The sequence below is a fragment of the Triticum aestivum genome, chromosome 1A (assembly GCF_018294505.1).
Source record: "Triticum aestivum cultivar Chinese Spring chromosome 1A, IWGSC CS RefSeq v2.1, whole genome shotgun sequence".
Taxonomy (NCBI): Eukaryota; Viridiplantae; Streptophyta; class Magnoliopsida; order Poales; family Poaceae; genus Triticum; species Triticum aestivum.
This window is the reverse complement of record NC_057794.1, coordinates 110,848,562-110,920,650: the sequence shown is the minus strand read 5'-3', so window position 1 is coordinate 110,920,650 and position 72,089 is coordinate 110,848,562. Positions and strand designations below refer to the sequence as shown.

The 72,089-nt window shown below is 44.1% G+C and overlaps 2 protein-coding genes and 1 long non-coding RNA gene across 3 annotated transcripts; 1 reads left to right on the top strand and 2 right to left on the bottom strand.

Annotated features, from left to right (window-relative positions):
- Positions 1–23,255: 23,255 nt before the first annotated feature.
- LOC123039467 (pentatricopeptide repeat-containing protein At4g35850, mitochondrial) lies at positions 23,256–28,122 on the top strand. The gene is made up of 13 exons (XM_044462624.1): positions 23,256–23,408; positions 23,491–23,653; positions 23,847–24,009; positions 24,106–24,171; positions 24,269–24,366; positions 25,009–25,126; positions 25,209–25,418; positions 25,600–25,676; positions 26,114–26,204; positions 26,864–26,929; positions 27,006–27,083; positions 27,197–27,298; positions 27,588–28,122. Exons 1-13 carry the CDS (start codon positions 23,375–23,377, stop codon positions 27,684–27,686), a joined length of 1,365 nt encoding a protein of 454 aa, XP_044318559.1. The 5' UTR covers positions 23,256–23,374; the 3' UTR covers positions 27,687–28,122.
- A 1,258-nt stretch (positions 28,123–29,380) lies between these two features.
- On the bottom strand, positions 29,381–33,872 carry LOC123039455 (SUN domain-containing protein 1). Its single transcript, XM_044462619.1, has 3 exons — positions 33,605–33,872; positions 30,468–31,537; positions 29,381–29,947 (listed from the first exon to the last, which is right to left on the bottom strand). The coding sequence occupies exons 2-3, from the start codon at positions 31,521–31,523 to the stop codon at positions 29,579–29,581; spliced, it is 1,425 nt and encodes a 474-aa protein (XP_044318554.1). The 5' UTR covers positions 31,524–31,537; positions 33,605–33,872; the 3' UTR covers positions 29,381–29,578.
- Positions 33,873–51,866: 17,994 nt separating this feature from the next.
- On the bottom strand, positions 51,867–53,678 carry LOC123039447 (uncharacterized). The gene is made up of 2 exons (XR_006417948.1): positions 53,236–53,678; positions 51,867–52,958 (listed from the first exon to the last, which is right to left on the bottom strand). It is a non-coding gene; the product is annotated as an uncharacterized lncRNA (long non-coding RNA).
- Between the last annotated feature and the right edge of the window lie 18,411 nt (positions 53,679–72,089).

Here is a 72,089-nt window from a genome sequence, read left to right as displayed (position 1 = left end):
TTACAATTACTATGATGTTCAACAAATTGAAGAATTTGTTGCTTTTAAGGGTGCTTATGAAATTGCTTCTTTGATTGAAAAGTATGATGCTACTTTTCACAAATCTGAAAATTTTGCTATACTTAAATTTTGCTATGATAATTATGCTTCTAATGCCTATGTTAAACAATATATTGAGGAGTACTCCGCTGCCCAAGAAGAAACTAATATTTTGCAGGAGTTTATGGAAGAAGAAATTGATGAAACTATGAGCTCATTGGATGAAAAAGATGAGGAGGAGAGCGAAGAACAAAAGGAGGAAGAGCGGATTGATCACCTGTGCCCATCTTCTAATGAGAGTAACTCTTCAACTCATACATTGTTTAATTCCCCTTCGTGCTTACCGAAGGATGATTGCTATGATGACTGTTATGATCCCATTGATTCTCTTGAAATATCCCTTTTTGATGATGCTTGCTATGCTTGTGGCCAAGATGCCAATATGAATTATGCTTATGGAGATGAACTTGCTATAGTTCCTTATGTTAAACATGAAATTGTTGCTATTGCACCCACGCATGATAGTCCTATTATCTTTTTGAATTCTCCCGAATACACTATATTGAAGAAGTTTGCTCTATTAAGGAATATATTGATGGGTTGCCTTTTACTATTGCACATGATGATTTTGATGAATATATTGCTGCTCCTACTTGCAATTATTATGAGAGAGGAACTATATCTCCACCTCTCTATGTTTCCAATATGATAAAATTGCAAGAAACTGTTTATACTATGCATTGGCCTTTACTAGGTGTGCATGAATTGTTCTTTTATGACATTACATAGAAAGAGAGTTAGACTTCGCCATTGCTTGAATCATTGCTAATTAAAATTGGCTTTGATATACCTTGGGATCCGGGTGAATTCACTACTTGAGCACTATATGCCTAGCTTAATTGCTTTAAAGAAAGCGCTGCCAGGGAGACAACCCGGAAGTTTTAGAGAGTCATTTATTTATGTTGTGTGCTTTTATAAAGTTTAGAAATAAAAATAATGTGCCAAGGTTTGCCTTTAGGATGTTTACATTTCCTTGATGGTTTGTACGGTGCAGGACAGAAACTTTGGCTGTAGTGCGGGATTTTACATTTTTAGCTGGAACATCAAATGGTTCTGATTCTTTTTGCACTGTCTTGATTTACAAATTGTTTATGTTTCCTAATTTTGGCAGAATTTTTCAAGTATCATAATTATGGTGAATGTTCAGATTGCTACAGACTGTTCTGTTTTAGACAGATTCTGTTTTTGATGCATAGTTTGCTTGTTTTGATAAAACTATCAATTTATATCAATGGATTAAGCCATGGAAAAGCTATATTACAGTAGACACAATGCAAAACAAAATATTAATTGGTTTGCAACAGTACTTAGAGTAGTGATTTGCTTTATTATACTAACGGATCTTATCGAGTTTTCTGTTGAAGTTTTGTGTGGATGAAGTGTTCAATGATCGAGAAGGTTTCAATGTGAGAAGAAGGAAGAGAGGCAAGAGCTCAAGCTTGGGGATGCCCGAGGCACCCCAAGTAAATATTCAAGGAGACTCAAGCGTCTAAGCTTGGGGATGCTAGGGAGGCATCCCCTCTTTCTTCAACAAATATCGATAAGTTTTCGGATTCGTTTCGTTCATGCGATATGTGCAAGTCTTGGAGCGTCTTTTGCATTTAGGTTTTTATTTTTATTTTTATGCACCATGCTGGTATGAGATAGTCCTTGGTTGATTTATAGAATGCTCTTTGCACTTCACTTATATTTTTTGAGTATGGCTTTATAGAATGCTTCATGTGCTTCACTTATATCATTTGAAGTTTGGATTGCCTGTTTCTCTTTACTTAGACAACCGCCATTTGCAGAATGCTCTTTTGCTTCACTTATATTTGTTAGACAGGGGCATATCTTTTGTAGAAAGAATTAAACTCTCTTGCTTCACTTATATCTATTTAGAGAGATGACAGGAACTGGTTATTCACATGGTTAGTCATAAAATCCTACATAAACTTGTAGATCACTAAATATGATATGTTTGATTCCTTGCAATAGTTTTGCGATATAAAAATGGTGATGCTAGAGTCGTGCGAGTCGAGTAATTGTGAAATTGAGAAATACTTGTGTTGAGGTTTGCAAGTCCCGTAGCATGCACATATGGTGAACCGTTATGTAACGAAGTCGGAGCATGAGGTGTTTATTGATTGTCTTCCTTATGAGTGGCGGTCGGGGACGAGCGATGGTCTTTTCCTACCAATCTATCCCCCTAGGAGCATGCGCGTAGTACTTTGTTTCGATGACTAATAGATTTTTGCAATAAGTATGTGAGTTCTTTATGACTAATGTTGAGTCCATGGATTATACGCACTCTCACCCTTCCATCATTGCTAGCCTCTTCGGTACCGTGCATTGCCCTTTCTCACCTCGAGATTTGGTGCAAACTTCGCCGGTGCACCCAAACCCTGTGATACGATACGCTCTATCACACATAAACCTCCTTATATCTTCCTCAAAACAGCCACCATACCTACCTATTATGGCATTTCCATAGCCATTCTGAGATATATTGCCATGCAACTTCCATCATCATCATATACATGACTTGAGAATTTATTGTCATATTTCTTTGCATGATCGTAAGATAGCTAGCATGATGTTTTCATGGCTTGTCCATTTTTTTGATGTCATTGCTATGCTAGATCATTGCACATTCCAGTACACCGTCGGAGGCATTCATATAGAGTCATATCTTTGTTCTAGTATCCAGTTGTAATATTGAGTTGTAAGTAAATAAAAGTGTGATGATCATCATTATTAGAGCATTGCCCAAAAAAAGAGAGGCCAAAGAAGCCTAAATAAAAAAGGGGGGGGGGCCAAAGAAGCCCGCAAAAAAAGAAAAAAAAAGGAAAAAGGGGCAATGTTACTATCGTTTTACCACACTTGTGCTTCAAAGTAGCACCATGTTCTTCATATAGAGAGTCTCTTGAGTTATCACTTTCATATACTAGTGGGAATTTTCATTATAGAACTTGGCTTGTATATTCCAACGATGGGCTTCCTCAAATGCCCTGGGTCTTCATGAGCAAGCAAGTTGGATGCACACCCACTTAGTTTCAGTTTGAGCTTTCATATACTTATAGCTCTAGTGCATCCGTTGCATGGCAATCCCTACTCCTCACATTGACATCAATTGATGGGCATCTCCATAGCCTGTTGATTAGCCGCGTCGATGTGAGACTTTCTCCTTTTTTGTCTTCTCCACATAACCCCCATCATCATATTCTATTCCACCTATAGTGCTATGTCCATGGCTCACGCTCATGTATTGCGTGAAAGTTGAAAAGGTTTGAGAACGTCAAAAGTATGAAACAATTGCTTGGCTTGTCATCGGGGTTGTGCATGATGTGAATGCTTTGTGTGGTGAAGATGGAGCATAGCCAGACTATATGATTTTGTAGGGATGAGCTTTCTTTGGCTATGTTATTTCAATAAGACATAATTGCTTGGTTGGTACGCTTGAAATATTATTGTCTTTATGTCAAAGGATAGATTATTGCCTTGAATCACCCGTGTCTTAATATTCATGCCATGATTAGACATATGATCAAGATTATGCTAGGTAGCATTCCACATCAAAAATTATCTTTTTTATCATTTACCTACTTGAGGACGAGCAGGAATTAAGCTTGGGGATGCTGATACGTCTCCGTCGTATCTATAATTTTTGATTGTTCCATGCCAATATTATTCAACTTTCATATACTTTTTGGCAACTTTTTATATTATTTTTGGGACTAACATATTGATCCAGTGCCCAGTGCCAGTTCCTGTCTGTTACATGTTTTTGGTTTCGCAGAATATCCATATCAAATGGAGTCCAAACGGGATAAAAACGGACGGAGCTTATTTTTGGAAAATATGGAAAATTCGGAAGGAAAATCAACGCGAACCAGTGCCCGAGGTGGTCACGAGGCAGGGGGGCGCCCCCCCTTAGGGCGCGCCCCCCTACCTCGTGAGCCCACCGTAAGGCAGTTGACGCTCTTCTTTTGTCGCAAGAAAGCTAATATTCGGAAAAAATCACGGCGAAGGTTTCAGGCCAATCGGAGTTATGGATCTCCATATATACACGAAACAGTGAAACAGAGGCAGAAGAGAACGCAGAAACAGAGAGAGACAGAGAGATAGATCCAATCTCGGAGGGGCTCTCGCCCCTCCCACGCCATGGGAGCCAACGACCAGAGGGGAAACCCTTCTCCCATCTAGGGAGGATGTCAAGGAAGAATAAGAAGAAGGGGGCCCCTCTCCCCCTTGCTTCCGGTGGCGCCGGAGCGCTGCCGGGGCCATCACCATCACCGCCATCATCACCAACTCTTCCCCCCTCTATGCAGCGGTGTAACCTCTCTCTTACCCGCTGTAATCTCTACTTAAACATGGTGCTCAACGCTATATATTATTTTCCCAATGATGTATGGCTATCCTATGATGTTTGAGTAGATCTGTTTTGTCCTAATGGCTATTTGATGATCGTGATTGGTTTGAGTTGTATGTTTTATTATTGGTGCTGTCCTATGGTGCTCTCCGTGTCGCGCAAGCGTGAGGGATTCCCGTTGTAGGGTTTGCAATATGCTTATGATTTGCTTATGGTGGGTGGCGTGAGTGACAGAAGCACAGACCCGAGTAAGTAGGTTGTTTGCGTATGGGATAAAGGGGACTTGATGCTTTATGGTTGGGTTTTACCTTAATGAATCTTTAGTAGTTGCGGATGCTTGCTAGAGTTCCAATCATAAGTGCATATGATCCAAGTAGATAAAGTATGTTAGCTTATGCCTCTCCCTCAAATAAAATTGCAATAATGATTATGGGTCTACTTATCGATTTCCTAGGGACAAATAACCTTCTTGTTGACAAAAGCTCTTTACTAAAACTAATTTAGTTGTGTCTTTATCTAAACAGCCCCTAGCTTTTATTTACGTGATCTTTACTTTCTTGCAAGCTTACCCAAAAACACCTACAAAGTACTTCTAGTTTCATACTTGTTTCTGGTAAAGCGAACGTCAAGCGTGCGTAGAGTTGTATCGGTGGTCGATAGAACTTGAGGGAATATTTATTCTACCTTTAGCTCCTCGTTGGGTTCGACACTCTTACTTATCGAAAGAGGCTACAATTGATCCCCTATACTTGTGGGTTATCACCTCATTGAAGAATTGCCTACCAAAGATGGCAATACCTAGATCTATTCGTGATTGTTATGCCTAGCTAGGGGCGTTAAACGATAGTGCTTGTTGGGAGGCAACCCAATTTTATTTTTATTCCTTGCTTTTTGCTCCTGTTTAGTAATAAATAATTTATCTAGCCTCTATTTTGGTTGTGTTTTTTTGTGTTTAATTAGTGTCTGTGCCAAGTAGAACCGTTGGGAAGACTTGGGGAAAGTCTTGTTGAACTTGCTGTAAAAAAACAGAAACTTTAGCACTCACGAGAACTTCTGTAATTTTTATTTGGAGAGTGATATTTAGTTAATTCTTTTTGAAGAATGATTAATAGATAAACTCCTCAAGTACATAAATTTATTTTAGAATTTTTGGGGTTCCAGATCTTGCGGTAGCTACAGATTACTACAGACTGTTCTGATTTTGACAGATTCTGTTTTCCGTGTATTGTTTGCTTATTTTGATGAATCTATGGCTAGTAAAATAGTTTATAAACCATAAAGAAGTTGGCATATAGTAGGTATAAAACCAATATAAATAAATAATGAGTTCATTACAGTACCTTGAAGTGATCTTTTATTTTCTTTCGCTAATGGAGCTCATGAGATTTTCTACTTTAAGTTTTGTGTTGTGAAGTTTTCAAGTTTTGGGTAAAGATTTGATGGATTATGGAACAAGGAGTGGCAAGAGCCTAAGCTTGGGGATGCCCATGGAACCCCCAAGATAATCTAAGGACACCTAAAATCCAAAACTTGGGGATGCCCCGGAAGGCATCCCCTCTTTCGTCTACTTCTATCGGTAACTTTACTTGGAGCTATATTTTTATTTACCACATGATATGTGTTTTGCTTGGAGCGTCTTGTATGATTTGAGTCTTTTCTTGTTATTTTACCACAATCATCCTTGATGTACACACCTTTTTAGAGAGCCATACATGATTTGGAATTTGTTAGAATACTCTATGTGCTTCGCTTATATCTTTTGAGTTATATAATTTTGCTCTAGTACTTCACTTATATCTTTTAGAGCACGGTGGTGGATTTGTTTTATAGAAACTATTGATCTATCATGCTTCACTTAGATTATTTTTAGAGTCTTAAATAGCATGGTAATTTGCTTAAAATCCTAATATGCTCGGTATGCAAGATTAATAATAAAACTTTCTTATGAGTCTGTTGAATACTATGATAAGTTTGATACTTGATAATTGTTTTGAGATATAGAGATGGTGATATTAAAGTCATGCTAGTTGAGTAGTTGTGAATTTGAGAAATACTTGTGTTGAAGCTTGTGATTCCCGTAGCATGCATGTATGGTGAACCGTTATGTGATGAAGTCGGAGCATGATTTATTTATTTATTGTCTTCCTTATGAGTGGCGGTCGGGGACGAGCGATGGTCTTTTCCTACCAATCTACCCCCTAGGAGCACGCGCGTAATACTTTGCTTTGATAACTTGTAGATTTTTGCAATAAGTATATGAGTTCTTTATGACTAATGTTGAGTCCATGGATTATACGCACTCTCACCCTTCCACCTTTGCTAGCCTCTCTAATACCACGCACCTTTCGCCGGTATCATACACCCACCATATACCTTCCTCAAAATAGCCATTCCGAGATATATTGCCATGCAACTTTCCACCGTTCCATTCATTATGACGCACTCCATCATTGTCATATTGCTTAGCATGATCATGTAGTTGACATCGTATTTGTGGCAAAGCCACCATTCATAATTCTTTCATACATGTCACTCATGAGTCATTGCATATCCCGGTACACCGCCGGAGGCATTCACATAGAGTCATATTTTGTTCTAAGTATCGAGTTGTAATTGTTGAGTTGTAAGAAAAATAAAAGTGTGATGATCATCATTATTAGAGCATTATCCCACTGAGGAAAGGATGATGGAGACTATGATTCCCCCACAAGTCGGGATGAGACTCTGGGCGAAAAATAAATAAAAGAGGCCAAAGAAGCCCAAATAAAAAAAGGAGAAAGAAAAGAGGCCATAAAAAAGAGAAAAGACCCAAATAAAAAATATGAGAGAAAAAGAGAGAAGGGACAATGTTACTATCCTTTTACCACACTTGTGCTTCAAAGTAGCACCATGATCTTCATAATAGAGAGTCTCTCATGTTATCACTTTCATATACTAGTGGGAATCTTTCTTATAGAACTTGGCTTGTATATTCCAATGATGGGCTTCCTCAAATTGCCCTAGGTCTTCATGAGCAAGCAAGTTGGATGCACACCCACTTAGTTTCTTTTTGAGCTTTCGTATACTTATAGCTCTAGTGCATCCGTTGCATGGCAATCCCTACTCACTCACATTGATATCTATTGATGGGCATCTCCATAGCCCGTTGATACGCCTAGTTGATGTGAGACTATCTTCCCCCTTTTTGTCTTCTCCACAACCACCATTCTATTCCACCTATAGTGCTATATCCATGGCTCACGCTCATGTATTGCATGAAAATTGAAAAGGTTTTGAGAATGTCAAAAGTATGAAACAATTGCTTGGCTTGTCATCGAGGTTGTGCATGATTTAAATATTTTGTGTGGTGAAGATAGAGCATAGCCAGACTATATGATTTTGTAGGGATAACTTTCTTTAGCCATGTTATTTTGAGAAGACATAATTTGCTTTGTTAGTATGCTTGCAGTATTATTATTTTTATGTCAATATGAACTTTTGTCTTGAATCTTTCGGATCTGAATATTCATACCACAATTAATAAGAATTACATTAAAATTATGCCAAGTAGCACTCCGCATCAAAAATTCTGTTTTTATCATTTACCTACTCGAGGACGAGCGGGAATTAAGCTTGGGGATGCTTGATACGTCTCCAACGTATCTATAATTTTTGATTGCTCCATGCTATATTATCTACTGCTTTGGACATTACTGGCCTTTATTATCCACTTTTATAATATTTTTGGGACTAACCTATTAACCGGAGGCCCAGCCCAGAATTGTTGTTTTTTGTCTGTTTTAGGGTTTAGAAGAAAAGGAATATCAAACGGAGTCCAAACGGAATGAAACCTTCGGGAACGTGATTTTTAGGAAGATTATGATCCGGGAGACTTGGACCCTACGTCAAGAAAGAAAACAGGAGGGTACGAGGTAGGGGGGTGCCCACCCCCACCAGGCGCGCCCTCCACCCTCGTGGGCCCCCTGTTGCTCCACCGACGTACTCCTTCCTCCTATATATACCTACGTACCCCCAAACGATCAGATACGGAGCCAAAACCCTAATTCCACCGCCGCAACTTTCTGTATCCACGAGATCCCATCTTGGGGCCTGTTCCGGAGCTCCGCCGGAGGGGGCATTGATCATGGAGGGCTTCTACATCAACACCATAGCCTCTCCGATGAGGTGTGAGTAGTTTGCCTTAGACCTACGGGTCCATAGTTAGTAGCTAGATGGCTTCTTCTCTCTTTTTGGATCTCAATACAATGTTCTCCCCCTCTCTTGTGGAGATCTATTCGATGTAATCTTCTTTTTGCGGTGTGTTTGTTGAGATGAATTGTGGGTTTATGATCAAGTCTATCTATGAATAATATTTGAATCTTCTCTGAATTCTTTTATGTATGATTGGTTATCTTTGCAAGTCTCTTTGAATTATCAGTTTGGTTTGGCCTACTAGATTGATCTTTCTTGCAATGGGAGAAGTGCTTAGCTTTGGGTTCAATCTTGTGGTGTGCTTTCCCGATGACAGTAAGGGCAGCAAGGCACGTATTGTATTGTTGCCATCGAGGATAACAAGATGGGGTTTTCTTCATATTGCATGAGTCTATCCCTCTACATCATGTCATCTTGCTTAAGGCGTTACTTTGTTTTTAACTTAATACTCTTGATGCATGCTGGATAGCGGTCGATGAGTGGAGTAATAGTAGTAGATGCAGGCAGGAGTCGGTCTACTTGTCTTAGACGTGATGCCTGTATACATGATCATACCTAGATATTCTCATAACTATGCTCAATTTTGTCAATTACTCAATAGTAATTTGTTCACCCACCGTAGAATACTTATGCTCTCGAGAGAAGCCACTAGTGAAACCTATGGCCCTCGGGTCTATCTTCATCATATTAATCTACTACTACTTAGTTATTTCCTTTTCTATTTACTTTGCCTTTATTTTACTTTGCATCTTTATCATAAAAATACCAAAAAATCTTATCTTATCATATCTATCAGATCCCACTCTCGTAAGTGGCCCTATAGGGATTGACAACCCCTATTTTGCGTTGGTTGCGAGGATTTATTTGTTTTGTGTAGGTGCGAGGGACTCGCGCGTAGCCTCCTACTGGATTGATACCTTGGTTCTCAAAAACTGAGGGAAATACTTACGCTACTTTGCTGCATCATCCCTTCCTCTTCGGGGAAAACCAACACAGTGCTCAAGAGGTAGCAAGTACTTATTCTGCTGCAAGTAGTTCTTCACTCAGGAATTTCCTCACCCTGAAATTCCTCAGTGAAGAATTCATAAAAATCGCCTATTCACCCCCCTCTAATCGATATAACGCACTTTCAATTGGTATCAGAGCAAGGTACTCCCTTGTTCTGTGTGATTTTGGTTTAACCGCCTGGAGTTTTAGTTATGTTGACCGCATGTATGATCAAGGTTTCTGTTGGGTGTCCTACCTTCGATGGGACAGACTACCCCTACTAGAAGAATAAGATGTGCATGCATCTTGAGGCAATTGATAACGATCTCTGGTACGTTGTGGAGTATGGTGTTCCCTCTGTCACTCCCACCATCAACGCTGCTGATGTGAAGAGATTCAAGCAACTCGACTCTCAAGCGAAGAATATCATATGTGGCCATCTGAGCAAAGGGCAGTATGGCAGAGTGAGTGCTTTGGAGACAGCTAAGCTTATCTGGGACAGGCTGTCCAAGGTCAATGAGGGAGTCTCAACACAGCGTGACTCTCGAGTTGACGTTCTTCGAAATCTCTTCAACCGCTTCAAAAGACTCGACAATGAAAATGTTCAGCAAACCTTCGATCGCCTCACTGACATCTCAAATGAGCTTCAAGCACTTGGTGCCACTGATATCACCGACCATGAGGTGGTGAAGAAATTGCTGAGATCGCTTGATTCCTCATTTGATACCTTGGCATTGATGATACAAGAACGTGGAGACTATAAGTCACTTGATCCCGCTGATATCCTCGAGAGACTAAACACTCATGAGTTCCAGCTTGCTGAGAAGAGAGATCTCTATGGACCAAGTTATGGTAGATCACGAGCTTTGAAGGCCAAGGCAATGTCTAAATCTGAAGGTGAAGATTCTGGTAGCAACCTTGGTGACCCTGAAGAATTGATCCAGGAGCAATGCTCGTGAGGAAGTTTCAGAAGTTCTCAAGACGTGGTCGCTTTGGTAAATCCTCAAGAAGTGGTGACTTGAGATCAGATTCCTCATCCCATGATTACAAGAAGAGACTCTGTCACAAATGCAAGAAACCCGAACACTACATTCGAGATTGTCCTTAATGGGAAAAGGAATCAAAGAAGAAGAAGTACAAGGATTACAGTTCTGATGATTCAAATAAGAAGAAGAAATCTTCAAAGACCTCATCATCAAAATCCTCAAGGTCATCTCACAAGAAGAGCAGCTCCAAGAAGGCTCGGGCATTCATTGGCAAGGAAATGGACTCTGAGGCTGAATCTAAGGAAAATGAGGAAGAGGAGGAATCTGAGGATTCAGACTCTGGTGTGGCGAGCCTAGCCCTCGCTACCGCGTTCGTCAACAAGTCCATCTTCAACTCTGAAGAAAAGGACCTCCCCAACACTACTGATGACGGCGATGAGGACTACGCTCCCACCTATTGCTTCATGGCAAAAGGCTCAAAGGTACTCAAATATCCCTCCTCTGAATCTAGTGAGGATGAATCTGATGAAAACCTCAAACCCAGCTATTCTAAACTTGCTAAGATTGCTGTGAAACTACAAAAGGCTCTTGAAAAGGTTCAAAATATGCTAGATAAAAGCGACGATATGTTGGGCGAGGAAATGGATCGCACTAAAATTTTAACTGAAAATCTTCAGAGACTTCGGTCCAAGTTTGACAATCTTCAAGTTCATCATAACACTCTCCTATCTGATCGTGAGAAGCTTTCTTATGAATTTTTTCAAAGAAAGCAAGATCTTGAGCAGTTAAGAGTGAGTTATGGAGATCTTTAGAAGGAGCGTGATTCATTACTTGCTCAACAGATTAGCGCTACTCAGGATGAATTTATTCCTCCATGTTTGAAGTGCATTGAACATGAAACTGCTAATTCTTCACCTGAATGCTCAAATGCTTCCATTGTTGCAAATTCTTCAACTGTCTCTGCTATCACTAATTCCTCATCTGAGGACATTGCTAGTATCAGTGATGATGCAGGGCTGAAGGAATTGTATATGATAGGCATGTACAAAAGCCTCAAAGGGCATCAGGCTCTTTGTGACGTGCTTAAAAAGCAGATCCTCAACAGGAACCCTAGGAAAGAGGGTATTGCCTTTGAGAGGAAACTCAATGCTGATGGGACCTACTGGAAACCTGAGCAGTATCCCAAAACCTCATGGGTTGCTGCAAAGGGACCTTCAGTGGATCCATCTACTTTATCTGGCTTTACATGTGAATCTTCATATTCTTCTGATGAGTCATTTGACTCCAATTATAAACTGTTCAAAAATCAGAATGGTGAAGTATTTGCTAGATATGTTGGCACTAACTGCAGGAATGGTTCTCCTATGAAGAAAATCTGGGTTCCCAAAAGGTGCCTTGAAAATCTTCAGGTGAATGTCATCATGACACTGTAAGTGCATCTAGTGCCACCCCTAGTTGGTTTTGGAGTATTGACGACAAACCTAGTTGAGGGACTAATGTGTTTGTGAGAATTGCAGGATAACATAGGTAGAAGTCCCTCATTGATTCGGTTTTCCTACCAGAGATGACCCCTAAAAATGTATGAAGAAATTGAAGTCAAAGGTGGTATATGAAGATATTCACATTGAAGACTATGACAAGAGAAGACACCACATGAAGCCTATGGAGCTCGAAGACTTAGATCTTTCGTAGTTCTCTTTCTTCTATGTTGAGTCATAGGAACCACCGTACTGTTAAGTGGGGTCCAAGAGAACCAGTCAGAATGACTGAAGTGATGCTTAAACAAAACGTATGTCTTCGAGTGAAGACTTTGAGAGCGAATCTTGTCCAGAGTCGGGCAAGTCAGCTTTGCTTGAAGCCCAAGTAAAGTTGTCGTGTGAGTTTGAAATCTGACCATTGGAACATGTGTCAGTTCCTTAGTGACCCAGGGTCATTTCGGAAAAATCAGGTCGGGTTGCCAAGTGGCTATAAATAGCCCACCCCCTACAACCATAAACGGTTGGCTGCTCAGATTCAGAGTACGGCTTTTGTCGTTTGAGAGCAACCCACCTCGAAGCCTTTGAGAGAGAATTCCTTGCGAGGATAAAGCCCTAACCACCCAGAGCCAAAGAGAATTAAGCATCACTTAAGTCTTCTTGTCTGTGTGTCCGGGACTGTGTGTCCTAAGGTTTAAATACCTAGCCGCCCTAACCAGATGTACAGTTGTCACAGCAACTGGAACTGGTCCAACAAATCATTTTCTTCAGCGAGTCACTGGTTTCATCTTCCCTTTCCTTTACTTATTGTTACTCCTTGTGAAGTCATTGTATGTTCGCACTATCTTTTGTCTTCACTGAGTGACTGCGTGTTCTGTGTGGCTTCACAATATCTTCCTACCTGATCCTTACTACATTGCTGCTATTAGTCATTGTGCTTTCGCTCTATTGAATACTTGACTATGGCTTGCCTAGTGTAGTCTACCTTCTGCTACAGGGTAATAGGTTTATTTCTATCGTTTGTCTTCATAACTTCCAGGTTTTGAAGACTTTCATAAAAATCGCCTATTCACCCCCCCTCTAGTCGATATAACGTACTTTCAATTGGCATCTTGAAGCCATTGACGTCGACCTATGGTATGTCGTCAAGAACGGCGTTCCCAAGGCTGGAGAAGGTGTCACTGTTGCTGATGTCAAGAAGTTCGTTCAACTGGACTCTACTGCTAAGAATATCATCTGTGGTCATCTGACCAAAGGACAGTATGGCTGTGTGAGTGCTTTGGAAACATCTAAGCTGGTCTGGGACTGGCTCTCCAAGGTCAATGAAGGCGTCTCAACCCAGAGAGATCAGAGAATCAGTGTCCTTCGCAACCTATTCAACCACTTCAAGCGAAATGACAATGAGAATGTCCAGCTCACATTTGACCGACTCACTGACATCACAAATGAGCTTCAAGCCCTCGGCGCTACTGAGATCACCAAACATGAAGTCGTCAAGACACTACTGAGATCACTTGATAGTTCGTTTGACACCCTAGCCCTGATGATTCAAGAACGTCCTGATTTCAAGACACTCGATCCGTCTTACATACTTGAGAGGCTCAACACACATGAGAGGCTCAACACACTTGTTGTTGTTGTTGTTGTTGTTGTTGTTGTTGTTGTTGTTGTTGTTGTTGTTGTTGTTGTTGTTGTTGTTGTTGTTGTTGTTGTTGTTGTTGTTGTTGTTGTTGTTGTTGTTGTTGTTGTTGTTGTTGTTGTTGTTGTTGTTGTTGTTGTTGTTGTTGTTGTTGTTGTTGTTGTTGTTGTTGTTGTTGTTGTTGTTGTTGTTGTTGTTGTTGTTGTTGTTGTTGTTGTTGTTGTTGTTGTTGTTGTTGTTGTTGTTGTTGTTGTTGTTGTTGTTGTTGTTGTTGTTGTTGTTGTTGTTGTTGTTGTTGTTGTTGTTGTTGTTGTTGTTGTTGTTGTTGTTGTTGTTGTTGTTGTTGTTGTTGTTGTTGTTGTTGTTGTTGTTGTTGTTGTTGTTGTTGTTGTTGTTGTTGTTGTTGTTGTTGTTGTTGTTGTTGTTGTTGTTGTTGTTGTTGTTGTTGTTGTTGTTGTTGTTGTTGTTGTTGTTGTTGTTGTTGTTGTTGTTTGTTGTTGTTGTTGTTGTTGTTGTTGTTGTTGTTGTTGTTGTTGTTGTTGTTGTTGTTGTTGTTGTTGTTGTTGTTGTTGTTGTTGTTGTTGTTGTTGTTGTTGTTGTTGTTGTTGTTGTTGTTGTTGTTGTTGTTGTTGTTGTTGTTGTTGTTGTTGTTGTTGTTGTTGTTGTTGTTGTTGTTGTTGTTGTTGTTGTTGTTGTTGTTGTTGTTGTTGTTTGTTGTTGTTGTTGTTGTTGTTGTTGTTGTTGTTGTTGTTGTTGTTGTTGTTGTTGTTGTTGTTGTTGTTGTTGTTGTTGTTGTTGTTGTTGTTGTTGTTGTTGTTGTTGTTGTTGTTGTTGTTGTTGTTGTTGTTGTTGTTGTTGTTGTTGTTGTTGTTGTTGTTGTTGTTGTTGTTGTTGTTGTTGTTGCTGTTGTTGTTGTTGCTGTTGTTGCTGCGGTGAATATGTGGTATATGGCAGCGGCGATGACGATGGTGGTATATGGCAGCGGTGATGACGAAGGTGGTATATGACAGCGGTGATGACGATGGTGGTATATGGCAGCGATGATGATGATGATGCGGCAGCGGCGTGACTACTTGTGAATAGAACTCGAAACTCTAAAGGACTAGACACTAAGACTAGCAACTAGACACGACGATGCAACTGCAAACTCAACAATGCAAAACCCTAAAAAGATTATGCAAAGGCTCAAATTGGTTCGAATATGATGAACTAACCCTAATTTTTTTGGCTTTTTCGTAGACTGTAGGTATGAAGAATAGACTCGATCTAAACTACGAAAAACTGTAAAATCTCATCGAGCAACCTGGAAATCTGATACCACTTGATAGAGCCGAAGATGTCCCGATGTTTCGATGAGATAGATATCGTTTTCTGTGGGAGTCGACTTTGACGATCCGACTACGAACGTGCGAAGACGTCGCGCCTTAGCAATCGCTAAACCAACTTCCAAGGGTTATTGACCACGCCGGAGCATGATCAACCTGACCACGAGGGTCTATTTCCTGCGAGCAAACGAAGAACAAGCAAGAAACTGAGATTGCAATCTGGATATTGCGAATAAAAGAGGAAAGCTTTATTAATGAAGGTGGGGTTCTGTGACATCTTGGTCTGGTCGTTGGACACAAACAAAGTACGCGAAGTTGCGGCTATGGCAAACTTTTATTCTAAAAAAAACCCAAAGTCTAAACGACGCCCTAAGGGATGTATATATGGAGGGAGAGGGGGGAATTTCGTGGCCCTTGGAGGAGGGGTCCGAAACCAATCCTAACTCTTGTTTCCCCACACATACGGACTCTAAAAACAACCTATACTTAAGTATTTCAAAAATACATGGGTCTGGCCCAATAATAAGGTGACGCAACACCTAGAATAGCCTCTGGACGAAATTTATGAAGTGGCATCTTGTATATTTTGTCCAAGGCTTCATGCACTTCTTATGGTGGCTTCAAAGTCCTGAAATCATCACTTGTAACTTTGTTCTTAATCCCCTTGCGCATGCCATCATCTCCATGCTTGAAGTTGCTCCAAGGTTCATCTTTCTTGTCCAAGCTAGGCCCTTCATTTGTAAGCAAAACAAATGTATCCAATTTAGGCATCATCATATTCTCATAAACATTAGAATCGTTACCAAGAAATGAAAGTACCTGATAATTCAATTGGCGTGTGCGAGCTCTAGTAATTGGTCCAATATGTATAGCAGCAGGGGATGTGGGTGTAACAATGGTATCGATGTCCTCATCAGCACTCGAAGACATAGCACATTCAAATTCGTCATCATTTTCTTCGTGATCATGTGTTGAAGGGCGACATCTCTATTGAGCATGTGAAGACTGAAGAATAACTAGCCGATATCTTCACTAAGCCCTTGGATGAGAAGATATTTAGCAAGTTGTAGTGTGAGCTAAATATCCTAGAATCTTCGAATGTTCTTTGAAAAGGACACTCATCCTAACACTTATGCAAAATTGATGACTTAGATGTGTAACACATGAAGAAACGTTTTTCTTCAATCAATGAAGAATAACACTCTAAGTGTGAAGAAATTAACGAAGAATTTGATTATCAGAACCCTATGACAATTGTACGCGGTGTCTGAAATCATCATTCTTATATGGTGGGTCACGTCATCACCAAAAGTTGAAAATCTTCAATTTGAGTTCTTTCCTCAGCTTTGAAATTCCTCTGTTGTTTTTCAATTTGCATTGTCTTCACCTTTTTCGTCGTTTTTTTTCATTGGCTATATGAGTTTATGTCCTCTACAGCATTTACTTATTACTATTTCTTCAAGTTGCTTGTTCTGCTAAATGAATGTGATCGGACCCTTTCCCCCTCTATGCTAAACTCAACCCAGTCTATTCACAAATTCTTCATGTGCGTTTTATTTGAAACTCGTTCAAAATCTTCACTATGTCCTTGTCAGCTGAAGAAAATGCGAATGAAACTTTAAACTTATTTTATCTGAATTTTCGGCCTTTGCCACTCAAATCAGTACACATTCCACGATAATACTTATCCTATTCACCCATGATCGGACACGAACCTCTCAGTACGTGGGTGACACACGTCAAGCGAATGAGAAGGGTCAGGGGCACGTTCGTCCTATTTTCTTGGGCGAGCAGTTTTTCACTTCGGCTATAAATACCTCTCTCCTTTCCTCATTTCACTTTTACTCCGCTCGACCTCCCTCCCACGCTTGAGCTCTCAAACCCTAGCGCCATCGCTACTTCCGTCGTCGCTGGTGAGGAAGAGCTTCACTGCCTCGACCTCATCGCCGCCGTACTCACGCCGGACGCGGATTTATTCACTCCGCCGCTGCCATAGATGTCTTCCTCAGCCAAGTTAGGGCGTGGAAGAGCTGAACCGACGAGCTTCAAATCTACACTTCTCAGTTCGTCGTGTTCTTCATCCAGGGTAATTAAAAGTTATTTTTACTACCCTTGTTGATTCGGATGTTTTTCTTCAAATCTTCAAAATGTGTTTTTCTTCAAATCCTCACACACTGGACACCTCACATATCATCTGTTCTTAATCTGTTTCTCTAAGCAAATTTTTCTTCAAGATTCCTCAATTGTGTGGATTTTCAAATCTGTACAACTCCGGAACCTAAGTCAAAGAACGCTTATTGAAATTCCTCAAGATTCATCCGGTCAAATTCCTCAAACTTGTTCTTATTGCAAAATCTTCTGAGAACGCATATGACCTCTCCAAATTCCTCGCAACTATACTCTGTTCACAGGTACATATGTCCACTGCTGAATCACTAGGTTCTCGTCAACTTAACTCATTTGCAGCGTTCCTTTAAGAAAAGTTGCATACCTCTTCAGAGAAATCAATCGTTCAAAACCCTCAGCTGAAGAAAATGGCAGATGGTAAGAAACCTCAAAAGGGAGGAAAGAAGCTGGAAGTCAACACTGCGTTTGAAATCCCCGAGGATATATACAAGGATTATTGCACTCCTGATGAGGCCACCCATGGAAAAGAAATTAAGAATGAGCGCAAAGTACGCATCCAAATGATAGAGAGGAGATGGGCACGGGAATGGAGGGAATATAGATACGTTACTCCCAAGTATATGAAGAAATTCGCTCTTAATCCTCCATGCCCAAGACCTCCATTGGCACCTGGCCAAGTAGCTGATTCCACCAGCCTCAAGCGTGGTGAGGATTATCCTGATGAATGGGCCAAGCGCCAGTCCAAGCTAGGCAGAGTAGCTAAGGAAGCAGTGAGGAAATTTAATGAAGACTCTGCTGCTGCTGCCACTGCTGAGGCCTCTGCAAGCAAGCCAAAGAAGGCCATGCCAAAGAAGCCGGCTCATAAGCCAAGTGCTTCAACCCCAATGTCCTTACGGCCAAGTTCCTCAGCAATGCCCTCACGGCCAAATTCTTCAAAGCCCTCAGGCCAATTTCTCAAGCCGCACCAGCTCCTCCAAAGTCCTCAGCTCCTCCCTCAAAATCCTTAGCACCAGTGCATCTCGCCACGTGCCAAAGGACAACAGGCATCTCTATTGCCTCAGGAGCTTCTGCTAGTTCTTCACCTGCACCAAATTCATCAACTGGCCCCTCTCTGCTGAAGACAAAGACCACCACTGGACGAGGCTCTTGACCAAGTCCTCACAAGAAGCAGGTCGCCTTTCAAGTGCCGTCTGATGAAGACAAAGCTGATGATGAAGAACTTGCTGAAATCATCAGGGACAGGCAACTCAGGGCCGCTAGAGCCAAAGGCACAAGTGTGCCTCTCCTTTTGGATCCAAAATTGATCCTTAATTATATTAATCTCTGGCACAAGGACCCCAACACTTCTATGCCTGACTTCAAGCTGACTCCTGTCCAAAGTCATATATTGACTTACTTCATTCAGGAAGAAAAATAGAAATTTGAAAAGGCCAGGCAGTTGAAGAAAGCGCAGTACAAAAAGGAGCGCTTCCTGAAGAAAAACGTTGTCTTTATGACAACTGAAGAACTTGTCACTATTCAATCCGAGATTAAGAAACTCAGTGATGAATTTGACGCATACCGCGCTGATTGGTTGAGAACCAAGGTCCATTTTGTGAAACTAACTGAGCAGTTCACTTCCAATGTTGCAGCCCCAACACAACAAGAAAATCCTCAAGCTGAAGCATCTGCTCAGCCTACTGAAGAAAATGCCAGCACCGCTGATGATACTCAGGCTGCTGAAGAAAATGCTAGTACCAGGGCTGATGACTGCATTCCAGCCGCTGAAAAAATTGCCAGGGCAACCACTAGTGTTGCGCCTGAAGAAAATGAAGAAGTCAGGGCAACTGCATCAGTTGTGCCTGAAGATCTTGAACCAAATTCCTCTGCTCCTCCTGCGCCTACACCATCTCTGATCCTTCCATCTGCATCAGATGTGAAGAAGACCAAGGTTGCAGAGTGTGCAACTGCGAAGAAAAGGAAGACATCAATTGCATCAGATTCTTCGGCTCCAAAGAAAATGAAGCCTCTGACCAACTCATTTGAAAATACTATTGATATTGTTCTTGTCTCATCTATGCCATCAAAGAACCTTATTCCTTTCGATGAAGAATACGTGATCCCAAGCGGATTCGATGAAGACATTCCTTCTGCTGCTTCCTCAGAGCAGTTGGATGAAGAAATTAAAGCGGATGCAATCTCTTCAACCCCAATAGTCTCATCGCGCATGCTTTAGTTCACTGCTGAAGAGACCGACGTTGAAGAAATGAATGAAGACGAAGATGTGGACATTGGATGCACAACTCCAGTGTTGAACAACGAGTTTTGGGAAAGTCAGCACCCCAATTCTCCTCTATTCACATCCCTCCAACAAATTCCTCAGTCCCCTGTCACTACTAAAGTACAAATGGGATCTGAAGAACCTCGTGCCACACCATCTATCCATGAAGAGATTCTAGCCACTAGTGCTGAAGAAAATGTAAATGAAGAATTGAAGTCTCAGGTTGCCACTGAAGAAGAACCTGAAATTCCTCAGCCTGCGGAACCTGAGATTGAGATCCCTGAGGTTGTGATGCAATTGACGGACACTCCCCACCCAAAGCCAAAGGATCCCTTCTCAAAGAAGCAAAAATTTAAGGCTGATGACTTCTTAGGCGAGCATGTATTTTTCACGGACTACAATCCTTATGACTTTGCTCGTCTTAGGAAGAAACGCTTCTGGACTGCCAGTCAGGCCAATTTCTACTCTTCACTGCTCTTTAACAAGGATAAAGTCTTCTACCACGAGCATATTCCTCATGTGAACATGGAATCACTGCCTTGCTTCTCTCCTGTTCTCAGCGTGCTTCATGACGCAGGCCTCCTCAACTTTTGCTCTGATATTGTTGATTGGAATGAAGAGCTTATTCTTCAGTTCTACGCTACACTGCACATCACAGGTGATCCTGATGATATCAACACTTGGGTATTGGTCTGGATGACTGATAACACTCATTATAAAGCACCGGCCTCTGAATTACTTTACGCCCTGCCCATCAGTCCACCCCTTGAAGGAGCTCGCTGTCTATACCAGGAGCCTGAACTCACTGCCATTACATGCAAGTGCGGATGAAGCCCCTGAAGCCCGGTCAAGCGCCAATGACTAAATTCCTCGTAAAGGAATTGCTATATGTACCTAGAATAGTCTATCGCATTCTGACGAGAACAATGAGTCCTGTCAAAGGCCACGACTCGTCTGATGAGGAAATTGTTGGCATCATGAAGAGTCTGCTATTCAACATCATACAAGGCATTCCTGTCAATTATCATGATTTCTTCATGAGGACTCTGGCAAATGTTGCACTCTTTCCGTTTGAGTTGAAGCCTTATGCTCCTTGGATTATGAGATTCCTTAGAACAAGGTCTTTACTAAACTACAAGGCTAACTTTCAGAATCACCTCAGCTACCTGCCCCCAATTGAAGTCCTCAAGCAGACTTATTCCTCAGCTGATGAAAAGGGCAAGGCACCTACATCATTGATGAAGGCATTCGTCCATTGGATGGTCAGTTTCGCAAAGCTCCATCTTATTCCATCAACGATGACTCTGTTACTCATGATTCTGCTGCACATGCATCCAAGCAAAATCCTCAAGCCACAGCCCAAGGTGATGACTGACCGTGAGCTGCTTCTTAGTCTTCACCTGAAGGTGGATCGAAACCATAAATGGGTTAAGCGTCAGTTTGGTTCTCTTCTTCACAACATGACTGCTACACATAATGCAGTGAAGAAAAATCATTACTACCTCCATGAACTTTTCGATCGCACCTGAGCTATCTTATCACATCTGTATGGTGAAGAAAATCTGAAGCAAATGGGTCTCAAGGAGAACTTTGATTGGTCTGCACCTCCAGCGAAGAAATTCAAGAAAGTCAAAGGTCCTTCCTTGGTGGCCAGCTCATATTCTTCATCCCGCGACACCGATGAGTTTGAAGACTTGGACGACACTGCTGCAGGCCCTACAACAACCAATGACCCCAACAACGCTGGCGCTCCTCCATCAGCTTGATATTCTTCAGGGGCGTTAGTCCTCATTTTTCGACCCTTTTGGTCATTCGATGACAAAGGGGGAGAAATTTGAGTTAGTCTTCAAACGGGTCTACCTATATGGGCGTTTTTTTCTAAGTTACAACTCTCGTTCTTTTGAAGACTTTGCTGGATCGAGTTGTAAACTTAAACTCTATGGTGGTCTGATACTTTTGCTGAGTCTTTCTGCATGCTTATTCCTCATTAATGTTAATGCACGCATGCTGAATTACATCAGTCACCATATTTCATCATGCATTTCAAATTCTTCATATTATATGTTAAATGCGTGTATGAATTACAAGATATAGGGGGAGATCTCCATGATTCTACTCTTCAAAGTGTGCATTGCTTCAAAAGCAAATTCCTCACTGTGCACATCTTCAGGAGGAGTTCTTCTATATCTTGCAATCAAATTTCTCAATTTCAATATTTACACTTCATATGTTTATCCCCGTTGAAAACTTAACTCATATTGTCATTAATCATCAAAAAGGGGGAGATTGTAAGTGCATCTAGTGCCCCTTAGTGATTTTGGTGTATTGAAGACTTATAGGTTAAGGGACTGATGCGTTTGTGAGTGTACACAGGTCTATAAGTCTATGAGGAGTTTGATATTTACAGAGAAAGTCGACCCCTAAAAATGAAGTTCTTCGACTGAAGACTTTGGATTTCTAAAGACTTTCTGAAGACTTTGAAAGTGAAGAAATTGATGTGATCCTGAAGACTTGGTATTCATTCGAGGAACATGAAGCGTGAACACTTTTGTTTTCATAGTTTCATTCTCTCTTTCTTGAGTCATAGGAAACACCGTACTGTTAAAGGGGGTCGAGGAAATACTAAGGAAAATTTTCCAAGTGATGCTCAACTCAAATCCTACACCTACCAATCCCTTCGAGTGAAGCCATTGGAAATCTCATACAGTTCAGTCAATTTCTTCAGTGACAGAGACGAAGTTCTTATGGTCTCTGAGGAATTTGTTCTGACTGAGGAGTTAGGAATTCGCCAGTGCGGATTGCCTACACAGTGAGGAACATGATAGCCCTGAGGAATTTGATACTCAAAATTCCGACCATTGTTGTGCTATGCGCCAGCTGTTTCAAAATATCTACCCACCTAATGGTCATATCATTGAAGGGCATTTATGTCTTATCATGTTGGGCTGTTCCCTAGGCTATAAATAGCCTCCCTACAACCACTAGCTGGTCGGCTGCTTCGAGAGAAACTGACACTTGTCATTTGAGAGCATCCCATCCTCCGAGGACTTTGAGTGAAAATCATCAAGTGAGGAAAACCCAAACCCAAACACCTACAAACCCAAAGTGATTGAGCATCACTGAAGAGATTGATCCTGCGTGGATCCGACGCTTGTTACCTTTGAAGACTATGCATCTTTCAGACGGTTAGGCGTCATGGTCTAGAGTATCCAAGAGGAAATTGTGGATCGCCGAGTGACCGAATCTGTGAAGGTTTGGAAGTCACCTGAAGATTTATCACGAGTGATTGGGCGAGGTCTGTGTGACCTTATCTCAAGGGGAATACGGTGAGGACTGAGTGTCCTGAGCTGCATGTTCAAGACTGGGTGTCCGGGACTGTGTGTCCTCAGATTTAAATACCTAGCCGCCCTAACTAGACGTACAACTGTCACAACAGTTGGAACTGGTCTATCAAATCATTGTCTTCACCAAGCTACCTGGTTCCATTTTCTCAACCCTTCTATTTCCTCATTTATGTGTTGTGCGTTTGTTCATATCTGTTTGAAGACTTTGACTGAAGATTTTCTTTATTTTCTCAGTTCAATTTTTTTAGTCAGTTTGTCTTTATTCTGTGTTATTCTGTGTTTACGCTTTCTGTACTCTGTGCTTATTTTTATTTTTTCATGAAGACCATACTCATGCACTGTTATGTTTACTTCTAAATACTTATTCTGCTGCAATTAGTTTTTCGCTCAGGAATTTCCTCACCTGAAACGAAGGACCTGCTCGTCAGACGAAACGTAAACATGGCCATCGAATGCACTGTGCTTCAGACCCATGGGCCTTGGCCCACATAGATCTCGGCCATCTCAGTAACTCTTAAACCCTTCTCCCATTCTCTCGTCTCTCTTACTCAGTCGACGCAGCGCCACCACCTCTCCCCCAACCATCCGCCATGGGCCTCCTCAAGAACTCCCTCCTGCTCCAAGGTCTCCCCCTCCCCCTCTCACAAGATCCCGTCTCGCTCGCACGCAAATTCCGCGGGACTAACCTCTGGATCTGGCGGTGCAGGGCAGCTGCGGCAGGCTACGGCTCAGGCGGCGGCCGCCGCCGCCAGCGCGGGAGTGGGGCGGCGCGGCGTGGCGACGTCGACGGAGGAGTACATGCGCCGCAACTACGCCAACAATGTCTCCGAGTACAACACCGTCATCGGGTCCCTCATCCAGCAGCGCAGGCACGTCCAGCCCTTGTTTCGGTTCCTGCACACCACCTGTTCGACGCAGTTCCGAGCAGTGGCATTTCCCATTAGGATAGTTTTGTTAAGCTGTTATTGTTGCGTTGATGATCTGGTGTGGGTACGAGCATGCCTGTGCCAACCTAATTGTTTCTTTCCGGGTCTGAATTAAATGCTTTCGTGTTGTCTTCAGGCCCTACCTGCTTCGTGATGCCTACGATGACATGTTACTCGACGGGGTGCAGCCTGTGCGGGACACATTCCACAATCTCATAGTCGGCACCATGAAGGGCAGCCGGCTACAAGATGCTTTCTACTTCCGCGACCAGATGAGAGAAATGGGCTTGCAGCCTGATGTTAGACCACTCTCTTCTTTACACGCCTTCATCTCCTATGCCGATTCCCTTTTTATTTTGTCGGACGAATTAGGCTAATGGCTTAATTCTTTGTAGGTTAACCTATACAATTTTCTGATCTCCACTTGCGGGAAATGCAAGAACTCGGATGCAGCAATCTTGGTTGGTTATCTTCCTACCTATTTCTGAGTTGCTGCCGATGCTTCTCCTCTGTTACTCATGCTCACCAATGCTCCAACTTTTGTTACCTGTACTGAAGCTTCTGGAAGAAATGAAAGCACATGGCGTTAAGTTGAAAGGAGAAACCTACATTTGTCTCTTGAATGCGCTTGCAGCAACTGGGCGTACGGATCAAGTGTAAGGGGTCCTTCGCATCAACTTTTATTTTTTCAGATTGTAGAAGCATGCAACATTTAAGACTGCAATACGAAATCACATATTCCAAGATATACACTGTGGTTGACTATCTTTACCATGATGTTGTGACTTATCAACTGGGCACTTGGAGCAAATAAGCCAAGGCCTGCAGATTGTACAATAGCTGTTCCCTTGTTTTCATATTTCCGTTAGTAAAGCTCCATTTAGACCACTAAAAATACAGGATTCATTACTACTAGTTCCACAAATTTGAACACTAGACTACATGTAACGTGTTGGTACATCTAGGGTTATAAGAGCCTCTGGAGGTTACAGAGTAGGAGTGCCAGTTTTCCTCGCATAATGTGGGGGATACATTATCAGAAGATATGAATTCCACTAGTGCCTAGGTTGTCTCTTCAGCTTGTGGCAAGTTTTGCTCTAGAATTATATTAGGTAGCTAAGCATGTTTTTCGACATACTTCCTCCGTCCGGAATTAGTTGACACTCAAAACGGATATCCGTTTGAGCGTCAACTAATTCTGGACGGAGGGAGTATAATTTATCCCGAACAGCAACTCTTTCCAGTATATCTGTTTATTATCTATGCTGGGAGAAACACTAATGTGATTGTTTTACCAGTTATGCTATAGTTCGTGATATGACCGCCGCTGGACTTGGATTAAACAAGTTTTGTTATGCTGGACTAATAACTGCATTCAAGAACAAGACACCAGCCAGTGAGGATACTCCGGCAAAAGTATGTTATGCACTCAAGAAAGTTTGTTGTGGTGGTACATTTAACATAACTGTACTCATCCTTTTCTCTACTTTGTTTTCAGATTCTTGAGTTCGTCCAGCAGTCAAAAGGTTGGCAGTATGTTGAAAGGGTAGCAAATGATAGTGCTGAGAATATAATGATGAATGTGTCAGACGAAGAGCTATACAACTTGCCAACAGCAGAATTTGCACACAGAAGAGGATTTATATTTAAGCAGTTAACAATTTATCATGTTGCTATCCATGCTTGTGCAGACTTGGGGAGCAAAGAGGTGTGCTATGCTGCATTTTCACTGTGTTTTTAGTAAGCAGTGTCTAGTTACTGCTCAGCAGCATTGATACTTGACAAATTGACATGTCCATAATTTAGTTATCTTACATTTCGTAGTTAGTTCATGTCATGAAGTTGAGCTTTACCTACTATGAAATTTAATCCTCTTTACAATTTTGCAGACACTCGAAGCACTTCTTGACATGTTCACTAAAGAGAATTTTAATTATGATGCCTTCATTGTGATGCAAGCTGTAAGGTAATCTGCAACTCTGCATGCTGAACAGTATTGATCTAATGATACATTGCATGGTTATGAGGAACTTCAATGGTTAATTGCTCCTGATATGTTCAGTTTCTAAGTATGTCGAGAACTCATCAAGGAATCTTCATCTTTGTCGAGATTCACTGATATAGCTTCGCTGTCCAAAACTTTAAGCCTGTGCATTATGCATACTGAAAAGTCTCTTGTGCACGTTGAATTAACAATCTTATAAAGTGGGCATTGCAAATTAATGAAATCGCATTATGTACCGATGTTTAGGTAAATGTACATAGTATTTGGAAATGCAGTGTCTATTTTTAGGATACATGCAATTGTCATTTGGCAACCCATCATGTTTGTCCTTCTCTATGGTAATGATTTCTATCAACTTCTGGATCTATCTGTTAATTTCTTGTCCTTTAACTGAAAAGGTGTTATCTTCGATGTGGAGATATTGATTCCGCTGTTAAGATGTTTGAAGAGTTCTCAAGCTCGAAACCCACACCCGCAGAGCTGTATGTGGTGAGTATCTTGTTAAAGTTATAACTTCAAATTTAATATTTGTGGTTGAAAGCAACACAGGTTTAATTCCATTACGAATCTTCAAATCCTAGTGATGGACATGTTTCGCGGTACACATCAGGCCTTGTGCCTTGGACTATTTTGATCTCAAAAATTTAGTTGTGAACTTTCAGAATCTTTGTAGAACTTTCCAATTTAACCACTACAGGATTTACTGTTCCTTTATAGTCACAGGCTCTAAAACACAATCGTACTGCTGCTTATTAACTTTAAGCTAGCTGCTAACTTCTGATTAGAGACCATTTTGATTAGTGGATCCAACAGTGGTAGCTCTCAGATTTCACAAATAATAGTTATATTTCACTATATTTAAAAAAATAAAAGATGGAAATCAAATTTGAAGTTTGAATTTGGTACCGTATGAATCCTATATGCTGAACAAAAATTAGCCACATGCCAAAAACTGAGCATCTTGGGATAATATGCATACAAAATAATATAGATAACTTTACTATAGAGTAGCTAATTAAGGTCCTACATATAATTCGTGTAACAATAAAATATATAATTAGGAATCTATGTATCTCTCTCTTATCCACACCATGTGTTCTCAATTTCTCACATGCACCTTTTATATTCTATGCATCAATGGAATGCAGACACTTGCCGAGGGAGCTATGATAGGGTATACTCCAAGAGGAATGGAAGTTGCTCAAGCAACCTTGGTAATTCCTTCTAGTTTTGTGTTACAGTTTGACTAACTCGGGAGTTCAAAATCTTACGGTTTACAATATTTTTCAGGAGAGAATGACTGAAAGAAAATTCTTCTTGAATCCCAAGATGGGGACGGATCTTCTACTAGCGGCTTCTGGTGAAAAGGTAAGCAGCACAACTGCCACCTTTCAGTACTGAATTCACAGAAGTCCTAATGCTTCCTGAAAAAAGAATTGAGTTGCACCAATGACTGTTGAAATTTCTGTGGGTTTGTTCAGACTGGTGGATATACAACTGCAAATTATATTTGGGATATGCTGCAAACCCGCAATATAATTCCAGCACTTCCTGCTGTTGAAGCATACTACAAGGGATTGAAGGTAAGCTTCAGTATTTTAGAGTCAGTCATGTCATCTGGTATATTTTCCTCACCTTGGAGTCCTCCGTGTTTTTTTCGTAACTTTGGATTGGGTTCAATTATAACATTAGGTTACAATGCCGAATCTGGTTGAGTTTTATCAAATTTTGAGAGCTTACCGTGCATGCCACGCAATAAAAACAGCAAGGCTTGCTTCAACGTATCAGTGTGCTTGACTGAACAAACTAGAATAAAATTGACCGTACGTGGATTCTAACCCTGTTTCATGGTCTCTTGTATTCCCGATGCAGGAACGAGAAATTCCTTCGGACGATCCACGGCTTGTGAATGTTGCCCGTGTTTTGGACAACCTGCAACTCCGGTTGGGCCCGAGGAGAAATTTTCAGTAACACATGGTCAAACTGCTCTAGTCTCCCTGAACCAATGCAGGTTGAAATTTGTTCTGGTAAGGAGGTTGCTGGATGCATCAATATGTTTAATCTCCAGAAAACCGAATAACTACTTTTAGGACGACACAAAGCAAGGAGAAACCATCAAGGATATCTATCCGTGGATAACGGTCAGGAAAGAATGGCAGGGACCAGTGTATACATCCTGAGACAGAAATATATTGTTTTGTCGCCTCCTATGCCTAAGTCTCTTTCTTAAGTTCCATTCAATTTTGTTGTTATTTATCTGAGCGGACCATCTATTGAACTTTGTGGTTGGAGTTTGTACTGGTTGCCGTTCAAATGTGATTGTTTAGTCGTCAGTTGTAGGTTTCTGATTTCTTGGTGTTTGTATGTGGAAGATGTTTCATATTGTTTCAAACAAGGGGGTTTTGTCCGGCTCCCGCTCTTCTTCCTCGGCTTCTCTGACACCAGAAGAGATCCCTCTGTTCCATAATTCTTGCCGTGGTTTTAGTGTGGTTAAAACCATGTTGTAGAACGGAGGTAGTACAACTCAAGAACAAGAACAAAAACTGAAATGGTAGCAGTCACCGTGCTGATTCTTCATGCACAACCTGAAAGATCTGCAATAACACCCATCAGGCTTGCAATGTTAAAGAGTTACAGGCTTACAGTTGCAGAACGTGTCAAACCGCAAACATATTTGAGAATCAACGTCCTCGCATAGCGATATACATAGAGATCACGAAATAAAGAAATATGAACTCATAAATTCATTCCTTCTTCGATGTTTCTCCTCCATTCAGTCTCTGTGTACTGTAACCTCGTCAAAATCTAACATCCAAGAAATTGGCAGTCTTGTACTCCATCCGTCCCACAATATAAAACGTTTTTGCAAGCTATTCCTATCTCAGCGTTTACCAATATGTTTGTAAAATCCCCTTGCCGAAGTGTAAACAACAACAAAGTCTTTAGTCCCAAACAAGTTGAAGGCTAAAGGTGAGACCCATAAAATCTCGCGACCAACTCATGGCTCTGGCACATGAATAGCAAGCTTCCACGCATCCCTGTCCATAACTAGTTTTTTGGTAATACTCAAATCCTTCAGGTCTCTCTTAACAGGCTCTCATGTCAAATTCAGTCTACCCCGACCTCTCTTAACATTTTTCGCACACTTTAGCCGTCTGTTATGTACTGAAACTTTTGAAGGCCTGCGCTGAATATGTCCAAACCATCTCATATGATGTTGGACAAGATTCTCTTCAATTGGTGCTACCCCAACTCTATCTCGTATATCATCATCTCAGACTCGATCCTTTCTCGTATGGTCACATATCCATCTCCGCTACACCTAATTGTTGAGCATGTCGCCTTTTAGTCAGCCAACGCTCAGCATCGTACAACATTGCGGGTTAAACCGTTGTCCTATAGAACTTGCCTTTTACCTTTTGTGGCACTTTTTTGTCATGAAGAATGTCAGAAGCTTGGCGCCACTTTGTTCATCCGGCTTGCAAGTGTTCCAAAAAACAAAAAAAACTCCCCTTGCAGAAACGAAAAATATGGCGAAGGAGATGCGACTAGGACAGTTTTAATCTTGATAACCGTTGCACGTCATGTACATAATAGTTGAGATAAACAAATATAGGGCAAGCTCGCAGCAAATAAAAACTCCAAACACACGAGAACACCACCAGTTCACGCCCTAATTAATAATTTTACATTACAAATAGTGCCACGGTAGAGTACAGAGAGCAATCGTAGTTGCCAGATACAAGCAATTAGCACCTCTAGCTAGGAACAAGAACAGTAAGTCAGCGTCTGTCCATAGTGGCACCATTATGCTACAGATTAGAATCAACTTGAACCTACCGTCTCGCAGGGGCTTCAAGTCTTCAATCAAAGCTAAAGAGGGAAGACCGTATGGTCCCAGGCACACAGGTACTAACTAGATCAGGCCTCACGATGCCGCGGTGCCGAAGAGAGCCAGGCTCGCTGCCGTGCACCCTGAAGCGGTAGATGCACGTCAGCTCAGGCTGCCCATGGTTCGAGGAGAAGTCGAGCCGGACAATGTTGACCACAGATGCGTCGGCGGTGGTTCTGTCTAGCTGGAAGGTCTGGGCGTTGCTCTTCTCGAGGTCGTAAGTGAACTCTCCTAGGCTTGTCGGCGTGCGTGGTTGCTTGTCTGAATCGTCGTCTGCTCCTTGGTACCACCCGCTGACCTGGAAATCCTTGGGAGCGCTGGAGCGGTCGAAGGCCACACTCTGCACAGGCAAGCATGATTCGCATAAGATAGTACACTGGAATGAAGGAAGCAGAAAAGTGATTCATGGGAAGTCAAGGACAGGCAGGGCATGATTGTTCAATGACAAGATCATAACGCAAACAAACAAAATGGAAGAACCAGTTATTTCAACTGGAACACAGCAAAATGAAGAACATGCTTTGCTTTCACAATGATTCCTTTCTATCGTGGCTCAATAAAGCCTAATTGAGGGAAAGAACACATGAAGTCAACTATTAACAGATAGAGCTGCATGTTGTTTGATGTTTTCCTGAAAGTTTCTAATAGATAGTAATAGCATCAAAAGTGAAGCTGATCAATCAGAGCACGCACCCACATGGCATATGTTGTCAGCTATCTCAAATCAGAAATGTCGACAGAACATTAAGAGCATGTAGCAAGGAAAATAATGAGCTACAGCATGGGTTGGACAGAGATATGCCAAATAAAAAATTTGAAGTAGGAGTATCGAATTATGGTAACATGAAGAATAGCCATACCTTGTCGACATGCTCTAGAGTGACTGCCTCAGGAATAATTCCTGTCCTGAGCCTGATTTCCACAAATCCAGCACTTCCTTCCAGTGCAAAACATTCTCCTGGCTGTCCAAAACTTGGCTCCAGCATTTTGTGACTTTCACTACGACGAGGAAGAATGCTCTTAGCTTTCTTGAAAGCACCCGAATGCTTAACCACTTTGCCACCACCAGACCCTAATGCATAATCCACCATTCCAAGGCCATCTGCTGCATGCCTGGCTATCTCCATCTCCACTATTTCTTTGGCAAATATTCTTACATCGTCTAAGGTTATATCACTCCCAGTGCCATCCAAACCCTTCTTTCTCTTCAACTGAGTCAGAATCTCATCAAATTCTTTCTTGGAGACAAAACCCATGTTTCTCAGTTCAGCAAGTGACTTGTCTAATATGTCAGCCTTGCCTTCCAATGTCTTCACCTTTGTCTCTAACTTCTTGCCCTTGTCATCAAATTGCTTTGTGATGTCCCTTTTTGCTTTGCCGATCTCATCTCCTAGCTTCTTATCTAAAATGTCCAGTTGCACCTGGAGCATCCTAGTCGTCTTCTTGAACACCTCTACCTTGGATAGTCTGCTCTTCATATCAAGTGCTGTAAATGATAGATCCCCATTTTGCCATCCCCATAACACCTGCCCCATCCAAGCAAAAGCCGTAAAAAGAAGGCAAAGCTTCATCAGCACACTTAGTGCAGTTTCCCACTTGGCTTTTTCTTGTTTAGTAGTACTTTTCTTTCGATGTTCAGCAGAAGGTGCTGGAGGAAGTGCATCTTTTCTTCCCTCAGATGAATATTTCGGTTTGTCGATAACTGACTCTCCACGGCTTGTATGACCAATATCCTTCTTACTAGAAACCTTATCATCTGAGACCCCATTAACTCCACCTTCAGTAAGAAGCTCAGGTGTAGGCTTTTTCTTTGCAACAACCGTTCGCCGCCTAACATCTTGGCTGGAATGTGAATCCACACTTAGTGCATGGTTCCCATTTGTATTTGTGGCCGGTACTGCAGCAGTTGAAGCCATTGTTGTGCCTTAACCTACAATAGAACATAGCTAGATTACAAACTGGAAATAATGATGCAAACGGAATAAGGCACCAGAAAATGAGTGCTATTATTACATAAAGAAATTTGCTATAAATCTGTGCAGAGTAACATTAAGGCTTAGTTTGGCAGCAAAATATTTTTTAAACTGTGGTAATTGAAAACTCCAGTGCATAGCGGACGGCTAAAGCGTGCGGAGAATGTCAAGAGAGGGCGGGGTAGACCGAATTTGACATGGGAGGAGTCCGTTAAGAGAGACCTGAAGGATTGGAGTATCACCAAAGAGCTAGCTATGGACAGGGGTGCGTGGAAGCTTGCTATCCATGTGCCAGAGCCATGAGTTGGTTGCGAGATCTTATGGGTTTCACCTCTAGCCTACCCCAACTTGTTTGGGACTAAAGGCTTTGTTGTTGTTGTTGTTGTTGGTGGTGGTGGTAATTGAAAACCACAGTATTCTCCTGGGTGGGCATTGAATACTACAGTTTTTTAAAAACAATGTTTTTCTCAGTTTTACATGTGTTTGGTTGGTGCTGTTTTACCAAAGTTTTGACCAAGTATTTTAGCGTGGATGATTGGTTGACTGAGAGTAATTAGCGGCTGCAAACAGCGGCTGGCTGCATGCAGCTTCCATGCACACATCCGCCGGACCTAGATGCTAGGATTTGTAGACTACCCCTGATGCACCTACATGAGAGTAATTAGCGGCTGCAAACAGCGGCTGGCTGCATGCAGCTTCCATGCACACATCCGCCGGACCTAGATGCTAGGATTTGTAGACTACCCCTGATGCACCTACATGCATGGGCTGCTGGCATTGAAGGTTTCAAATAATCCACCTATATATATCCCGCTTGACTCACTCATGGCGCTGCAGAGAAGAGACGGGACTTGCACGGGGCGCCGGCTGGAAGAAGAACCTGAGAGACCTACTACTCGTAAATAGGCTGAGATTGGCTAGAACCAGGAGTTTACCATATAACGGAAAAAGGGAAAATAGGATCGGATCGCAGCTGGTATTCTTATCTCGACGTAGACGGCAATGTTGTGATCTCCCGACGATTTCACTCCATTCTGTTTTAAAAAAGAGGTCGGGACCTCTTTTTCAAAAACCGCAAAAATACCATGGTTTTTGGCATACTGTGGTTACAAAACTTCGGTTTTTTCTGATGCCAAACGCAGCAAAGTATTCAAAACCATGGTTTTTTTCAGAAACCGCGGTATTCTCAGAAAACTTTAAAAAAACTTTGCTGCCAAACGCAGCCTAAGGATACACAGCCAAGGAATTGATTTTATAGCCAGCCTTCCCACATCTATTTATGTTGGTAATTTATCTGTGCAGGACAATGGATGTATTATAATCTATCTGCAGCTATGTCTATATAGTCAGCCTAAAACAAAAGGTGGTATGCACATGCATAAGATGAACTGCAATTAAAGTTGGGAAGTGAAGAGCCAATCATAAGTAGGAAAAGAATACAGTATCGCAGATAAGTACCGGATAGGCTGCAGATCTCGAAGAAATGAAAGAATTCATACTGTTATTTAACTAGTATACTGCCATTTACCATCACGGACCAAAATATAAAGCCGAGTAGTAAATGTGAAGACAAGGAGTAAATTGTGGTATCCTACACAACATTTCGAAGCAAATCTCGAATTCTATTCGGTTGGCACAGTAAAGGGAACAAAAACAAATAACCCAAATCAAGCAATCTCGTCCGCAACTTCCTAACTGTTCCATACAATACAACCCTAATTCCCCATGTTCAACCAATCACATCACCAAGGAAGAAGAGAAAACTCTAAACTTTCGGACATAAGCTCTGCCCGCACCCCACGTCCGCGCCCGGACTACCAAGGGTCAACTCAGACAGAATGAAGAGGGGGAACGACCTAAATCAAGCCGTCGAACTGAGGACTAGAGGGTGACATCCATGGAGCAAACAAATCGGCCGAATAACCGGTTTAGATCTTGGTCGCTCGCTGCAGCGGCGACGGAAGATACCCGAGGAGGGAAAACCAACTCGCACGCAATCGAGCTAGGGTTGGTTGGTTCCTTACCGGCGAAGGGGGTAACCGATCCGCGCCGGTGCGGCGCCGGTGGGGCTGGCCTGCGATACCCCGCCGCCGTCGGCGCGGGAGGCCTGCGGGGAGGAGGAGAGCAGCCGGGGCCGGGGCTGCGAACGGACGAATTTGGGGAGGGAACCGGAGGAGAAGAGAGTGGGCGAGAGGGAGACAGGGGGGAAGAAGAGTGGCGAAACGACGTGTACGTGGAAACGGTGGAAGACGGGGAGATTTTGAAACCGAAAGGGTCACTCCACCAGGGAGGAATGGCATCTCAGTCTCAATTCTCGGACGCAACTCCCACTCCAAAAGTTCGAAATGACGCCGCAAAAGACCAAAAGGCCCTTCACAAGATTTTTTTTTTTGCGGGTACGGCCCTTCACAAGATTTACACTTAAAAAGCCATTTAAAAGATTTTGAAAACAGGATTTAGATTTATGTCTTACATTGACGTTGTGATTGTTGTTCGAGCCTCGCGCATATCAAGGTGGTCCAGCACAATTGTCTCTAAAACCAAGGATGATAAGTACGTGGTCGCTTGATCCGATGACCGCATGAAGTCCCCACAGTCTGCCTCAGCTGTTGAGGGTGCTTCGTAAAGTAACTAACAAAAATATGGTAGTCGTAGATATATTTGTTTCGTTCTGAACGCAATCTCGTATTACCAGATGGACGCGAGGCACATATTTTAGCAAGGGTCGGCGCCTCACTAGCAAGTAGTCACTAGTCAAGTAACAACACTACTCCTACTTATATGAGATTATGTGAGGATGATGTTAGCGTGTAGGAGTACAACAATACTCTCGGCATGTTGCATGTCAACTCATGGAGGTCTATGCGTATCAGCAAGACCGAGTATTCATATTAGAACTACTAATGTCTTCTAGGGCTTAGGTAGATGTTTGTTAGCATCTCTACCACTAGTGGTTAGAAGCCCATGAACCCACATGACCCGCGTCAAAAAAACCCCTTCATACGTGACCGGGGATGAGTGTTTGACATCGATCGGGTATAAGAAAGAACGAGATATCAGGTATTGAGCATCGAATATCGATCACGGGAACAAAAGGCAGTGCCCCCCTCTTCTTGATATCTTCCTTTGATGCACTTGCATGTGCACCCAATTGTAACCAAATTAATTATAGCTATTTTGTTACTCTGTTTGAGCAATATATCTGAGAGCGAGGCATGGTATTTAACGCTTGGTATTCATAGCCAGAAAAAATATTTTTATTTTCAGGTTATTATAGGAAGTTTGTCAAGCATTATGCATTAGTTCTTGGCCTTGGGCACATCTACTCAAAAATAATATACCCTTCATGTGGACAATTGACCGCGATATGGCGTTTGACACATCGAAGCAGAGGTTGATCAGTATTCTAGTTCTTTCATTACCAAATTTTGCTCGGCCTTTTTGTTCTTGAAACGAATGCTATTGAGCAAGGCATTGGTGTTTTCTTGGAACAAGATGGTCACCTATGGCACACCTTAGCAAAACCTTGGGTCCTCGCAACAAAGGACTGTGGACATATGAAAAAGAATTAATGTCTTTTTTTCTGTGGAGCATTCGCGCCCTTGTTTTCAAGGAGTGAATTCTTGACAATATTGATCATCGCAACTTGATGCATCTTAAGGACCAATGTTTGCATACATCATGACAGTAGAGGGAATTCACTAAAATGTTGGGTCTACTCATCGGTTGTGTTATTGCAAGGGCACTAACAATGGAGCAACTGGTGCCTTATAGCCTTATCTATGGCATCCAGGAGTGAAAATGGAGACATTGAATGCTCTTTCCATTTATCAACCTGCATGGCTGGAAAATGTCATGAAAAGTTATTGTACTAACGCTCATACCACCAAGATATTTGAGTACATTACCTAGGATCCTAACCCCTGTCTCACATGCATTTTACCTAGAGAGATGAATTACTATACTATAAAGGGCGTGCCTGGGTTGGCCATAATAAAGATTTTTAGTTTGCTTTACTGAAAGGACGGGAATCGGAAGCAAGGGGTATTCAGGTGGTCTTGCTAGAGATCAGAGACTGCATTCGGTGTTTGATTGACTACTTATGAAGGTTGTAGTTACTGGCTTACTGCCTATGCTCAGGCTTGCATGATCTGTCAACAAGCTAAACTCAACCGCAATCATTACCTAGGCCTCTCAGAGCATTTACTAGTACCAGGCCTCTCAGAGCATTTACTAGTACCCACACAAGCTTGGCAGATGGTGTCGTTGGACTTTGTTGAAGGGCTTCCACAATTAGGACGCTACAACTGTATTTTAGTTATTATCGACAAATTCTCCAAGCATGGTCATTTCATTCCATTGTCGCATCCCTTCTCAACACCTTAGGAGGCGATATCTTACGTGGATCAAGTTTACAAACACCACGACATCCCAAAATCCTTAGTGTTTGACCGTGACCCCATTTTTATGAGGGAGCTATTGCTCCAGATAGAAACTAAACTACAGATAGGTACTCGCTACCATGCAACAACTCACAGACAAACTGAACGTATCAAGTAGTGCATGGAAACCTTTCTCCATTGCTTTGTTCACTCTTGTCCACACAAGTGGAGCTCTTGGGTGCCGTTGACAGAATATTGGTACAATACAACCTGGCACATTGTTTTGGGTAAGTCACCATGCATTCACTGCCCTTTACGGGCATGAGCCTAGGCATCGAGGCATCGAAGATGCAAGTCTTGTTGGGGAACGTTGCATGGAAAACAAAAAAAATTCTACGCACATGCAAGATCTATCCATGGAGATGCATAGCAACGAGAGAGGAGAGTAAGTCTACATACCCTCGTAGACCGTAAAGCGGAAACGTTTAACAACGCGGTTGATGTAGTCGAACACCTTCGCGATCCAGTTGATCAAGTACCAAACGTACGGCACCTCCGTCGTTCAGCACACGTTCAGCTTGATGACATCCTCGCCTTCTTGATCCAGCAAGACGGGCGAAGATATATATATATATATATATATTGTTGGGTTTCGTAGTAATTTCAAAAATTTTCCTACGCACACGCAAGATCATGTGATGCATAGCAACGAGGGGAGAGTGTTGTCTACGTACCCAACGCAGACCGACTGCGGAAGCGATGACACGACGTAGAGGAAGTAGTCGTACGTCTTCACGATCCAACCGATCAAGCACCGAAACTACGGCACCTCCGAGTTCGAGCACACGTTCAGCTCGATGACGATCCCCGGACTCCGATCCAGCAAAGTGTCGGGGAAGAGTTTCGTCAGCACGACGGCGTGGTGACGATCTTGATGAACTACATCAGCAGGGCTTCGCCTAAACTCCGCTACAGTATTATCGAGGAATATGGTGGCAGGGGGCACCGCACACGGCTAAGGAATCGATCACGTGGATCAACTTGTGTTAACTTGTGTGTCTAGGGTGCCCCCCTGCCCCCGTATATAAAGGAGGGAGGGAGGAGGAGGCCGGCCTAGGGAGGAGGCGCGCCATAGGGGAGTCCTACTCCCACCGGGAGTAGGATTCCCCCTTTCCTAGTCCAACTAGGAATCCTTCCATGTAGTAGGAGTAGGAGACTAGGAAGGGGAAGAGAGAAGGGAAGGAAGGAGGGGGTGCGGCCCCTCCCCCTAGTCCAATTCGGACTAGGCCTTGGGGGGGCGCGCGGCCTGCCCTAGGCAGCCCCTCTCTCTTTCCCGCAGGGCCCAATAAGGCCCAATACTTCTCCCCGGCGAATTCCCGTAACTCTCCGGTACTCCGATAAATACCCGAATGACTCGGAACCTTTCCGAACTCCGAATATAGTCGTCCAATATATCGATCTTTACGTCTCGACCATTTCGAGACTCCTCGTCATGTCCCCGATCTCATCCGGGACTCCGAACTCCTTCGGTACATCAAAACTCATAAACTCATAATATAACTGTCATCGAAACCTTAAGCGTGCGGACCCTACGGGTTCGAGAACAATGTAGACATGACCGAGACACGTCTCCGGTCAATAACCAATAGCGGGACCTGGATGCCCATATTGGCTCCTACATATTCTACGAAGATCTTTATCGGTCAGACCGCATAACAACATACGTTGTTCCCTTTGTCATCGGTATGTTACTTGCCCGAGATTCGATCGTCGGTATCCAATACCTAGTTCAATCTCGTTACCGGCAAGTCTCTTTACTCGTTCCGTAATACATCATCTCACAACTAACATATTAGTTGTAATGCTTGCAAGGCTTATGTGATGTGTATTACCGAGAGGGCCCAGAGATACCTCTCCGACAATCGGAGTGACAAATCCTAATCTCGAAATACGCCAACCCAACATCGACCATTGGAGACACCTGTAGTACTCCTTTATAATCACCCAGTTACGTTGTGACGTTTGGTAGTACCCAAAGTGTTCCTCCGGTAAACGGGAGTTGCATAATCTCATAGTCATAGGAACATGTATAAGTCATGAAGAAAGCAATAGCAACATACTAAACGATCGGGTGCTAAGCTAATGGAATGGGTCATGTCAATCAGATCATTCTACTAATGATGTGACCTCGTTAATCAAATAACAACTCATTGTTCATGGTTAGGAAACATAACCATCTTTGATTAACGAGCTAGTCAAGTAGAGGCATACTAGTGACACTTTGTTTGTCTATGTATTCACACATGTATTATGTTTCCGGTAAATACAATTCTAGCATGAATAATAAACATTTATCATGTTTATGAGGAAATAAATAATAACTTTATTATTGCCTCTAGGGCATATTTCCTTCAGTCTCCCACTTGCACTAGAGTCAATAATCTAGTTCACATCGCCATGTGATTTAACAGCAATAGTTCACATCATCATGTGATTAACACCCATAGTTCACATCGATATGTGATCAACACCCAAAGGGTTTACTAGATTCAATAATCTAGTTCACATCATTTATGTGATTAACACCCAAAGAGTACTAAGGTGTGATCATGTTTTGCTTGTGAGATAATTTAGTCAACGGGTCTGTCACATTCAGATCCGTAAGTATTTTGCGAATTTCTATGTCAACAATGCTCTGCATGGAGCTACTCTAGCTTATTGCTCCCACTTTCAATATGTATCTAGATCGAGACTTAGAGTCATCCAGATCTGTGTCAAAACTTGCATCGACGTAACTTTTTACGACGAACCTTTTGTCACCTCCATAATCGAGAAATATTTCCTTATTTCACTAAGGATAATTTTGACCAATGTCCAGTGATCTACTCTTAGATCACTATTGTACTCCCTTGCCAAATACAGAGCAAGGTATACAATAGGTCTGGTACAAAGCATAGCATACTTTATAGAACCTATGACTGAGGCATAGGGAATGACTTTTCATTCTTTTTCTATTTTCTGCTGTGGTCGGGATTTGAGTTTTACTCAATTTCATACCTTTGCAACACAGGCAAGAACTCTTTCTTTACCTGTTCCATTTTGAACTATTTCAAAATCTTGCCAAGGTATGTACTCATTGAAAATCTTATCAAGCGTCTTGATCTATCTCAATAGATCTTGATGCTCAATATATAAGTAGCTTTTTACTGAGGTCTTTTCTTTTTAAAGAACTCCTTTAAAACACTCCTTTATGCTTTGCAGAAAAAATTCTACATCATTTCTGATCAACAATATGTCATTCACATATACTTCATCAGAAATGCTGTAGTGCTCCCACTCACTTTCTTGTAAATACAGGCTTCACCGCAAGTCTGTATAAAACTATATGCTTTGATCAACTCATCAAAGCGTATATTCCAACTCCGAGATGCTTGCACCAGTCCACAGATGGATCGCTGGAGCTTGCACATTTTGTTAGCACCTTTCGGATTGACAAAACCTTCTGCTGCATCATATACAACTCTTCTTTAATAAATCCATTAAGGAATGCAGTTTTGTTTATCCATTTGCCAGATTTCATAAAAAGCGGCAATTACTAACATGATTCAGACAGACTCAAGCATAGATACGAGTGAGAAGCTCTCATCGTAGTCAACACCTTGAACTTGTCGAAAACCTTTCGCGACAATTCTAGCTTTGTAGATAGTAACACTACTATCAGCGTCCGTCTTCCTCTTGAAGATCCATTTATTCTCAATTGCTTGCCGATCATCGGGCAAGTCAACCAAAGTCCAAACTTTGTTCTCATACATGGATCATATCTCAGACTTCATGGCCTCAAACCATTTCGCGGAATCTGGGCTCATCATCGCTTCCTCATAGTTCGTAGGTTCGTCATAGTCAAGTAACATGACCTCCAAAACAGGATTACCGTACCACTCTGGTGCGGATCTCACTCTGGTTTACCTACGAGATTCGGTAGTAACTTGATCTGAAGTTACATGATCATCATCATTAGCTTCCTTACTAATTGGTGTAGTAGTCACAAGAACAGATTTTTGTGATGAACTACTTTCCAATAAGGGAGAAGGTACAATTACCTTATCAAGTTTTCTACTTTCCTCCCACTCACTTCTTTCAAGAGAAACTCCTTCTCCAGAAAAACTCCGAATTTAGCAACAAAAGTCTTGCCTTCGGATTTGTGATAGAAGGTGTACCCAACAGTTTCCTTTGGGTATCCTATGAAGACGCACTTCTCCGATTTGAGTTTGAGCTTATCAGGTTGAAACTTTTTCACATAAGCATTGCAACCTCAAACTTTAAGAAACGACAGCTTAGGTTTCTTGCCAAACCATAGTTCATACGGTGTCGTCTCAACGGATTTAGATGGTGCCCTTTTAACGTGAATGCAGCTGTCTCTAATGCATAACCCCAAAATGATAGTGGTAGATCGGTAAGAGACATCATAGATCGCACCATATCTAATAAAGTACGGTTATGACGTTCGGACACACCATTACATTGTGGTGTTCCAGGTGGCGTGAGTTTGTGAAACTATTCCACATTGTTTTAATTGAAGACCAAACTCGTAACTCAAATATTTGTCTCCGTGATCAGATCGTAGAAACTTTATTTTCTTGTCACGATGATTTTCCACTTCACTCTGAAATTCTTTGAACTTTTCAAATGTTTCAGACTTATGTTTCATCAAGTAGATATACCCATATCTGCTCAAATCATCTATGAAGTTCAGAAAATAACGATACTTGCCGTGAGCCTTAACACTCATCGGACCGCATACATCAGTATGTATTATTTCCAATAAGTCAGTTGCTCGCTCCGGAGAACGGAGTCTTATTCATCTTGCCCATGAGGCATGGTTCGCAAGCATCAAGTGATTCATAATCAAGTGATTCCAAAATCCCATCAGCATGGAGTTTCTTCATGCGCTTTACACCAATATGACCTAAACGGCAGTGCTACAAATAAGCTGCACTATCATTATTAACTTTGCATCTTTTGGTTTCAATATTATGATTATGTGTATCACTACGATCGAGATCCAATGAACTATTTTCATTGGGTGTGTAACCATATAAGGTTTTATTCATGTAAATAGAACAACAATTTATTCTCTTACTTAAATGAATAACCGTATTACAATAAACATGATCAAATCATATTCATGCTCAACGCAAACACCAAATAACACTTATTCAGGTTCAACACTAATCCCGAAAGTATAGGGGAGTGTGCGATGATGATCATATCAATCTTGGAACTACTTCCAACACACATCGTCACTTCACCCTTAACTAGTCTCTGTTTATTCTGCAACTCCCGTTTCAAGTTACTAATCTTAGCAACTGAACTAGTATCAAATACTGAGGGGTTGCTATAAACACTAGTAAAGTACACATCAATAACATGTATATCAAATATACTTATGTTCACTTTGCCATCCTTCTTATCCGCCAATCACTTGGGGTAGATTCCGCTTCCAGTGACCAGTCCCTTTGCAGTAGAAGCACTTAGTCTCAGGCTTAGGACCAGACTTGGGCTTCTTCACTTGAGCAGCAACTTGCTTGCTGTTCTTCTTGAAGTTCCCCTTCTTCCCTTTGCCCTTTTCTTGAAACTAGTGGTCTTGTCAATCATCAACACTTGATGCTCTTTCTTGATTTCTACCTTCGTCGATTTCAATATCACGAAGAGCTCGGGAATCATTTTCGTCATCCCTTGCATACTATAGTTCATCACGAAGTTCAGTAACTTAGTGATGGTGACTAGAGAATTCTGTCAATCACTATCTTATCTGGAAGATTAACTCCCACTTGATTCAAGCGATTGAAGTACCCAGACAATCTGAGCACATGCTCACTAGTTGAGCGATTCTCCTCCATCTTTTAGCTATAGAACTTGTTGGAGACTTCATATCTCTCAACTCGGGTATTTGCTTGAAATATTAACTTCAATTACTGGAACATCTCATATGGTCCATGATGTTCAAAACATCTTTGAAGTCCCGATTCTAAGCCGTTAAGCATGGTGCACTTAAACTATCAAGTAGTCATCATATTGAGCTAGCCAAACGTTCATAACGTCTGCATCTGCTCCTGCAATAGGTCCGTCACCTAGCGGTGCATCAAGGACATAATTCTTCTGTGCAGCAATGAGGATTAAACCTCAGATCACGGATCCAATCCGCATCATTGCTACTAACATCTTTCAACACAATTTTCTCTAGGAACATATCAAAATAAACATAGGGAAGCAACAACGCGAGCTATTGATCTACAACATGATTTGCAAAATACTACCAGGACTAAGTTCATGATAAATTTAAGTTCAATTTAATCATATTACTTAAGAACTCCCACTTAGATAGACATCCCTCTAATCCTCTAAGTGATCACGTGATCCAAATCAACTAAACCATGACCGATCATCACGTGAGATGGAGTAGTTTTCAATCGGTGAACATCGTTATGTTGATCATATCTACTATATGATTCATGCTCGACCTTTCGGTCTCCGTGTTCCGAGGCCATATCTGCATATGCTAGGCTCGTCAAGTTTAACCTGAGTATTCTGCGTGTGCAAAACTGGCTTGCACCCGTTGTAGATGGACGTAGAGCTTATCACACCCGATCATCACGTGGTGTCTGGGCACGACGAACTTTGGCAACGGTGCATACTCAGGGAGAACACTTCTTGATAATTTAGTGAGAGATCATCTTATAATGCTACCGTCAATCAAAGCAAGATAAGATGCATAAAAAGATAAACATCACATGCAATCAATATAAGTGATATGATATGGCCATCATCATCTTGTGCTTGTGATCTCCATCTCCGAAGCACCGTCATGATCACCATCGTCACCGGCGCGACACCTTGATCTCCATCGTAGCATCGTTGTCGTCTCGCCAATCTTATGCTTCCACGACTATCACTACCGTTTAGTAATAAAGTAAAGCATTACATCGCGATTGCATTGCATACAATAAAGCGACAACCATATGGCTCCTGCCAGTTGCCGATAACTTGGTTACAAAACATGATCATCTCATACAATAAAATTCAGCATCATGCCTTGACCATATCACATCACAACATGCCCTGCAAAAACAAGTTAGACGTCCTCTACTTTGTTGTTGCATGTTTTACGTGGCTGCTACGGGCTTAAGTAAGAACCAATCTCACCTACGCATCAAAACCACAACGATAGTTTGTCAAATAGACTCCGTTTTAACCTTCGCAAGGACCGGGCGTAGCCATACTTGGTTCAACTAAAGTTGGAGAGGCAGTCGCCCGCAAGCCATCTCTGTGCAAAGCACGTCGAGGGAACCGGTCTCGCGTAAGCGTACGCGTAAGGTTGGTCCGGGTCGTCTCGTCCAACAATACCGCCGAACCAAAGTATGACATGCTGGTAGGCAGTATGACTTGTATCGTCCACAACTCACTTGTGTTCTACTCGTGCATATAACATCAACATAAATAACCTAGGCTCGGATGCCACTGTTGGGTTTCGTAGTAATTTCAAAAATTTTCCTACGCACACGCAAGATCATGTGATGCATAGCAACGAGGGGAGAGTGTTGTCTACGTACCCAACGCAGACCGACTGCGGAAGCGATGACACGACGTAGAGGAAGTAGTCGTACGTCTTCACGATCCAACCGATCAAGCACCGAAACTACGGCACCTCCGAGTTCGAGCACACGTTCAGCTCGATGACGATCCCCGGACTCCGATCCAGCAAAGTGTCGGGGAAGAGTTTCGTCAGCACGACGGCGTGGTGACGATCTTGATGAACTACAGCAGCAGGGCTTCGCCTAAACTCCGCTATAGTATTATCGAGGAATATGGTGGCAGGGGGCACCGCACACGGCTAAGGAATCGATCACGTGGATCAACTTGTGTTAACTTGTGTGTTTAGGGTGCCCCTCTGCCCCCGTATATAAAGGAGGGAGGGAGGAGGAGGCCGGCCTAGGGAGGAGGCGCGCCATAGGGGAGTCCTACTCCCACCGGGAGTAGGATTCCCCCTTTCCTAGTCCAACTAGGAATCCTTCCATGTAGTAGGAGTAGGAGACTAGGAAGGGGAAGAGAGAAGGGAAGGAAGGAGGGGTTGCGGCCCCTCCCCCTAGTCCAATTCGGACTAGGCCTTGGGGGGGGGGGGCGCGCGGCCTGCCCTAGGCAGCCCCTCTCTCTTTCCCGCAGGGCCCAATAAGGCCCAATACTTCTCCCCGGCGAATTCCCGTAACTCTCCGGTACTCCGATAAATACCCGAATGACTCGGAACCTTTCCGAACTCCGAATATAGTCGTCCAATATATCGATCTTTACGTCTCGACCATTTCGAGACTCCTCGTCATGTCCCCGATCTCATCCGGGACTCCGAACTCCTTCGGTACATCAAAACTCATAAACTCATAATATAACTGTCATCGAAACCTTAAGCGTGCGGACCCTACGGGTTCGAGAACAATGTAGACATGACCGAGACACGTCTCCGGTCAATAACCAATAGCGGGACCTGGATGCCCATATTGGCTCCTACATATTCTACGAAGATCTTTATCGGTCAGACCGCATAACAACATACGTTGTTCCCTTTGTCATCGGTATGTTACTTGCCCGAGATTCGATCGTCGGTATCCAATACCTAGTTCAATCTCGTTACCGGCAAGTCTCTTTACTCGTTCCGTAATACATCATCTCACAACTAACATATTAGTTGTAATGCTTGCAAGGCTTATGTGATGTGTATTACCGAGAGGGCCCAGAGATACCTCTCCGACAATCGGAGTGACAAATCCTAATCTCGAAATACGCCAACCCAACATCGACCATTGGAGACACCTGTAGTACTCCTTTATAATCACCCAGTTACGTTGTGACGTTTGGTAGTACCCAAAGTGTTCCTCCGGTAAACGGGAGTTGCATAATCTCATAGTCATAGGAACATGTATAAGTCATGAAGAAAGCAATAGCAACATACTAAACGATCGGGTGCTAAGCTAATGGAATGGGTCATGTCAATCAGATCATTCTACTAATGATGTGACCTCGTTAATCAAATAACAACTCATTGTTCATGGTTAGGAAACATAACCATCTTTGATTAACGAGCTAGTCAAGTAGAGGCATACTAGTGACACTTTTGTTTGTCTATGTATTCACACATGTATTATGTTTCCGGTAAATACAATTCTAGCATGAATAATAAACATTTATCATGTTTATGAGGAAATAAATAATAACTTTATTATTGCCTCTAGGGCATATTTCCTTCATATATATATATATATATATATAGGGATAATTAATTTGGTGCCCTTAGTTGTGTCCCCCTCGGCAGGTTTGCCCCTAGTTTCCGAAAACCATCGTTCTTTCCCGAACCAGTTTGGTTTTCTTATGCTTTTGCCCTTCCATCACGGTTTCGTCCAGTCAGTCAGCGCCGTTTGACCACTACCTTCGCTAGTTTTTGGACACGGCTTGCCCCTCGGTCGACCTAACCAACTCATTCCCACTCTCACTCTATCATTCCCCATTCTCACTCTCTTTCCCCCATCAGAAACCCTAGTCGCCATTGGCGGCTCACCACCAGATCCACAAACCAATCCTCGCACCACATCCGTTTCCAGGCCAGGCGATGGGGGAGGATGGAGAAACCCTAGGTGGTGGCCGCGGCCGCCGCAAGAAGGGCACTGCATCGGCACGGGAGGGCAGCACATCACAACGCAAGGGCCGTGGCTGCGCGCACGGCCAGACGGTGTCCCCATGGCCATTGGATGGCGGAAATGGCGGTGGTGGCGTCGTCGACGGTGGCAAGAGCACCGCATCGGCACGGGAGGGCGTTGAAGGCGGCTTTGGTGGCAGTCAGGGCGGCGAGGGCACCACAAATCTGCACGTCAGATCCCAACGGGGTACGTTTCAGTCTCAGATCTACTCATGCTTAGTGGATTCAGATAAGTTTTAGGCTAGCTTTGGTTCAATTACTCATGGGAGATGGTATGCTCATTACTGTAGGATGGATCCAGAGGTTGCATTCTTTCTGTCTGTTAGAATGGAGACAATAGTTATACTTTCTGCTGGTACGGAAGGAAAGGAGAGCGGATTCACATTTCCATTAGCTGTGGATAGCAGTAGTAGGTCATTTAATGACTTTAGGGCTGCTATTTGTGCCAAGTATCCATGGGGATTGTTTGATGCTGTTGAAATTAGATATTGGGATAGTTTAAAGGAGTGTTGGAACCCTCTACAGTGTGATGATGAGTTAGGTGTGATGTTTGCAAGTAATGCAGAGACAAGGTCATGCAATCTGGAAATAACAGTAATTCAGAGAAAGAAAGGACAAAGGTGTGAAAAAACTGCTGGAGGGATAGGGGGTAGAAAAAGGGGTAGGCCATGTGGATCCAGGACAGCTGCTGCTAGTACTCCTAGTGCTCCTAGAACTAGTGCAGCAAGTGCAAGTACCACTCCAACTACTGCTGAATGTGGCACTGATAGACCAGAGAATCAGCCTGATCCAGTTGTGGAAGAGGCGCACTTCCTGATGCACCTATTTTATCTGATGAGGAGGATGAGAAACTTTACCCAGGTTATGTCCAGCACAACAATGATGAGCATACAACACATGAAGAGTACATTCCTGCAGAATTTTCAGATACTGATGATGATGAGGGGCAAGAGGATAATGGCATGGGAGCTTTTGAGGATGCAGACGAGATAGACCTGTAATGATGTATGATAGAGATAATCCATCCATTGAGGAAGGTGTGGTCTTTACTAATGCAGTTGATTGCAAGAATGCAGTTGGAACATTCTCAATCAAGTCTGAAACTGAGTACATTACACTTAAGAGTGACCCAACTAGGTTTACTGTGAAATGTGCCTATGAGAGGTGTAAGTGGAGGCTGCATGCATCTCTGATGAGGAGGAGCACTCTGTTTCAGGTACTGTTTTAGTAATGTGTTTTTTACTAAAATGTGCCTATTTGTTTTACTAATATTATCCTGACTGACTATTTGTTTCCCTTTATTTTCAGATCAAAGTGAATCCCCACCCTCACACATGTCCTAGTGTGAATAGATCTCAGAGATTGAGAGCCGCAAAAAGAAGGTGGATTGCAGATGCTTCTATGGCTTGGATTAGAAAAAATCCAGGGATTGGAACAAAGGAAATTCAGGGTAGGTTGTTAGAGAAGTATGGTCTTGAGGTGCCATACAACAGATATTATTATGGTAAGGAGATGGCACTTGACAAGATCTATGGTAAGTATAGTGATAGTTTCCAGTTACTTTATGCATTCAAAGCTGAAGTAGAGAGGGCATCACCAGGAAGTGTTGTTGACATAGACAAGCACACAGTGGAGTACAAGTTAAAAGGAAAGAAATTCTACAAGGAGTGTTTTAGAAGGGTTTTTGTATGCTTCAAAGCTTGTCAGAAAGGGTTCTTGGAGGGGTGCAGGCCATACTTGGCTGTAGATGCAACTGCATTGCATGGTAGGTTTAGGGGCCAACTTGTAGCAGCATGTGCTCTAGATGCTCATAACTGGTTATTCCTGTTGCATATGGTGTTCTTGAGGTGGAGTCAACTGAGAGCTGGATTTGGTTTTTCAAAAACCTGAAGGAAGCAATAGGACACCCTGAAGGTTTAGTCATACATACTGATGCTTGCAAAGGACTGGAGAGTGTTGTTGATGATGTTTACCTAGGAGTGGAGCACAGAGAGTGTATGAGGCATCTTGCCCAAAATTTCAGCAAGAAATTCAAAGGAAAAGTTTATGATGACAATCTATGGCCTTGCTCACTAACTTACAACATTAAGAAGCACAACTTTCATCTGAACCAACTAAAGAGCAGACCGAAAGTAAAGGAATATCTTGAGCAGCACCACACAAAAATCTGGGCTAGAGCAAGTTCCACTGAGTTTAGCAAAGTTGACTATGTTAACAACAACCTTGCTGAATCATTCAACTCCAGAATCAAGAAATACAAGGGCCTACACCTAGTGGACCTGTTGGATAAGATTAGGCAATATATTATGGAGAAGTTTGACTTAAGAAAAAGAATTTGCATTGACCATTTCATTGGCCACTACATCTTACCAGTAGTAATGAAGACATTAATGGAGAAAACTAAAGGTTTGGAGATGACTATTGTTAGGAGAAGCCCAACAGAAGTTGAGGTAATTGCAACAGATAGAGAGAAGAGAGAATGGAGGTACCTAGTAGACCTGGAAAAATGGACTTGCAGTCGTAGACAGTGGCAGGTCACTGGTAAGCCATGCATCCATGCTCTTTTCTTTATCACTGCTCTAAGAGGTGATGCTAGTGCTATTGACAAGTATGTCCACAAGTACTACTCTGTTGAGATGTTCAAAGCTACATATGCTGAAAACCTACCTGCTTTGGAAGGCAAGCAACAGTGGGACACTGTAGATCCTGGTTTCAAATTATGTTCCTGTTCAGAAGCAAGCACCAGGCAGGCCCATAAAGCAGAGGATTAGAGCTAGAAGTGAAGGAAAGGGCCTTGGGCCTAGGAAGAAGAAGTGCAAGAGGTGTGGAAGATATGGACACCAAGCCAAGGGCTGCACACAATCTGTAGATCCAGCATTTGGAGAAGAAGAACATTGGGGTGCTGAAAATGCAAATGATCATCCTACAGCTAATGAGCCAGCAGAAGCAGAAGTGCAAGATGAGGATGAGGATGAGCCATTACCTGATGTTGTCCAGCAGCAAATGCCACCACCAAAGGAACCATCACATGAAGCATCTACACAAGCAAGTGTAGTAAGGTATGTCCAATTCCCAAATCCATAAATATTATCTGAATGGATACCTTACAAATTGTGACATGTTTGCAATTGTTTTAGCACTAGGAAAAACTACAAAAGAGCAGCAGATAGAGGAGCTTCTCCAAATTGTGTGAAAGAGAAGAGAGGTGGAGGGGTGCAACCAGCAAATACATTCTGCTCAGCTACTGGAAGCAGTGTTGACAGCAAGGTTATTTATCCTTCAAAGAAAGCACCAGTAGCATTTGAAGCTCCACCCACTGCCCCTAACCCAGCTAAGAACACTAGAAGCAAGGCAAGGGAAGCTCCAAACCCAACCAAGAACACCAGGAGCAAAAAATTAAAGTTCTAGATGTTTAAGTATTGTGCTCTATTTGTTTTGATGCTGTTATGAACTAGATGTTGATCTGTGCACTTGACTATGTGAACTTCTGAGTGCTTAATGCACTGTCTATTATGCACTGGCTATTATGCACTTGCTTAATGTTTGTTAGGCAATTTACTGTTTGCTGCTTGCTGTTATCTCCTTTGTCCATCATTATTTTGTTGTTCAACTTCATGTTGATTTGTTTCTACACCATCCACATTTGGTCTCATTTAGATTTGTCGTCGACGACGTCGATGACAAATCTTCATCTACCATCCACATTTGGACTCATCACATAAGATTTGTCGTCGACGTCGTCGACGACAAATCTTCATCTACCATCCACATTTAGACTCATCACATAAGATTTGTCGTCGACGTCGTCGACGACAAATCTTCATCTACCATCCACATTTGGACTCATCACATAAGATTTGTCGTCGACGTCGTTGATGACAAATCTTCATCTACCATCCACATTTGGACTCATCACATAAGATATGTCGTCGACGACAAATCTTCATCTACCATCCACATTTGGACATCACATAAGATTTGTCTTCAACTAGGGTTACATCAGATAAAGTGACATCAATTCAACTGCAACTGCAAAGTTACATCAAACAAAGTAGGGTTCCATCAACATCTTCACTTCAGATACATCAATAAACTACATCTACCATACCAGTACAACAAACACAACAATTCCAACTACAGCAATGCCCACACCAGCAACATCTCATCTCTCTCTCTAAGTTTCTTCTTCAAAGCCCTGTTCTTCCTTGCCAGCTCCATGTTTTCCTTCTTCAGATGGTGACATTTGATCCAACTGCCTTCAACCTCTGCGTGCAAGTCTTCAAAAGCAAGGTCAACACGCAATGGAGGAGCTGGGTTAACCCACACCACCCATTCACACTCTTCTGGTAACTAATTGCAAGTCAGAGTAATCAACATTAGAGAGTACAAATCAACAAAAACTAAATCTATCACAAATTCACAAAAACTTACATCTAATGGACAACCTAAAAAACGGCGGCCACTGCTAGCTTCTCCCCATGATACACGGCGGGCAGGGACAAGGCCATGGCCAGGGCAGCGATGCTTCGACAAAAACTCCAAGCCGGAATAGGACTTGTCGGGAAGATAAAACTCCGACGAATGTTGCACAATCCCGACCCCATCGACCTAAAACAAAGGTAAAATTTCCCCCAAATGTCACAAACCCTAGAAATCCCTAGATTCAAGTGGGATGGGGTGGAGGAGCACCAAATTCATAGACTCAAGGGACTACTTACCTCTCCGGTCACTGGTGAGAAGTTGGACGAGCCCGAGCTCACCATGTGCACCGATCCTTTCTCTCCTGCTTCCCGCTTCCCCCTCCAAACTTGTCGTGCCTTCCCTCCCTCTGTTTTTCACGCGAGCTGGCTGAGGACGAAAGGGTACTGAGGGTTATCCGCAAGAGGGGTAAAAATGTCCAAAAAAACTAGCGCCGGTAGCGGTCAAACCACGCTGACTAGATGGAACCGTGCCGGAAGGGCAAAAGCATAAGAAAACCAAAGTGAGTTGGACAAGAACGAGTGTTTTCCGAAACTAGGGGCAAACCTACCGAGGGGGACACAACTAAGGGTATAAAATCAATTTTCCCATATATATATATATATATATATATATATATATATATATATATATATATATATATATATATATATATATACAGCCGGTCTATTCTGATAATATTATTAGAATAACTATTCTGATAACACTTCCGCACTGCACACTCAATGCAAGTGCACGTCATCGTTTGAACCAAGTGTGCTGCAGTACTGAGGCGAGTGAACTTACCGTGGCAAAAAACTACACGTAGTGTTTTTTCTGGTACTATTTTCGCTCTAGTTTTTTAATCGTTTGTCGGAACGAGGTGTGTAGTATATCATTGAAAAGCTATGGATTAGGTGCAACTTCGACATGTTGAACACTTTCCGAGATTCCTCACGGTTTAAGAGCAGTTTTGAAAATGGTGCGGCCCACAATGAGTGGCAGCGAGCGTTTTTTTGCATTTTTTCTAAACCGCTCGTCGGAATGAAGCAAATGATACGTCGTTGGATAGATATCGTCGAGGCGCATCTTTTTCATATCTATTTCTTTCTCTAATTCGTTACGGTTTAAGAGCAGTTTCAAATTTACTAAATCGCGGAATTCTGTTTTTCAAAAAAATACAAATTTTCGGTACTGTTTTTTGCTCTAGTTTTTTAACCGTTTGTCGAAACGAGGCGTGCAATATGTCGTTGCAAAGCTATGGACAAGGCGCAACTTTCATATGTAGAAATGGTTTTGAGATTCCTTACAGTTTTAAGTTAATTTTGAAAATCTCACGGTGGATGACGAGTGGCAGCGGCCGTTTTTCGCGAAATTTTTACAAACCAGTGGTCGGAATGATTCAAGCGATACGCCGTTGGAAAGATATCGACGAGGCGTAACTTTTTCATATAGAACACTCTCTCTAATTATTTACGGTTTAAGAGGAATTTCAAATTTACCGAAATGCGAACACTCTGTTTTTCGCGACACCCAAATCGACGTGGGTACTTCATCCGATTGAAAACCGCACCGCATCGGACGAACCACCGCACTGCATCAGACGGGTAAGAGAACTGCATGATTTCTTTTATTCAAACGTAATTTTTTTCAAGGACGAGAAAGTAGAGTGCACTTCACATCGGGTGTAAATGAACCACAACATTATCAAGAAGTGAACCACATTACTTTTTTTTGTTTCCGTAACAATTTTTTGCACTTATGGGATGAACAACATCACACGTCCGACCGAACTGCTTCAGAATGAAAACCGCACTGCATTGAACGGGGAAGCGAGCTGCATGGTTTCTTTTATGAAACAGAAACTTTTCCAAACGTATTTTTGCAACATGTTCGACAAGTACTCCCTCAAATTTTTTCAAACAAAACACAATGCACTGCATGTGTGGGGTTGACGAACTGCATTTGTTTTTTCTCAACAAATTTAACAATTTAAATGACACTCGGGCGTGCGGCTGCCGAACTGCACGGCCACAGTCCAGCGCACTACATTGGGGGAGATAAGTGCACTGCATAAATGATGCAAATAATAATCAAAAGACACATTTTTAATATAAGTTTACACAAGCAAACAACCACATAAAAACAAAGAAAAAGAAATTATATACACATGACACACACAAATATGACTTCACCAACTTCAACGGTCTCCCAGCCGAAGTGTATCAGGGGTAACACCCTGTTTTCCTCCGGCTAACTTATCAAGCAGCTAAAGAACCTTCTGCCCACTCCAAGTAAAATGCACGCCTCGCCCATCCGCACTGCACAAAGGACGCCATGGTACCGCACGATGCCGCACTGGTTCTGAAAAAAAGCTCACCGGTGGCAGTTTGATCCAGGGGAGCCAGAGCTTTAACCAAGGTGGGGGCGATGCGTACTGAAGGTGCCCGTGGGATGGACTGCAACAACAGGCGATGCGTACTGACATTGCCCAAATAAAATGCGGCATGGAAGGGGGTGTGTTACCAGTGATCTGCATATGGGGGAGGAGAGAGCTGTGGGGGTCGCTCGGAAGAACTGCTTCGGTTGAAGGGGAGCGGTGGGCGGCCAGAGTGGGCACTGGTGAAGGGGATGGCAGAGGTTCAGGGGGGTAGAGGAGGACCAGGGGCATGGCCGACGGCAACGCTGGAAGTGGCCGAAGCGCGGTGGCGGGTATGTGGTCGCCGGAGTCTGCCGTGCATGGCCACCAACTCGGCAAGGAGGAGAACACAGCCGAGATGCAACGCATGGCAAAATCTGAGACACAAAAAGTCAAAAACTACTAAAGAGAAATCGGCCCATTTTTCATACGCAAAGAACTGAAAGAAAAACAATAGCGAGCTGCAGAGTCAGTGATTGCCCCACACACGTCTCTATGTGTACTGCTAGATGAAATTTTGCCCTCTGAGCCGCCGGACGGCTGCACCGGCATAGCGGCCACGACCTGAGGCAGCGGCGCCAGGACCAATGCCGACCCCAACCACCGCTCGAGGCATGGGCTGCGGCGGCGACCTGCATGTGGGGAAGAAGATACCTGCACGAGGGGTTGAGACATCTGTCCATGGCGGGGCGGCGGGGGCAGACCCGCGCCGGCAGCAGTGTAGGGTGCCTGGGAGCGGCGCTGCCGGATCCGTGCCGGCAGTCGCGCATGGCTCCTAGGGCGGATCTACATCGGCAGCCATGGGAGGTGCCTGGGGTCGGCGTGCCCGGATCCACGCCGGCAGCCGCGCGAGACGCTTGGAGCCGGTGGAGTTCGTTCCCGGGGTGTGGAGGCGGTTGAACGTGGGCGTGGTCGAGGAAGGTCCAGCGCAGGAAGATGGAGGGGAACGCATGGCCCGTCAGGAGGAAGGAGAGGGTTGGGGAAGGCCCTGGTAAGGTGGATAGCGGCGGGGCGGCGCACTGGGTGGTTTTCTGGCGGCGGCGCCGGTAGAAGTTGGAGGGAGGTGTGGATTTGGATCGGGGGAGGAGGATGGGTTGCGGGAGGGTGGGGTGGGGGATGCGCCTGGTGGGGGCGTACTTTTGTTGCGGTTCGGTTAGTGGTAATGGGGTTGTTCGGTTCGCGGGACGAGACAGTAATCAGGTGTTATCAGAATAAGGTGTAGGTGTTATTAGAATAAGGTCTTAAGGGGTGTTATCATAATAGACCCACCATATATATATATTTATATTCTTATTTTTTTATGTCAAAATTTACGTAGTGAATCAATATAAATGTAACTATTTAAATTCCAAACGTAATTTAATTATGAAATGATCGTAATATTACATCGGGTGAAGAATAACTTATTCTGCACCCTGGGTGATGGATAGTAACATATATACTCCCTCCATTCCTTTATGTAAGGTGTATTATTTTTGGCACGGTGACCAAGGCACAAAATTATAGACATGTTAGGACGAAATTACCCTTGGAAAATTTATTTGTTAGTGGCAAGTAAATCAGTTAGTCGAGGAAAGTATGAGATACATGCAATCGACAAAGAGATAGTTTCCTTCTTTTGCTACAATGATAGATACAGACAATCAGGAGAGAGATACTTTCCTTTTTTCTAGAGGGCTAGCAAGGGAATTATGAGGAATTAGAAGAAATGCAACTTACATTCTGGAATTTTATCAAAAAACAAATACACCTTATATAAAGGAATGGAGGGAGTATATATGTATGTATATATATATATATGTATATATATATATGTATATATATAGGTGGAGGGAGGGGAGGTAGCCAGGAGGCGCCCCAAGGGTGGCCGGACGACCCTCTTGGGCTCCTGCCCTCTAGCGCTCCCCTTCCTTGTATGCATGCGAGGGGAAGGCAAGAGAAGGTGGCTGTCGGTGTTAAAACCGGCAGATCTCGGGTAGGGGGTCCCAAACTGTGTATCTAAGGATCAATGGTAACAAGGGACACAATGTTTACTCAAGTTCAGGCCCTCTTAGAGAACGTAAAACCCTACGTTCGGCTTGATTATATTCGATGTGTATAAGGGTTACAAGAGTTGATCTACTCGAGATCGTAATGGCTAAACCCTAGTTTTCCAGCCTATGATATTTCTCCTAGCCTCTATGGACTAACCCCTCCGGCTTATATACACACCGGAGGGGCCTAGGGTTGTACACAGTCAGTTTGCAAAGGAAAGAAAAAGTACACACGGACACCAAACTTGTTATCCACGCATATGGGAGTCCTATCCGGACAAGGGGGATGGTCCTCTGCTTTATATTCATGGCCCATCAGTCCGACCCATATTGAATAATCCGGACACCCGAGGACCCCCTAATTCAGGACTCCCACAGTAGCCTCTTGATGTCTACTACACTACATTTTTCTTGTAGACGTTGTTGGGCCTCCAAGTGTAGAGGTTTGTAGGAGAGTAGCAAATTTCCCTCAAGTGGATGACCTAAGGTTTATCAATCCGTAAGAGGCAAAGGATGAAGATGGTCTCTCTCAAACAACCCTGCAACCAAATAACAGAGAGTCTCTTGTGTCCCCAACACACCAAATACAATGGTAAATTGTATAGGTGCACTAGTTTAGCGAAGAGATGGTAATACAAGTGCAATATGGATGGTAGATATACGTTTTTTGTAATCTGAAAAATATAAAAACAACAAGGTAACCAATGATAAAAGTGAGCACAAACGGTATTGCAATGCTTCGAAACAAGGCCTAGGGTTCATACTTTTATTAGTGCAAGTTCTCTCAACAGTAATAACATAATTGGATCATATAGCTATCCCTCAGCATGCAACAAAGAGTCACTCCAAAGTCACTAATAGCGGAGAACAAACGAAGAGATTATTGTAGGGTACGAAACCACCTCAAAGTTATCCTTTCTGATCGATCTATTCAAGAGTCCGTAGTTCGTTCGATCTATCCTAGAGTTCGTACTAGAATAACACCTTAAGACACAAATCAACCAAAACCCTAATGTCACCTAGATACTCCAATGTCACCTCAAGTATCCATGGGTATGATTATACGATATGCATCACACAATCCCAGATTCATCTATTCAACCAACAAAAAGAACTTCAAAGAGTGCCCCAAAGTTTCTACCGGAGAGCCAAGACGAAAACATGTGCCAACCCCTATGCATAAGTTCACGAGGTCACGGGACTCGCAAGTTGATCACCAAGACATACATCAAGTGGATCACATGAATATCCCATTGTCACCACAGATAAGCACATGCAAGACATACATCGAGTGTTCTCAAATCCTTAAAGACTCAATCCGATAAGATAACTTCAAAGGGAAAACTCAATCCATTACAAGAGAGTAGAGGGGAAGAAACATCATAATATCCAACTATGATAGCAAAGCTCGCAATACATCAAGATCGTGCCAAATCAAGAACAAGAGAGAGAGAGAGATCAAACACATAGCTACTGGTACATACCCTCAGCCCCGAGGGTGAACTACTCCCTCCTCATCATGGAGAGCGCCGGGATGATGAAGATGGCCACCGAAAAGGGATTCCCCCTCCGGCAGGGTGCCGGAACAGGTTCCCGATTGGTTTTTGGTGGCTACAGAGGTTTGTGGCGGCGAAACTCCCGATCTAGGTTATTTTCTGGAGGTTTCTGTATTTATAAGAATTTTTGGCGTCGGGAACAAGTTAGGTGGTCCCCAAGTCGTCCACGAGATAGGGCGGCGCGTCGGGGGGGGGGGGGGGGTAGGGCGCGCCCCCACACTCGTGGACGGCCCGGGACTCTTCTGACCCAACTCTTTTACTCCCGGGGCTTCTTTTGGTCCATAAAAAATCGTCAAAAATTGGCACGTTCATTGGACTCCGTTTGGTATTCCTTTTCTGTAAAACTCAAAAACAAGGAAAAAACAGAAACTGGCACTGGACTCTAGGTTAATAGGTTAGTCCCAAAAATCATATAAAATAACATATAAATGCATATAAAACATCCTAGATGGATAATATAATAGCATGGAACAATCAAAAATTATAGATACGTTGGAGATGTATCACCCCTGAACCAGTCTTCGATGACGATGTGTTCGATCGACACGCAGATTATCTTCGGCATTGCAAGGCAGGTTCCTCCTCCTGAATCTTTTAAGTCAGCTTCCTGCATAAAGGAGCTGTGTCTGGCTCTACATAATCAATACAACCCTTAGCTACGAAGGCAAGACATCAAAACAGGAATAGTGTCTTTTACTGACAACTTTTTTGGCGAAGTGTCACACTTGACTCTTCAACATTTTGAACCATTTTCACGTCTCCCGTTTCGCTTTTCGAGGCTTAACCTCTATTGGCATGTCTCGTCAAAACAGAGATTGTGCCCGCCTATTACGAGATTCTCATCAATATTATTTGGGTAACCCAACCGCGCCTTAACACATGATCTCGTTGGGAACAGGCGAGGTTTATGGCTTGAGAGGGGGCGTTTGGTCTTTTCACCACCTATAAGAGGGTAAAAATCCCTTCTTTTTCCCCATGCCTTCCTCTTGCTTCTATCTTCCCATCTTCAAGCTCTAGTACCCAAAAAACTCCCATCTTTCCCACCACTGCCACCCTCCCCAGCAACGGCTGATAACCCACAAGTATAGGGGATCGCAACAGTTTTCGAGGGTAGAGTATTCAACCCAAATTTATTGATTCGACACAAGGGGAGCCAAAGAATATTCTCAAGTATTAGCAGCTGAGTTGTCAATTCAACCACACCTGGAAACTTAGTATTTGTGTAACGCCCTCGATGCGGCTATAGCTCCCACGTGTCGAGGCACGACTTAGAGGCATAACCGCATTGAAAGCAATGTCGCAAGTCAGGCAATCATTACAACATCCCATGTAATATATAATAAAAGAGGGAGATAACATAGTTGGCTTACACTCGCCACGTCACATCAGAGTACATAAATAACATCCATCAAACAAACACTCATGGCCCGACTACGACGCCAAAATAGAAAAGAACCCAACATGCGACAAGGTCCTGAATCGATAACCCCAACTAGGCACCACTACTGATCATCCGGAAAAGATACGTAGTATCGCTGAGAGTCCTCGTCGAACTCCCACTGGAGCTCGTAATCGTCAACTGGAGCAGAAACACCTGGACCTGCATCTGGAGTTGTAGTATCTGTGAGACACAGGGACTCAGCAATCTCACACCCACGCGATCAAGACTATTTAAGCTCATAGGAATGGATAAGGCAAATATATGTGGAGCTGCAGCAAGCGACTAGCATATGTGGTGGCTAACTTATACGCAAAAGAGAGCGAGAAGAGAAGGCGAAGCACGAGCGAGAAGCTAAAGGAACATCCTGCGCAAGCATAACTCCAACACCGTGTCCACTTCCCGGACTCCGCCGAGAAGGGGCCATCACGGTAACACACACGGTTGATTCATTTTAATTAAGTTTAGTTCAAGTCATCTACAACCGGACATTAACAAATTCCCATCTGCCCATAACCGCGGGCACGGCTTTCGAAAGATCAATCCCTGCAGGGGAGTCCCAACTTAGCCCATGACAAGCTCTCACGGTCAACGAAGGAATAGACCTCCACCCGAGACACACCGATCAGACTCGGCAACCCGGTACAACAAGACAATTCGACAGGTTAAAACAAGACCAGCAACACCGCCCGAATGTGCCGACAAATCCCGATAGGAGCTGCACATATCTCTTTCTCAGGGCACACTCAGATGAGCGCTCCATACAACTAAAACCAAACCTCGAGTTTCCCCGAGGGGGCGCTGCACATGACTCTAGTTTGGACCAACGCTCAGAGGAGCACTGGCCCGGGGGGGGGGGGTAAAAATAAGATGACCTTCGGGCTCCGGAAACCCAAGGGAAAAAGAGGCTAGGTGGCAAATGGTAAAACCAATGTTGGGCATTGCTGGAAAAGCTTTAATCAAGGCGAACTATCAAGGGGTTCCCATTATAACCCAACCGCGTAAGGGACGCAACAATCCGGGAACATAACACCGATATGACGGAAACTAGGGCGGCAAGAGTGGAACAAAACACTAGGCGAGAGGCCGAGCCTTCCACCCTTTACCAAGTATATAGATGCATTAAGATAACATAGCAGTATAATGATATCCCAACTAGAAAATAAATGTTCCAACAAGGAACGGCTCCAATCTTCACCTGCAACTAACAACGCTATAAGAAGGGCTGAGCAAAGCGGTAACATAGCCAATCAACGGTTTGCTAGGACAATGGTGGGTTAGAGGATCAACATGGCAATTGGGAGGCTGACAAGCAAAAGGTAGGCATCGTAGCAGTGGCAAAGCAAAAGAGCGAGCAAACTAGCATAGCAAAGATAGTAGTGATTTCGAGGGTATGATCATCTTGCCTGCACAGTTGTCAGAGTTGACTGGATCCTCACAAGCAAACTCAACGGGCTCCTCGGTAGCGAACTCGTCTCCCGGCTCTACCCAACAAGACAAACAAGCAACAAGGATACAATCAACCACGGGCAAGACCAAGCAATATGATGAAATGACGATATGCTATGCGGGATGCGATGCAGGATGCAAAATGCAAGATATGACAGGAAATGCATGAACCTGGCATCAACTTGGAAAACCAAGTGTGCCACTGGATAGAGGGGATGAAATCGCTTGAAAACGATATAAAGATCATTGGAATCGGAGCTACGGTTTGGAAATGGCAAGCGTTTTAAGATATGACACCGGTCTGCGATTTACAGCAAGTAGGCATCTAAATGCAACGAAATGAACATGCTACAGCCACCAAACATGAAAACAAAATACATGGCAGTGATGTACACAAGATGGTTGACAAAACACTAGCACTGAGCCATAGGCAAATTCATCCATTAAGAGGTTCAAACAAGCATGGCTAAAACGCAAATGCAAAACAGATTTCAGACTTAGTGAAATTAACACTAGTCTGAAATTTCAGATCACGATGCTCTCTTCGGAGCAGCAAAACAACATGATAGAAAACCTGAACATGACAAGTAAGAACATGGCATGGAGCTACTCAACAAGCTTAATAAAACACCCAAAGTTACCTGGGGCCAAAAGGGTTCACAAAATACTCTACCGAGCTCACGAACATAGCTCGAACACAATCAGTTTTCAGACTTAGTGAAAACTGAGACATGCTGAAATTTAACTCACGAAGGCATGTAAACGAGCTCGATGCACTCACTACGGTGCAAGTCATGGCAAGGAAAGCATATAACCAGCAAGAAGGCACAAAGTGCTAGCTACACATGGCAAGAACGAAGGCATAGCATGCATGGAACACTAACGGTAGCATCGGCAAAATCGCAAACAAGTTGACGATCTGCCCAGATTAACAACGAAGCAAAAGTTGAGCTCGATTGAGTCAACCTAGAGCACTCCACATATGCAAACAAAGACATGGATGGATAGAGCATAACATAAATATCAAAACTCCCTTACTGATCATCCTCAAAAGAGGCACGGATCACTAGGAAACAAGCTGGACATATAGCATCATGAACTAAAATATCCCAGACTTAGTGAAAATCACTAAGTCCCTGAAATCTGCAATCTCAGGTACCTCTCTTCGCAAGCTTGCACAAGACAACACACACATCCTAAAAATGCATGGGTGCACCTCTGGAAAGAAGACAAAATGCTTCACAATTCATCCCAAAGGGGCACAGGCATATCATGCACGAATTAAACATAGCAAAAATGACAAAAGTGCATGATGAACTAACGGATCTGCAATTTAACTCACGAAGCCTCCTTCTAACAGCATTTTGGGTATCAAGATGACCTCAAATGCAAATGATGCAATGGAACGAAATGATGTAGATGTCGAGGCGAAGATTTTGATATATCATATGCCCAAAACGGAGCTACGGTTGCGGAGATAACATCAGTCAAAGAATGCATAAAAATTAAGAGGGAGAGGGAAGAAAGTCAACCCTCAGTTTTAGATCTCAGATCTAGGGTTCGGGCACTGTAGCAGCCGGGCCGGGGCGCGCGCGACGAGGTTCGTCGGCGCCGGATCCGAGGCCGCCGGCGTAGGAGGAGGCGGTGGTCGGCGTCGAGGGGCGGCGAGGTGGCCGGCGGGGCCGGCCGCGGGCGAAGGCGCGGCCACGGAGGCGCGGGCGCGCGGCGGGGCCCGGCGCGGCGGCGGCCGGTGCGGTGGCGGCGACGGCGCCGGTCCGGGGAGGCGAGCGGCGGCGGGGAGGCGGCGCCGGTCACCGGCGTCGGGGAAGGAGGCGGCGCAGGCGTCGGGGTCGGGCGCGGGGAGCGGCGGCGCGGAGACGGGCCGCGGGGGCCGGCCTCGGGCTCCCGGGCCTCGGCGGCGGCGATGTGGGCCTCGCCCACGTGGCGGCGCGGGACTCGCTGCGGCGGCGGGGCGGACAACGTCCGGCACGGGCGGACACGTCCGGCCCGGCGCGGGGAAGATGGATCTGTTTTTTTTTAAACTAGGGTTTCGGACGGGGGAAGAAGAGATCCGAATGGAGGGGGTATAAATAGGCATAGAGGGAGCTAGGAGAGTCCAAATGAGGTGCGGTTTTCGCCCACACGATCGTGATCGAACGCTCTAGGACATGGAGCAGAGTTTGGTGGGTTTTGGGCCAAATTTGGGGGGTGTTGGGCTGCAACACACACGAGGCCTTTTCGGTCCCTCGGTTAACCGTTGGAGTATCAAACGAAGTCCAAATGATACGAAACTTGACAGGCGGTCTACCGGTAGTAAACCAAGGCCGCTTGGCAAGTCTCGGACCAATCCGGAAATGTTTAACCCCACACACGAAAGAAGACTAGAAATGACCACCGGAGGAGAACGAAGCGCCGGAATGCAAAACGGACAACGGGGAAAATGCTCGAATGCATGAGATGAACATGTATGCAAATGCAATGCACGTGATGACATGATAAGAGATGCACGAAAAAGAAAAACAACACACGGAGACAAAGACCCAACCCGAGAAATAAATATAACTTAGCGCCGGAGACGGCAAGAGTTGGATACAAATATGGGAAAGTTATATCTGGGGCGTTACAACACTCCACCACTACGAAAAGATCTCGTCCCGAGATCTAGGACTGAAAGAACTCCGGGTACTCAGAACGGAGGTTATCCTCGCGTTCCCAGGTAGCTTCACGGTCGGAATGGTGAGACCACTTGACTTTGAGAAATTTGATTGACTTGTTGCGAGTCTTGCGTTCAGTCTCTTCAAGAATAGCAACTGGGTGCTCACGATAAGAGAGATCTTCTTGGAGCTCAATGTCCTCGAAGTTGACAGTGCGGTCAGGAGTCTTGAAGCACTTTCGAAGCTGAGAGACATGGAACACATCATGAACATTTGCAAAGTTTGAAGGAAGCTCGAGTTGATAGGCGATGTCGCCTCTCTTGCTGACAATCTTGAAAGGTCCCACGTATCTAGGGGCAAGCTTCCCTTTGATACCGAAGCGACGAGTACCTTTCATGGGAGAGATGCGGAGGTAAACATGATCTCCGATCTCGAAAGCCAGATCACGGTGCTTATTATCATAGTAGCACTTCTGGCGGGATTGAGCTGCTTTGAGGTTATCACGAATGACTTTGCACATATCTTCTGCTTCTGTGATTAGGTCATTACCCAGCAGCTGACGTTCACCGGTTTCAGACCAGTTGAGAGGGGTACGGCACTTCCTGCCATATAGAATTTCAAAGGGGGCCTTGCCCGAACTTGCTCTGATACCAACTTGTAACGCCCTCGATGCGGCTATAGCTCCCACGTGTCGAGGCACGACTTAGAGGCATAACCGCATTGAAAGCAATGTCGCAAGTCAGGCAATCATTACAACATCCCATGTAATATATAATAAAAGGGGGAGATAACATAGTTGGCTTACACTCGCCACGTCACATCAGAGTACATAAATAACATCCATCAAACAAACACTCATGGCCCGACTACGGCGCCAAAATAGAAAAGAACCCAACATGCGACAAGGTCCTGAATCGATAACCCCAACTAGGCACCACTACTGATCATCCGGAAAAGATACGTAGTATCGCTGAGAGTCCTCGTCGAACTCCCACTGGAGCTCGTAATCGTCAACTGGAGCAGAAACACCTGGACCTGCATCTGGAGTTGTAGTATCTGTGAGACACAGGGACTCAGCAATCTCACACCCACGCGATCAAGACTATTTAAGCTCATAGGAATGGATAAGGCAATATATGTGGAGCTGCAGCAAGCGACTAGCATATGTGGTGGCTAACTTATACGCAAAAGAGAGCGAGAAGAGAAGGCGAAGCACGAGCGAGAAGCTAAAGGAACATCCTGCGCAAGCATAACTCCAACACCGTGTCCACTTCCCGGACTCCGCCGAGAAGGGGCCATCACGGTAACACACACGGTTGATTCATTTTAATTAAGTTTAGTTCAAGTCATCTACAACCGGACATTAACAAATTCCCATCTGCCCATAACCGCGGGCACGGCTTTCGAAAGATCAATCCCTGCAGGGGAGTCCCAACTTAGCCCATGACAAGCTCTCACGGTCAACGAAGGAATAGACCTCCACCCGAGACACACCGATCAGACTCGGCAACCCGGTACAACAAGACAATTCGACAGGTTAAAACAAGACCAGCAACACCGCCCGAATGTGCCGACAAATCCCGATAGGAGCTGCACATATCTCTTTCTCAGGGCACACTCAGATGAGCGCTCCATACAACTAAAACCAAACCTCGAGTTTCCCCGAGGGGGCGCTGCACAGGACTCTAGTTTGGACCAACGCTCAGAGGAGCACTGGCCCGGGGGGGGGGGGTTCAAAATAAGATGACCTTCGGGCTCCGGAAACCCAAGGGAAAAAGAGGCTAGGTGGCAAATGGTAAAACCAATGTTGGGCATTGCTGGAAAAGCTTTAAACAAGGCGAACTATCAAGGGGTTCCCATTATAACCCAACCGCGTAAGGGACACAACAATCCGGGAACATAACACCGATATGACAGAAACTAGGGCGGCAAGAGTGGAACAAAACACTAGGCGAGAGGCCGAGCCTTCCACCCTTTACCAAGTATATAGATGCATTAAAATAACATAGCAGTATAATGATATCCCAACTAGAAAATAAATGTTCCAACAAGGAACGGCTCCAATCTTCACCTGCAACTAACAACGCTATAAGAAGGGCTGAGCAAAGCGGTAACATAGCCAATCAACGGTTTGCTAGGACAATGGTGGGTTAGAGGATCGACATGGCAATTGGGAGGCTGACAAGCAAAAGGTAGGCATCATAGCAGTGGCAAAGCAAAAGAGCGAGCAAACTAGCATAGCAAAGATAGTAGTGATTTCGAGGGTATGATCATCTTGCCTGCACAGTTGTCAGAGTTGACTGGATCCTCACAAGCAAACTCAACGGGCTCCTCGGTAGCGAACTCGTCTCCCGGCTCTACCCAACAAGACAAACAAGCAACAAGGATACAATCAACCACGGGCAAGACCAAGCAATATGATGAAATGACGATATGCTATGCGGGATGCGATGCAGGATGTAAAATGCAAGATATGACATGAAATGCATGAACCTGGCATCAACTTGGAAAACCAAGTGTGCCACTGGATAGAGGGGATGAAATCGCTTTAAAACGATATAAAGATCATTGGAATCGGAGCTACGGTTTGGAAATGGCAAGCGTTTTAAGATATGACACCGGTCTGCGATTTACAGCAAGTAGGCATCTAAATGCAACGAAATGAACATGCTACAGCCACCAAACATGAAAACAAAATACATGGCAGTGATGTACACAAGATGGTTGACAAAACACTAGCACTGAGTCATAGGCAAATTCATCCATTAAGAGGTTCAAACAAGCATGGCTAAAACGCAAATGCAAAACAGATTTCAGACTTAGTGAAATTAACACTAGTCTGAAATTTCAGATCACGATGCTCTCTTCGGAGCAGCAAAACAACATGATAGAAAACCTGAACATGACAAGTAAGAACATGGCATGGAGCTACTCAACAAGCTTAATAAAACACCCAAAGTGACCTGGGGCCAAAAGGGTTCACAAAATACTCTACCGAGCTCACGAACATAGCTCGAACACAATCAGTTTTCACACTTAGTGAAAACTGAGACATGCTGAAATTTAACTCACGAAGGCACATAAACGAGCTCGATGCACTCACTACGGTGCAAGTCATGGCAAGGAAAGCATATAACCAGCAAGAAGGCACAAAGTGCTAGCTACACATGACAAGAACGAAGGCATAGCATGCATGGAACACTAACGGTAGCATCGGCAAAATCGCAAACAAGTTGACGATCTGCTCAGATTAACAACGAAGCAAAAGTTGAGCTCGATTGAGTCAACCTAGAGCACTCCACATCAGCAAACAAAGACATGGATGGATAGAGCATAAGATAAATATCAAAACTCCCTTACTGATCATCCTCAAAAGAGGCACGGATCACTAGGAAACAAGCTGGACATATAGCATCATGAACTAAAATATCCCAGACTTAGTGAAAATCACTAAGTCCCTGAAATCTGCAATCTCAGGTACCTCTCTTCGCAAGCTTGCACAAGACAACACACACATCCTAAAAATGCATGGGTGGCACCTCTGGAAAGAAGACAAAATGCTTCAAAATTCATCCCAAAGGGGCACAGGCATATCATGCACGAATTAAACATAGCAAAAATGACAAAAGTGCATGATGAACTAACGGATCTGCAATTTTAACTCACGAAGCCTCCTTCTAACAGCATTTTGGGTATCAGGATGACCTCAAATGCAAATGATGCAATGGAATCAAATGATGTATATGTCGAGGCGAAGATTTTGATATATCATATGCCCAAATCGGAGCTACGGTTGCGGAGATAACATCAGTCAAAGAATGCATAAAAATTAAGAGGGAGAGGGAAGAAAGTCAACCCTCAGTTTTAGATCTCAGATCTAGGGTTCGGGCACTGTAGCAGCCGGGCCGGGGCGCGCGCGACGAGGTTCGTCGGCGCCGGATCCGAGGCCGCCGGCGTAGGAGGAGGCGGTGGTCGGCGTCGAGGGGCGGCGAGGTGGCCGGCGGGGCCCGCCGCGGGCGAAGGCGCGGCCACGGAGGCGCGGGCGCGAGGCGGGGCCCGGCGCGGCGGCGGCCGGTGCGGTGGCGGCGACGGCGCCGGTGCGGTGGCGGCGACGGCGCCGGTCCGGGGAGGCGAGCGGCGGCAGGGAGGCGGCACCGGTCACCGGCGTCGGGGAAGGAGGCGGCGCAGGCGTCGGGGTCGGGCGCGGGGAGCGGCGGCGCGGAGACGGGCCGCGGGGGCCGGCCTCGGGCTCCCGGGCCTCGGCGGCGGCGATGTGGGCCTCGCCCACGTGGCGGCGCGGGACTCGCTGCGGCGGCGGGGCGGACAACGTCCGGCACGGGCGGACACGTCCGGCCCGGCGCGGGGAAGATGGATCTGTTTTTTTTTAAACTAGGGTTTCGGACGGGGGAAGAAGAGATCCGAATGGAGGGGGTATAAATAGGCATAGAGGGAGCTAGGAGAGTCCAAATGAGGTGCGGTTTTCGCCCACACGATCGTGATCGAACGCTCTAGGACATGGAGCAGAGTTTGGTGGGTTTTGGGCCAAATTTGGGGGGTGTTGGGCTGCAACACACACGAGGCCTTTTCAGTCCCTCGGTTAACCGTTGGAGTAGCAAACAAAGTCCAAATGATACGAAACTTGACAGGCGGTCTACCGGTAGTAAACCAAGGCCGCTTGGCAAGTCTCGGACCAATCCGGAAATGTTTGAACCCCACACACGAAAGAAGACTAGAAATGACCACCGGAGGAGAACGAAGCGCCGGAATGCAAAACGGACAACGGGGAAAATGCTCGAATGCATGAGATGAACATGTATGCAAATGCAATGCACGTGATGACATGATAAGAGATGCACGAAAAAGAAAAACAACACACGGAGACAAAGACCCAACCCGAGAAATAAATATAACTTAGCGCCGGAGACGGCAAGAGTTGGATACAAATATGGGAATTATATCTGGGGCGTTACAACACTCCACCACTACGAAAAGATCTCGTCCCGAGATCTAGGACTGAAAGAACTCCGGGTACTCAGAACGGAGGTTATCCTCGCGTTCCCAGGTAGCTTCACGGTCGGAATGGTGAGACCACTTGACTTTGAGAAATTTGATTGACTTGTTGCGAGTCTTGCGTTCAGTCTCTTCAAGAATAGCAACTGGGTGCTCACGATAAGAGAGATCTTCTTGGAGCTCAATGTCCTCGAAGTTGACGGTGCGGTCAGGAGTCTTGAAGCACTTTCGAAGCTGAGAGACATGGAACACATCATGAACATTTGCAAAGTTTGAAGGAAGCTCGAGTTGATAGGCGATGTCGCCTCTCTTGCTGACAATCTTGAAAGGTCGCACGTATCTAGGGGCAAGCTTCCCTTTGATACCGAAGCGACGAGTACCTTTCATGGGAGAGATGCGGAGGTAAACATGATCTCCGATCTCGAAAGCCAGATCACGGTGCTTATTATCATAGTAGCACTTCTGGCGGGATTGAGCTGCTTTGAGGTTATCATGAATGACTTTGCACATATCTTCTGCTTCTGTGATTAGGTCATTACCCAGCAGCTGACGTTCACCGGTTTCAGACCAGTTGAGAGGGGTACGACACTTCCTGCCATATAGAATTTCAAAGGGGGCCTTGCCCGAACTTGCTCTGATACCAACTTGTAACGCCCTCGATGCGGCTATAGCTCCCACGTGTCGAGGCATGACTTAGAGGCATAACCGCATTGAAAGCAATGTCGCAAGTCAGGCAATCATTACAACATCCCATGTAATATATAATAAAAGGGGGAGATAACATAGTTGGCTTACACTCGCCACGTCACATCAGAGTACATAAATAACATCCATCAAACAAACACTCATGGCCCGACTACGACGCCAAAATAGAAAAGAACCCAACATGCGACAAGGTCCTGAATCGATAACCCCAACTAGGCACCACTACTGATCATCCGGAAAAGATACGTAGTATCGCTGAGAGTCCTCGTCGAACTCCCACTGGAGCTCGTAATCGTCAACTGGAGCAGAAACACCTGGACCTGCATCTGGAGTTGTAGTATCTGTGAGACACAGGGACTCAGCAATCTCACACCCACGCGATCAAGACTATTTAAGCTCATAGGAATGGATAAGGCCAATATATGTGGAGCTGCAGCAAGCGACTAGCATATGTGGTGGCTAACTTATACGCAAAAGAGAGCGAGAAGAGAAGGCGAAGCACGAGCGAGAAGCTAAAGGAACATCCTGCGCAAGCATAACTCCAACACCGTGTCCACTTCCCGGACTCCGCCGAGAAGGGGCCATCACGGTAACACACACGGTTGATTCATTTTAATTAAGTTTAGTTCAAGTCATCTACAACCGGACATTAACAAATTCCCATCTGCCCATAACCGCGGGCACGGCTTTTGAAAGATCAATCCCTGCAGGGGAGTCCCAACTCAGCCCATGACAAGCTCTCACGGTCAACGAAGGAATAGACCTCCACCCGAGACACACCGATCAGACTCGGCAACCCGGTACAACAAGACAATTCGACAGGTTAAAACAAGACCAGCAACACTGCCCGAATGTGCCGACAAATCCCGATAGGAGCTGCACATATCTCTTTCTCAGGGCACACTCAGATGAGCGCTCCATACAACTAAAACCAAACCTCGAGTTTCCCCGAGGGGGCGCTGCACAGGACTCTAGTTTGGACCAACGCTCAGAGGAGCACTGGCCCGGGGGGGGGGGGTTAAAAATAAGATGACCTTCGGGCTCCGGAAACCCAAGGGAAAAAGAGGCTAGGTGGCAAATGGTAAAACCAATGTTGGGCATTGCTGGAAAAGCTTTAAACAAGGCGAACTATCAAGGGGTTCCCATTATAACCCAACCGCGTAAGGGACGCAACAATCCGGGAACATAACACCGATATGACGGAAACTAGGGCGGCAAGAGTGGAACAAAACACTAGGCGAGAGGCCGAGCCTTCCACCCTTTACCAAGTATATAGATGCATTAAGATAACATAGTAGTATAATGATATCCCAACTAGAAAATAAATGTTCCAACAAGGAACGGCTCCAATCTTCACCTGCAACTAACAACGCTATAAGAAGGGCTGAGCAAAGCGGTAACATAGCCAATCAACGGTTTGCTAGGACAATGGTGGGTTAGAGGATCGACATGGCAATTGGGAGGCTGACAAGCAAAAGGTAGGCATCATAGCAGTGGCAAAGCAAAAGAGCGAGCAAACTAGCATAACAAAGATAGTAGTGATTTCGAGGGTATGATCATCTTGCCTGCACAGTTGTCAGAGTTGACTGGATCCTCACAAGCAAACTCAACGGGCTCCTCGGTAGCGAACTCGTCTCCCGGCTCTACCCAACAAGACAAACAAGCAACAATGATACAATCAACCACGGGCAAGACCAAGCAATATGATGAAATGATGATATGCTATGCGGGATGCGATGCAGGATGCAAAATGCAAGATATGACATGAAATGCATGAACCTGGCATCAACTTGGAAAACCAAGTGTGCCACTGGATAGAGGGGATGAAATCGCTTGAAAACGATATAAAGATCATTGGAATCGGAGCTACGGTTTGGAAATGGCAAGCGTTTTAAGATATGACACCGGTCTGCGATTTACAGCAAGTAGGCATCTAAATGCAACGAAATGAACATGCTACAGCCACCAAACATGAAAAAAAAATACATGGCAGTGATGTACACAAGATGGTTGACAAAACACTAGCACTGAGTCATAGGCAAATTCATCCATTAAGAGGTTCAAACAAGCATGGCTAAAACGCAAATGCAAAACAGATTTCAGACTTAGTGAAATTAACACTAGTCTGAAATTTCAGATCACGATGCTCTCTTCGGAGCAGCAAAACAACATGATAGAAAACCTGAACATGACAAGTAAGAACATGGCATGGAGCTACTCAACAAGCTTAATAAAACACCCAAAGTGACCTGGGGCCAAAAGGGTTCACAAAATACTCTACCGAGCTCACGAACATAGCTCGAACACAATCAGTTTTCAGACTTAGTGAAAACTGAGACATGCTGAAATTTAACTCACGAAGGCACGTAAACGAGCTCGATGCACTCACTACGGTGCAAGTCATGGCAAGGAAAGCATATAACCAGCAAGAAGGCACAAAGTGCTAGCTACACATGGCAAGAACGAAGGCATAGCATGCATGGAACACTAACGGTAGCATCGGCAAAATCGCAAACAAGTTGACGATCTGCCCAGATTAACAACGAAGCAAAAGTTGAGCTCGATTGAGTCAACCTAGAGCACTCCACATCAGCAAACAAAGACATGGATGGATAGAGCATAACATAAATATCAAAACTCCCTTACTGATCATCCTCAAAAGAGGCACGGATCACTAGGAAACAAGCTGGACATATAGCATCATGAACTAAAATATCCCAGACTTAGTGAAAATCACTAAGTCCCTGAAATCTGCAATCTCAGGTACCTCTCTTCGCAAGCTTGCACAAGACAACACACACATCCTAAAAATGCATGGGTGCCACCTCTGGAAAGAAGACAAAATGCTTCACAATTCATCCCAAAGGGGCACAGGCATATCATGCACGAATTAAACATAGCAAAAATGACAAAAGTGCATGATGAACTAACGGATCTGCAATTTTAACTCACGAAGCCTCCTTCTAATAGCATTTTGGGTATCAAGATGACCTCAAATGCAAATGATGAAATGGAATGAAATGATGTACATGTCGAGGCGAAGATTTTGATATATCATATGCCCAAAACGGAGCTACGGTTGCGGAGATAACATCAGTGAAAGAATGCATAAAAATTAAGAGGGAGAGGGAAGAAAGTCAACCCTCAGTTTTAGATCTCAGATCTAGGGTTCGGGCACTGTAGCAGCCGGGCCGGGGCGCGCGCGACGAGGTTCGTCGGCGCCGGATCCGAGGCCGCCGGCGTAGGAGGAGGCGGTGGTCGGCGTCGAGGGGCGGCGAGGTGGCCGGCGGGGCCGACCGCGGGCGAAGGCGCGGCCACGGAGGCGCGGGCGCGCGGCGGGGCCCGGCGCGGCGGCGGCCGGTGCGGTGGCGGCGACGGCGCCGGTCCGGGGAGGCGAGCGGCGGGGAAGGAGGCGGCGCAGGCGTCGGGGTCGGGCGCGGGGAGCGGCGACGCGGAGACGGGCCGCGGGGGCCGGCCTCGGGCTCCCGGGCCTCGGCGGCGGCGATGTGGGCCTCGCCCACGTGGCGGCGCGGGACTCGCTGCGGCGGCGGGGCGGACACGTCCGGCCCGGCGCGGGGAAGATGGATCTGTTTTTTTTTTAAACTAGGGTTTCGGACGGGGGAAGAAGAGATCCGAATGGAGGGGGTATAAATAGGCATAGAGGGAGCTAGGAGAGTCCAAATGAGGTGCGGTTTTCGCCCACACGATCGTGATCGAACGCTCTAGGACATGGAGCAGAGTTTGGTGGGTTTTGGGCCAAATTTGGGGGGTGTTGGGCTGCAACACACACGAGGCCTTTTCGGTCCCTCGGTTAACCGTTGGAGTAGCAAACGAAGTCCAAATGATACGAAACTTGACAGGCGGTCTACCGGTAGTAAACCAAGGCCACTTGGCAAGTTTCGGACCAATCCGGAAATGTTTGAACCCCACACACGAAAGAAGACTAGAAATGACCACCGGAGGAGAACGAAGCGCCGGAATGCAAAACGGACAACGGGGAAAATGCTCGAATGCATGAGATGAACATGTATGCAAATGCAATGCACGTGATGACATGATAAGAGATGCACGAAAAAGAAAAACAACACACGGAGACAAAGACCCAACCCGAGAAATAAATATAACTTAGCGCCGGAGACGGCAAGAGTTGGATACAAATATGGGAATTATATCTGGGGCGTTACAATTTGCATCAAGGTATTTAGTAGCAAAGTAATATGATAATAGTGGTAACGGTAGCAAAAGTAATATTTTTTGTTTTATAGTGATTGTAGTAGTAGCAACGGAAAAGTAAATAAGCGAAGAACAATATGTCAAAAGCTCGTAGGCAATGGATCAGTGATGGATAATTATGTCGGATGCGATTCCTCATGCAATAGTTATAACCTAGGGTGACACAGAACTAGCTCCAGTTCATCAATGTAATGTAGGCATGTGTTCCGAATATAGTCATACGTGCTTATGGAAAATAACTTGCATGACATCTTTTGTCCTACCCTCCCGTGGCAGCGGGGTCCTATTGGAAACTAACGGATATTAAGGCCTCCTTTTAATAGAGTACCAGATCAAAGCATTAATACATAGTGAATACATGAACTCCTCAAACTACGGTCATCACCGGTAAGTACCCTGATTATTGTCATTTCGGGGTTAATGGATCATA

Excerpts from the sequence above, each read along its gene's own strand:
- LOC123039467 (XM_044462624.1), top strand. The coding sequence starts at position 23,375 with ATGGGCCTCCTCAAGAACTCCCTCCTGCTCCAAG. Across the intron at positions 24,367-25,008 it reads ACTGGGCGTACGGATCAAGT|TTATGCTATAGTTCGTGATA; the intron begins GTAAGGGGTCCT and ends TTGTTTTACCAG. Across the intron at positions 25,419-25,599 it reads CAGACTTGGGGAGCAAAGAG|ACACTCGAAGCACTTCTTGA; the intron begins GTGTGCTATGCT and ends ACAATTTTGCAG.
- LOC123039455 (XM_044462619.1), bottom strand. The coding sequence starts at position 31,523 with ATGGCTTCAACTGCTGCAGTACCGGCCACAAATACAAATGGGAACCAT. Across the intron at positions 29,948-30,467 it reads CTCTAGAGCATGTCGACAAG|AGTGTGGCCTTCGACCGCTC; the intron begins GTATGGCTATTC and ends TTGCCTGTGCAG.